Source organism: Grampus griseus (assembly GCF_964374135.1).
Source record: "Grampus griseus genome assembly, chromosome: 4".
Taxonomy (NCBI): Eukaryota; Metazoa; Chordata; class Mammalia; order Artiodactyla; family Delphinidae; genus Grampus; species Grampus griseus.
The window spans coordinates 86,763,850-86,835,938 of record NC_138997.1 but is presented as its reverse complement, the minus strand read 5'-3'; the positions used below and the strand labels follow the sequence as shown (position 1 = coordinate 86,835,938).

At 35.3% G+C, this 72,089-nt stretch overlaps 1 pseudogene across 1 annotated transcript; it reads left to right on the top strand.

The window, feature by feature from the left end:
* The first annotated feature begins 42,197 nt into the window (after positions 1–42,197).
* Positions 42,198–45,163, top strand: LOC309822299 (UBX domain-containing protein 6-like; annotated as a pseudogene). The gene is made up of 2 exons: positions 42,198–42,367; positions 44,089–45,163. The product of its transcript is annotated as a UBX domain-containing protein 6-like (transcript).
* Positions 45,164–72,089: the final 26,926 nt, after the last annotated feature.

Sequence of the window (72,089 nt, the reverse complement as noted above, 5' to 3'; positions counted from 1 at the left end):
TTCTGATTATTTTCCCTCAGAATTTGCTGCACTATTCAGAATTTAAAATAGACAGTTCCCAGTGGCAGAATTTTTAAAACGTATTTGTTAACTATAGTAAGTGAGATTTAATTTTTATGCTTATTCAAACTATAATGACTTACCAAGGATTCTTTTTTCCCAACTTTTACCTTGTTGCACCCTCTATCTTAAGACCGGACTCAATGTGAAGGACTCCAAAGTTTCTCTTAGTCTTTGTATTTTTGAGTATTTCTCTGACATCCTTAAAATTCAAGTCACTAAAAGAAGGTATAAGTCTCAAGTAGACACTGATGTCACTTCTGGATGGAAAATGGGGGATAAGTGAAGTGTATTGACAATAATATTTAATATACTTTAGTCTATCATCTACCTTTTACTGTAAGAGGCTTCAGAGGAGATGATTTTTTTCTTTATTTCATATAGTTTAAAAATATTTGACAGAATAGATACACATAAATGGTTTTAACTGAATCATCATTTGATTGTCATTATAAAACCTACAGTTCCTGGTTCTTGATCTCAGATGCTTATTGAAAATATGTCTTCTGATGATCTACCCCTTTACTTATTTCTGGAAATCCCTGATAACATGTAATAACATGTAACTTATGTCCAATGCTTCGCAGCATCTACCATTTCCTTTTTTGTGTCCCCTCACGCGGTTGCACCTGAAATGCTATTTTCTACTCCCACCGTCCTTGGATAAACACGATCTCCTATAGCTGCTAATGGTGGACACCAGCAATGATGTGTGATTCCCCTTTCAGGTGCCAAATACCTCACAGTATTTTATCCATTTTGTGTTCTCATGGCAATGGGGGAAAATGCTTCACAAATTCTTTGTAAGACTGTTCCTAAACCTGGCAAACATAAGAGATAATATGTGATTCCTGGGTAGAACAAGTGTTATGTTAAAGTTTGAACCCCTGTCTAAGTGTACAGGAGGGATATTCTGGTGGACAACCAACACTGGCTGTCTGGAGTTCTGTTTAGAATTCCTAACTCTGTGCTTGATTTTACCCAAAGTAGGGTGTTCTCCTCCAACAATTTATCTTTGAAATTCAAATTATCTCCTCTTTCTACTTTTTTTCCTAAAGTCTAGCTGTAATATTTTCTCTCCCTCCTTCTCCAATATCTTCCGAACAAGAAATAGGCCCAAAACTCTGAGACATAGGAAGCAACATAGCCTGTTTCTCACCTTCTTCCAACTTAGATCTCCAACTTAGAGTTTCTTGTATTTCTGTTAAGGATTAAGAGCTGAACAAGCTCAAAGGCTATATAAGGTTTTGCCTTTGTACAGACACATTATTTTATTTGTATTGATTGACTTTCTATCATGTTTGGGATGCTCTTTTAAGTAATCTAAGTGATATAAGATGACTCAGGTATGAATTATTTACTGGAGTAATGAGTAGTCTGTCAGAGACTACGTGAAATTTTGTGTGTAGAGCGCAGAGGTCTATAAACCACCACCACCTAGAGGCCAAATCTAGTCTTGAGTACTTCTTTCTGTAAATAAAGTTTTCTTGGAATACAGCTATACCCATTCCTTTACTTAGGAAAAGGACTAGGATGAAGCAAGTAGGGCCTCAAAGGTACATTTCCAGAGGCACTCACTTCGAGGGTCCAGCACTCAAATGACTCTATAAATGAGTGCCTCCTTAAACTGTGTGTACTAGGTTCCTCACCCTTAACTCAACCCCATGCTAGGGCAGGCTTTGTTTTTACATATTATCTGTATTGCTTTCCTTCTACAACTGCAGAATTGAGTAATTTCCACAGAGACTGTATGGTCTGCATATTCTAAAATATTTGTTATCTGGTCGTTCACATCAATTTTTTGCTAACTCCTGATTTAGAAGAATTCTTATTTGAGTCTAAATAAGTCATAACATTTCAGAGGTCTGGACAAAAGATGGACTATCATTAGTTATATCTCTATTTGCAGTTTCTGAGTCCTTAGGACAATATCTAATGGAATAAATATTGATCATGAAGATGGACCTAGTAATATAAACTTAGTAGAAGAAAAAAATTCTGAGTAGAGTGTCTGATATTCCAATTTGCTCCAAGTTCAACCCCCTCTTTCCTTAAAGACTGCAGGCTCTGGAGTCAGACCACCTGTGTTCAAATTGTGGCCCTGCCACTTTGAAAGAATGTGACCTGAGGTAAGCTGCTTCACCTTTCTGAGGCTCAGTTTCTCCATTTATAAAAGGCGGCAGGGAGTGAAAATAATAGTGCTTAGCTGAAAAGGTATGGATTGGGAGTAAATAAGATAATCCATGGAAAGAACTTAGAACAGTGTTTGGCACAAAGTAAGTTAGCAAGTTATCAATCAACATGTGTGATTAGTATAGTTGCTGAGGCTGTGAGGGTGCAGTGGCTATCAGCAAAAACTGAAGCAACAACTCTTACTAAATTCTGTAATACATTAGGGAAATATATGACTGCTCTTTCGCTAATATGTGTTAAGAAGACGCTCACCACTTCTTGTCTGCTACAGACAGCTGGGCTTTTTGGCATCACGATGACTCAGGGCGGAGGACTCCGAAAGTACTTTAGGGCTTTTCTGGGAGAAAGATGAGGCTCAACAGTGTTCATTATGGGATAACGTGCCAATTCAATCTGAGTTAACTTAGTTCATCATGCCTTTATTCCTATCAAAGGTTATGAGGACCAGTGGCATAGTGGTTGCAAACAGTGTTACATAAATCTCTAGAGTATGATAATGAGAGGCATTGAGAGATTCATGGATCTAATGCAACAAGAATTTAGATAAGGGAAAGATTACTTCCATTGGGGTATTACTACATCAGGAGAGACAGAAAGACTAGATTTTTTAATCAGGGCTTGCTTAGAAAGATCCATAATTTACACATCAGACTGACATGAACACTTAAAGGGGACCAGAGAAAGCTTGCAAATTCCACGAGAACATGATTTAGGACATTGAATGGACCTACATGAGTCTATTAAATGGAATAACTAATGCTCAACATTTTAATCCTTTAGACCACATAATTAAATAAATGACTCAGTAAATGTTCCTGATTCATGCCCTGGCTATTTCTGTTTGCCCTGATTGACAATTAAAATAACATCATCTGCTCAACAGATTCTGGCTTTATCCTCACTGCTTTATATGGTTTTGTTAATCTCTTAAACCCATTTCATTATTCATATCACTAAAGAGTCAAGCGTACGTGCTACTCTTAGAGTCTAATAACATTTTCATATTTTGTTGGGATTTTTTCATTTCTCTTTTGTCACAATTAACTGATGTTTGCTTAAAGCAGAGTTTAGAGAGATGTTTCTAGTTTAGGATGTGAAGGCAGTTTATAAAGTATGCCATGAATTTAAGTAGTTATTTGAATAAACACACTAAAAATAGTTAAAAATTAAAAGCATTTTTAAAAGTCTCCTTAAACTTCTCAGTTTTATCCTTAAAATATTTGCCTATATAATTTTAAGCTCTATCTGTTTGGAGGAAAGTGTTAACGTCAACTGAAAACATCTCCAATTTGTAGTTAGTGAGATCTTCTCTTTATCACCAAAGTATTTTGATCAATTACAAAAGTAATATCTCATATAAATTTGAGGGCTTATAATATGCCAGGTAGTGTTCAAAATGATTTGTACATACTAAGCTAATAAACAAAACAACTCTTGCACCTAGTGCCATATTTTATCATTCTTAAAGGTGCAGTAACCAAACCATGGACAGCTTAAGAATCTTTTCCAAAGTCATGAAACCAGGAAATTACAGAGTTGGTATTAGATTGCATTATGGACCCAGGATCCAAGGACTTTTTCACTGGTAGCATCGCAATTAAATATATTTAAAATGTTATGAAAGTGTTGCTCTGGCCTGCCTTTGAAAAGATATACATTGGTTTCCATTGAAATTTTTCTCTTCATTTGTATTCTGGAACAACTGGTTTAAAAACAAAAGAAAACTAAAGAAGAATCTGTTTTGGCCACCTGGACCAATAGGCTAAAGGAATTGCTGTTCTCTGTTTTATTCCTGTCCACCTCAGCACTTTCAGTCTCCAGGGCATGCTATTGGTCTTAATCATAAATTGAAAATGAGAAGCAGAATAATTAAAGACCAAACTGTAATTATGAGGAAGATCTAAAGGGAGCAAAACTAACATTGATTATAGGCCTTCAGTTTCCTATTAGTGCATTTAGGATTAGCTATAAACAGCCTTGTTAAACCCAATTAAATAGTTCATCTGAAGGATTTTTCTTATTAGCACAGGCTGAGAGACTTGACTTTTAGAATTATGTTGCTTGTTATGCACAAGCATTTTCCCAATATTGACTTTGTCTTCTAAGATTTTTTTTTTTTTTAATCACAGTGCCATTTAAGAGTCTTTCTTGAGAGATACTATTTGACATGTAAAAGTTTTGGATGATAGTCTTAGAAAAGTCCTCCGTTCCAAGGATACATAGAGGTATTTCAAAGCATTTTGAAATATGGAAAAGTAGTGTTTCCAAGATAATATCACATAATTTGGTTTGAGGTGTAATAAAATACAGACACTTAGGTGCTCAGCAAAAGTACAATTCATGGCCAGACGGAGCTGCTTTGTTTAGAATACCTATTGCTTTGTATTAACCACAACACTGGCACATTTTGTAAGTTCAATGAATATTTGAGAGTAATACAGTGCCAAGTCTGTATAGTCTCTGCTATATTTTTTTTTTCCTTTTTCTTCAGGCCAGATAATAAAATTGTTTGAACTGTCCCTCCAACACACATATTATAAAACTAGAAATACAGTAGCTCATTTTGAACATCTGTTGAAACAGATTGAGAGGCATTTTGGCAAATGTGTTATCACATGTCACTATGGAATAGCACTTCAGATCACTCTAAATGGAAATTAAATTTGAAGGTTCCATGCTGCTGTATGCTACATCTGTATACAGACTCAGTGGGTTCTATGCTGTGTTGTCAATGAAAATTTATGGTAAATATTGTTTTCTTATCCTGACAATATTTTCTTTATTTTATTTGAACAACTAATAGATATTATTTTACTTTAGTTGTTGTTTCAAGTTTGTTGGAAATATTCCTCAATCACTATGTTTCCAGTGGAATTATAATGTAAAAGATGTTTTCCTTACATAGTATAGATATATTGCATTTTTAAACATAGAGACATTCATTAGATATTTGAGGTTAAAGTACAATGTTAAAATGATGTTTCCACATTCACACAGGAAATAAATTGAGTGACTGCAACTACCAGTGAGACAAACTTTAGACTTCTTTCCAATTCACACATTCTAACTTAGTAGAGGCCAATTATTACATTTTCTGTTTCATTGATAATTCCAATTGTCTACCCCTATGTACATGTTTGTTTTTTAAAAAATAAGTAAAGAAATGAAAATTTTCTTAGTGTAGAAGCTACCATGTTAGTAAAATGATACTTTAACAAAGAAGAAGATATTGCAGCCCATGAGAAATTCAAATCTTTCTCCCATTGAAAACTCTTTATCTTGGTACTGTTAATTAAGTCAGATGACACTTTCCTCCAGCATTATCTCTAACCTCTCTTATATGATATTCATTATTCATAGTTTTGGTCTTGACTTGTGGATAATTATGGTCCAAGTCCTAACTCTGAAGTGTTCCTTAATCACTTCATTTTTCCTCTTATTAGCTGTACTTTACATAAGAGACCATTGAGTGCCAATTCATTTTGCAATGAAAGGTCAGTTTTATCTAAAAATAACAAACTTTGTCTTATCTGATTTTCTGGTAAGAAGAATGTAATCTTCTAAAATTATTATTGTAAGATAATACATATGTTTTCCAGGAATTTCTCCAGCTACCAAACAGAATCTTTTTAGAGATTATATTGTGGTGACAAAAGTATGTGCTTTCATATGGGTAGAATGAGGTCCCCCCTCAAATTCATATGTTGAATGAAGCCTTAATCCCCAATGCAACTGTATTTAAGGATAAGGCTTTTAGGAGGTATTTAAGAATAAATAAGGTCAGAGGGTGGGGTCCTAATCAGACAGAATCAGTGGCCTTATAAGACTAGAAAGAGAGATCTCTCCCTGTGCAGGCACCGAGGAAAGCCATGTCAGCACACAGCAAAAAAGCAGCTATCTGCAAGCCAAGGAGAGAGCTCTCACCAGAAACTGAATCAGCTGTCACCTTAATCTTGGCTGTCCCAGCATCTAGAACTGAGAGAAGTAAATTTCTGCTGTTTAAGCCACCCAGTATGGTATTTTGTTATGGCAGCCTGAGCTGACTAAGACATGCTTATATTTCAAATCATAAAAACAAATTATTTTTAAAAGTTTAGATTTCTTCCTCCTTTCAAATAGAAACTAAAGTCCTTCCTTGAACCAATACTCAAACCCTGGAACATACACATCAGTGCTGGGATCCTCATTCTGGTACTTAACTAAATCTGTAGTTTAGGTAATGTAGTTAATTTCTGTGAATTGACAAGAGGTGTTATTAATGCAAACTGCTTTAGATTATCTTTGTTCAGGCTCACATAGCTATCAGATGCAGCATAATGCATAGCTTTTTTTCCATTACATTGAAATTGTAGACTTTTAATACTGACTCTTTTTTTTTTTTTTTTTTGGCTGTGTGTGGGCTTTCTCTAGTTGCAGCGAGCTGGGGCTACTCTTCGTTGTGGTGCGCTGGTTTCTCATTGCAGTGGCTTGTCTTGTTGTGGAATACAGGTTCTAGTCATGCAGGCTCAGTAGTTGTGTCATGTGGGCTCAGTAGTTGTGGCTCATGGACTCTTGACCCCAGGCTCAGTAGTTGTGGCACACTGACTTACCTGCTCTTTGGCATGTGGGATCTTCCTGGACCAGGGACTGAACCTGTGTCTCCTACATTGTTAGGTGGATTTTTAACCACTGCACCACCAGTGAAGTCCCCTTATTTTTGTTTTAAGTGACATTAGAACTACGGGTATGTTTTAAATGATGTTTATTTTATCAACTATGCTTATGAATATAATTAATTGTGTGTTTAATTTTGTAGTTATTTACTTAAATTTCATAAATATATCTAAAAGTAAATCACATATATGTGTATTTTTTAATAAGATTTATAAACTTTTATAACTTGTTTTTAAAGATTTTGTTTCAAGGAGCATCTTTATATTGAAAATAAATTTTCTATCTAAATATATATTTTCTGCATATTCACAATACAAAAACAAACTACATAAATTCAACTGAATAGGAATTTTAAGGTGTTTAAGTAAGTTTCAGACATCCATTATAATTATTAATGTATTTTATTTTCTAATCTCTCCAGAAATCTGGACTCTGATCTCTTTGGAAAATTATTTCTTATAACTACTTTGGTTAAGCCTTCTAATATAAAGCTTTTCTATTTTCTATAGGAATATTTATACTTAAGTTATAAAAATGCTTCCATATGGTTATGAACCCAACTGAATTAACTGTATCTTCAAATAACTGCATTTTGTGCTGGTTCATAAATAATAAATACTAGAACATATTCAGGGTTAAGCTTTCAATCTTGGCTAATATTCTTTTTTTTTTTTTTTTTTTTTTTTTTTTTGCGGTACGCGGGCCTCTCACTGCTGTGGCTCTCCCGTTGCGCAGCACAGACTCCGGATGCGCAGGCTCAGCGGCCATGGCTCACGGGCCCAGCCGCTCCGCGGCACGTGGGATCTTCCCGGACCGGGGCACGAACCCGCGTCCCCTGCAACGGCAGGTGGACTCTCAACCACTGCGCCACCAGGGAAGCCCTTGGCTAATATTCTTAAATGTTACCACACAAAACTAAGATTAGTTAAAAGCATGAATATCCACTTGTTTCAGGTCCTTTTCTTTGCATATTGTCATTCTCATAATCTTTTGACAAGTTCCCCACCCTATTTTATGAAGTTTTAAAAAAATGATTATAAATCATATTCTTTGTGATTTATATAACTCAGAGTTTTACAAAATAATTATGGATTTTTACATAAATTATATAATCTGACCATAATAATAACACTTTTATGAAGAAGTTGAGGTTTCAATACATACCCTACCTCAGAAGTGTTCAGGGACACTCTTAGGACAGTAATTGATTTTCAAAGGGGAATTCAAGTCAAGGTTTTATATTCTTAAATTCAGAGAAAGGTAATAGCAAAAGAATGTCACAGAAGATCACACAGATGCTTATATTGATATATATTATCTAGAGAAATATGGAAAATATATTGAGCATGTAAAGTAATAATTCATTCTATCTAGTTTCTAATGATATTTGGAAAATGCACAAGGTATGGAATTATGACTTGGTTTCATTGAACTACAAAATGATTATGAAACTTTCTGACCTTACTGAGAGCCTACTGTGAACAAGGGAGTTTGATTAGGTCTGAGGGAGTGCGAATGATATGCAAAAATAAATGAACTATGTTTTATTCCCTTAAGGATTGTCAAGGTGAAAGAAAGAAAAAAAAACAGTAAAACTACTCAGATAGAGGTTGAAGGCTTTGATCAGCTGATAAACTTGAGAGAGAACCTAAACCCAGGTAACTTCTGGAGCAAACAGAGTTAAGTGGGACTGGAGTTGTACGCTGTGAGGGAAGAGAAGGTTTTGTGAATTGGGGTTTTTTCCTCAGGTTGCTGTTTTCTTTAACTGATGCAAAGCTGTGGTTGGTACAGTTGAGAGATGATTTGTTTTTCATGTCTCTTGCTTAGAATCGTTGGTACAATCTTAGTTTGGTAGCTGTCAGAACAGTTACTTTGAGAACTATCTTTGTAAGACTTGCAGGTTGTCTGTAAACTATCTAATGCAAGTTAAGTTTCAGGAAAGTGGGATTAGAAGGGGAAAAAAGGGGAAGAGAAGAGAGAAAAAAGGAAAGGAAAGGAGGCAAGGGATGAAGCTAGGAAAACTGGGGTCTGTTTTAATTCCTTCATAGCAGTTTATGAGTCAAAAAATTAAGTGTTTAAATCCTGTGCAGTCTACTTACTTTATTTGCCAATCCAAGCAAAAATGTTAAAATTCTTGACCATCAATGTTATCATCTGTAAAGAAAAAATAAAAGTTATTGTTAAAATCTTATATCATAAAGTATTTGAAAGTGTTCTCTAAACCATCCTTTGTATAATTATAGATAGTGATAAGGGTATATGATTGACATTGTCATTCAGACATTTTAATCTATAGGTTGAAAGGAAGAAAATAAGTCTTTATAAAAATTGTGATAGAAAACCGAATGATCAAAATAACTGTTGAATTGTTCTATACTCATGAATTTCCCAAAAGACTTAACAGTTCTGATGATAAATAGATAGGGTGGATGGAGATAATTACCTATTGGAAAGTTAATAGTGTTCTTAAAAGAAAATCAATGGCCTAGCCAGTGCTAACCTTAGTTTTGAAGTAGAGTAATACAGAAGAGATCCAGATTGTCATTTATGACCAAGAAATTCCTAAGAGAGGAAAAAAATCCACTGATAACAAGGTAAGGATTATTAAAATTGCTTTTTAGTACTTCAGTATATTGTTGTGACATCAGTTTTATTCAAGCATCATTTTATGATTTGTAAAAGCCTGACTTTTTTATCTTATTTGAAACTTCTATCCATCTTGTACTGTAGGTGGACCAGGTAACAAGGTTATTATTTTGGAGTGGAGAAAAATGACAACATGGACTTCAAAAACCTCTTCCAAAGTTATTTATCCAGTATCTCCTGACAGTGGAATTACTATTCATTCTAATAATTAGCCCAGAATTCTTTTTTCACTGTTAGATTTATGCGCTAGGTAGGTATGGCTAACTCAGTAGATGTGATTTTCTTTGTATTTATGTAACAAGTAATAATCGAACCTATTTCACGTCAGATATAATACAAGACACTGGATGCAGAGGTGAATGAAGATCACATGGTGATTACGCTTATTCATTACCTCAAAAAGAAACTGTACCTACAAGCAGTCACTCTCCCCCAAGTCACTCCCTTGCAACACAGACAGCCACTAATCCACTAATCTGCTTTTCGTCTCTATAAATTTTCCTATTCTGAGCATTTCATATAAATGCAGGCATACAATATATGGTCTTTTGTGACTGGCTGCTTTTACTTAGCATAATATTTTCAAAGTTCCCATGTTCTAGCATTTACATTATGTATTTCATTCATTTTTATGCTGAATAATACTCTGTTGTGTAGCTATTCCACAGTTTGTTGTCCATTCATCAGCAGATGGACATTTGGGTCCCTCAATTGGCTATTATTAATAATGCTGCATACTTTTTAACACTTCTTGATTTGTCTGTCTTTTTTATTATAGCCATACTAGTGAATATGATGTATTATCTCATTATGAGTTTGATTTTCATTTTCCTAATGACTTATAATGTTGAGATTTGTGCTTATTAAATATTTTCATATGCTTATTGATCATTTACATAACTTTGGAGAAATGTCTATTAAAATCCTTTGCTCATTTTAAAAATTTTATTTATCTTATTGAGTTGTAAGTATTTTTTATATATCCTGGATACAATTTCTTTATAGGTATATGATTTTCACGTGTTGTTTTCCCATTCTGTAGATTTATTTTTCACTTTTTTTGATGGTATTCTTTGAAGCACAAACATTCTTAATTAAAAAAAAAACTAATTTATCTATTTTCCTTTTATCACTTGTGCTTCTGATGTCTTGTATAAGAAACCATTGCTTAACCTGAGGCATGAAAGTTTACTGCTAGGTTTTCTAAAATTTTCAGTTTTAGCTTTTACATTGAGGTCTATATGTTAACTTTGTGTATTGCGTGATAAAGAGGTCCAACTTCATTCTTTCGTGGATATCCAGTTGTCTTAGCATTGTTTGTTGAAAAGACTATTGTTTCCCCACTTAAATATCATGGCACCCTTGGTGAAAATCAGTTGACCATAATTTAAGGGTTTAATTCTAGGACTCTCAATTCTATTCTATTGATGTATATGTCTACCTTTATGCCAGTAAGTTATTGTCTTGTAGCTTTTATAAGTCTTGAAATCGAGAAGTATGTGTCCAACTTTGTTTTTTTCAAGTTTGTTTTGGCTATTCTGAGTTCCTTGCATTTCCAGATGAATTTTAGGAAAAGCTTGTCAATTTCTGTCCAGATAGGGAGTATCTGTTCATTCAAGATACCTTGAATGATTGTCTTTGCCTAAAGTTGATCAGTTTAATAGATGTTTTCCCAAATACCTCACCTTCTATTCTGGAAGTCCTGCCCTCAGTTTTTAATTGGGGAACAATGTGTTCTGATTTACATTTCCACAAGTTATAGGCATTCTTTACAGAGAATAAATTATGTCAAATAAAAGTGGAAAGTAATGATTTCTGTTCAAAAAAGACTATCACTGTTCTAGTGAGAGATGTTTGTAGCAACAGTTGAGATGGAGAAAAGTAGGTAAAATCGAGACACACTTTAAAGGAACATTTAATAGGACATGGCATATGATTGGATGTCTGTGTTTAGGGACAGGACTGAATTTACATATCCTGGGTTGTTTTGATGATGATGTAATTTAATGGTATGAAAAAAGGCAGATAAATAGGTTTCAATAATTTAAATCAATAATTCAGATAGGGATTCATTACATTTGAGATGTTTCTGAGATAAAACACTTGTAGATGTAGACTGGTAGTTGTGAAGTTCAGAAGATAGGATGGAATTTATCAACAAAGGGTACATAAATGAATGAACAGATACATTCTAATAGAAAGAGTGAAAACAAAGACAGGAGTATAGCCCTAGAAGTTTCTCTATAGAAATAACAACATTTAAAATTTGAAAAATGAAGGTGATTAAGGAATGGCCTCTGAAATTAAGAGAACTAAGAAAATTTGTCAAGAATAAGAGGATGGCTATCTGTGTTAATTGTTGTTAAATGACTGAGTTATGTAAGTAAAGAAGTGTGTCCATCACATTTGGGAACATTAAACCTGTTGAAAATTTTGGAAATAGCACTAAATGGGAATTGTGGGTAAGAAGCAAGATCATATGTTGAAGAATTAACTAAGATATTAGAAAAACACAAACAAATAACGGCTTGAATAAGTTTGCCTACAAAAAAGGAGTAGAAAAATAGAGAAAAGCTGGAAAGAAATGGATTATCTATATTATGGCTATATTTGTGTTTTCATTATGTCCATATATATAATTTATAAAGTAATAAAAATAGCAGCATATTTTCATCTACTCCCCTTTACTTAAATGTGATTCAGGGAATTAGCTTCTCTTGTTTCTGCATGACAACTTTATCTGGACCCAAGGTTTTACTGTTTGCTCTTAAGAAAGATACTGTCCTAAAGATACTTTTAGAAATAAGCACAGCAATCTTGATTCCGAAAATAGAATGTCTAATTCCACATCAATAAACAAAACTCCAAATTCCTCACACCTACAGCTGGGCAGAGAGAAATGGAGTCAGGGCAGTTCTTATTTAATTAGGAAATTCCCTAAGCTATCTTTGCTGTGTTGGAATCTAACAGTTGCTTATATATAACCCTTTCTCCCCAGGAAACTTCTGTAAGTTTCTGCCTTATCTTGGCTCTAGCAGGGTGTTTGACTTCTCTCTACTACAATTGTCTTGACTTGGGTAGAAGCATCCTTATTCCAAATGGTGGTTCATGAATCCTTCTTTAGCCCTGGTATCTAGTGATGCACCTCTGGCCTCTTTCTGTTCATATTTCCTTGCCCCTCTAGATCCCAAGAAAACCATGCACACTGTCTTTTTACAAGGCAAAAGGCCTGCATCTGGTTCAGGGGAACACCCATGCATGTTTAGTTTACTCGAGATCTGAAAAAATGCTCTGTTCCCAACATGCATCATTCTCTGTTCATAGTTACTGAGGCAGTTAGGCACCATTTCTCACTCTATATTACAGTGGTAGGGGTCAGACCTTCTACCTCAGTCTACTTTACTTTTTGTAGATGCAAGTAAGGTTCCAGTCTCTGTGTCTCTCACCTAAAGAGAACATTTTTAAAACTTGTCAGGTGCTCTTCATGAAACCTCTTTCAGTAGGTTTGATATTAGACTGTAGCATATTCCTCCCCCTTTCCCAAAGGGTAGATGGAGATTCACACACACCACATGGCAACAGCTCTCTCTTTTCTTTCCCTCTCATCCCATGGTATGTCATCCATCTGAGTTATCAACACATTGTAGAAGAAATTCTTTACCTTCTTGTTTCAATTTTTCTTATAAAGGAGGAGTTTTATCCCACACTCACTTTGGAATTCTATTCTATATGATACTGACACTTCAGTTAACGGAGTCCAGGAGAATCTCATTCCAACGGTGTCTGTTTTTTTCCAGGATGGGAGTTTATAAAACATGAGAGTAATTATCCCAGATAAATTGCTATAGCTGTGATCTTGTAGTTGGGATATTAAAAGTATATATAGAGGATAATTTCTAATCTAAATATTGATGAAGAGATAAATATAAGCCAAAATAAATATGGAAAGAAGAATCTTCCAGATAGAGAGTGCAGAATATAGTTGCAGAATGAGATTGTGAGAGGAAGAGTTTTACATCAGCACCAATGAGAACTCAGTGCAGGAAATAAAATCCACTCAAGTATTTTAAGCAATAAGAATTTTAATACAGGAATTAGGTGTCTCTGAGACAATAGAAAGAGCTGAAGAAACAAATTCTAGATTGATATCTTGGAATTATTTCCAGAACATTCTCAAATTGATTTATTATGGATGATGCCCCATTTGAAGCCAATTCTGGAGTTAGGTCAGGAACAAGAAGTCATTGCCACTACAATTGTCAGGATATTGGAGAATGGGTGTTGAAGTACTTAACAGGAATATATAGATTATATAATTCTTGTTAAGAATCCAGGAATATATAGAATAAATATTGGAAGAATAAACACCCCAAGAAGACCCACCATATATATGTACTTTCATACAAGAAGAAAACAATCAAAGCCTGCAGGAAGAGGATCACCACCACACTTCTACCTTCAAGATCTCACAGAACTACATCTAACTGGAGGCATGTATCTACTATCTAGAATGTCAGTCCAGATAGGAAAGACATGATGTTACAGAATATGGGTCTCTAAGCTTTCAGGTTGAGGCAACTGTACCAAAAAATAGCTATACTTAACAAATCTTTGCACAAGTAATTCTCCATGGCTATGTCCAACATATACCCTGCAGTGAGTTCAGAAATAAAAACTTCAATTTCAGTGATTTAACTATAATGTAGTTTCATATTCATTTTAAAGTTTTCTGAGATGTGCAAGAATGAAAAGTAGTGATATTAATATGTAATAGAGGTATTTGTAATGTATTTAGCTGTGTGTGCAACTATGTAGCTCAACTTGACTTCCAGGCTTATTATATATAGTTCTATATTAAAGCATAATAGCCTCAGCCAGTAAGTATTGCTATATGGGGAAGAATCAGTTAAAATAATGAAATAATCCTTGTAAGTAATTTCCTTATCTGATTGTCATTTGCTTGGATGTGCTGAATTTCACTTTCTTTTATCGGAGTCATAAAGTAGTTAATTATTTATAATTTTCCTCTGAAAAATTGTGATTAAGTCATTTTATCTAACTCCATTCCTAAAGAAGCCAATATACAATTAATTGTTCAGTGATGGATAAATCCATTTTGTTTTCCTTTGAGTCCTATCAACTCAGTGGCTGAAATTAAAAAGAACCAGAATAGCACTTAGAGAATGTGAAACATAGATTTAAATATTCCCTTTATATGAAAATGATTCCAAATACTATTATTATGGTATAAATCAAATAATATGTTTTATAATCATGAGACTTGATTGTGGGTGGCTTGCTTGTGTTTCCCCAACTCAAAAATGTTATTGAGTTCACTAAGAAACAAGCCCTGGGGCAGTTATTTGAATGATGAGAAAATAGGTTTGAGCCACAATGTGGGTTCAAGAATGGAATATCACTCCAGATAGGAAAGATATGATGTTACAGTCCGTGGAACATGGTAGGCATTCACTACATAAAAATGAGTACATAATTAGTTAAATGGTCCAAGCCAATTATAAGATATAGAATTTTATGCAAAAAGACAGAGAATATGGAGCAGCTATTAGTAGTATTCAGTTTGACAGTAGAATTTTATTCACAAGATACTCAAGCTCTCAAATAAGTTATTCCTGCAACAAAGGAGATGAGTTATACAATGAGAACCCCATGCTTTGAAACTATGCTATAAGGCAGACATAGAGCAATTGGGGAACTAGGATACAGGATACCAAAGTTAGAAAAGTATCAGGGCAGGATCAGCTTTAAGACCAACTTGATGAGTGCACTGGAATGTCCTTGCTTAGGTTGAGAATTGCTTTCAACAATTAAAGCTATAAATACGAGTACACATTTAATGGAGTATAAATGTTTCCATTAATTTTGGATCAGTTCTAGAGCTAGAACAATGGATTTACTTGACACAAGTTATTTTAATTAATTCTAAATAAGAATTATAGTGAAAAAAGAGTTCATAGCATCTTTCTCCCTACAAGATGGACACACAGTGTCCATTCTTGAATACCTAATTTGATTCAAGAAAATCCTCAATAGGCTTCCATCTGGATTTCGATTTTATTTTTTACTCCAAGGCACAAGAGAAACACTAAATGTAGATATATTTCTGAATTCTTCTTCTTTAAGTTCAGGTCTTTCAATAAGTTGCTTTAACCTTTATCTAGAAGTAATATAAATGAGAATTTAGTCTGTACAATGGTTTGGACTAGTGACAGTTTTCTTACATCATCTCCCTTTGCTTTAGAAAGTAATGGTCTTTACACATTTTCCTGCACAGAAGGAAACATTAGAATGAACCATATATACTGTGTTCATATTTCATAATTTCCCTCCTATTTTAGTGGCTGATAGCTTCGAACAGGATATGTGTGATTAACCTCAGTAAAAAAAGTCCATGTACAAGCTTCATGGTTTACTTTAGGGAGTGGCATCTGCTTTGCAACAGCTTTCTGAACACCACAAGTGTGAGTAGTATGTCTACCACTCTCATTCATTGCTGTCTAAAATCTTTCATATGAATTTTCATTTGACCCTCTCAGGAATAGCTAAGGATCCTTCTAAGTGCTTTCATTGCACTACATACCTTTATCACAGTAACTCTTAGACTACAAAAAAATGAGTGACATAGTTCTTTTCCCTCACCTTCTTAAATCATATTAGTTAAAATAAATCCATTGATATCAATACATGCCAAGTTCTGAGAGTAGATTATATACATCATTTCATATAATTTCAAAAAGACTGTAATGTACATACTATTATAATATTTTTAATGATGAGGATATAAAGATTTTAAACAACTTATCCAAGTCACAGGACTCTTTGTAGAAGATGTAACAAATGTAGGAAGTCAGCTGTACCCATGAAATTCCTAGCTACTTTGTCACTTTTCTTTGACAGTAGACAACAAATGTAAGTTGAATGTTAAATAAGTGTTTCATAAATATTAGCAAAATGAAAGAATGAATACCAATTAAGATAAGTCTAGTGTCATTAGTGAGAATAGGTTCACTACCTACCACTACTAATACTTAATAAATCTAGCTTCATTGTATATTTGTCTAAAATATTCAAACCTAAACAAGTTAGGAAATATATTAGAGAGTGTTTTAAGTGAACTATATTCCCAGTGTCAAGACATTTGCCTAACTTGATCTTTTTCATCAGGCAGACATTAGTTCACATCATCACTCCTTTGTAAAGCCTTTTCCTAACCACTCTAACTGCTTTCTAATATTTTCTAATCTATTTATTTTTTACTTATTTATTACTATTTATTTATGATTACCTTCATCAGAATGAAATACCCATGATATTAAAGACCAATTCCACTGGATAAACAACATGTATAACATATTTAATATCTATTAATGAATTAATTAATAGACAGGGGTTTCCTTAATTATATGTTGCTAAAAATATTTGAAATAGAGACTCAGGTATTATTAGTGTTATATTATTATCTACAGTCATCATTTTATAAAAATGCAAATATATTTTATTATATAATTATATTATTATTGATATTTAAGATAATAATGACAGTAATGACAATTTATTGAGTGTCTGCTCTATATAGGCTTTAAGATAGACCTGGTTAAAGATGGATATTATGTCTATATAATAATCCTGTAAGTATTAGTTTGCACACTTTAGAATAAGGAAACCAATTTTCAGAGAGTATAATTGACAAGTACAAAGGAACACAACCAATAAGAAGGATATCAGTGATTTATATTCTATCCACCTTGCTACCATCCTACAATATTTTCACTTGCTAAACTAACCCATGGGGAATCTTTTCATTTTCTTTATATATTTTAAGTCTATTTAAGTCTTAATCAGTTTCTTAGTCATGCAATTCTGTTGCCTAATCCCATTGCTTAACTCTATTCTGACTGAAGTTCTATATTTGAATATAGAGGACTGTTTTTCTTGTTCATTTGAGTCAAACATAAGAGCTATAGATAGGAATTCATGTAAGGGTTTCATATTGACTTTTATTCTCTTTTTTTTTTTTTTTTTTTTTTGCGGTACACGGGCCTCTCGCTGTGTGGCCTCTCCCGTTGTGGCGCACAGGCTCCGGACGCGCAGGCTCAGTGGCCTATGGCTCACGGGCCTAGCCACTCCGCGGCATGTGGGATCTTACCGGACCGGGGCACGAACCCGTGTGCCCTGCATCAGCAGGTGGACTCTCAACCACTGCGCCACCAGGGAAGCCCCTCATGTTGACTTTTGTAATGATATCAGTAGTATATATATATATATTTTTACCAGCATATGACCAGGCCATGGATGGGAATCCATATAATAGGTATTTGGATAAAACCTATTGATACCAGAGAAATAAAATACACAGTGGAGATTTTAGTCATAAAAGAATTAGGACACCAAGTAGAAGTGAAACTGAACAACAGAACAGAATTTGGACAACAGAACAGAATGTGAAGAAGACCAAATCTGGTGCTAGATTGGATTGCCTAGTTACCATAGGACAAAATTGGCCTCAAATTCTGCATTAGAATCAGCTGCATAGGCCCCATTCAGTGTACCCACACTAGGAGTATCAGAGACGTTTGGGAACAGGAGTCATTCAAGATCTCACAAAAATCATACATAGATAACAATTTTGGACATAATTTTTAAAAGTTCTTTATATGTTTCAAGGATGAAAAATTTTTGTTACCATTCATTGATAATCTTGCCTCCAAATGGAAATAATTCCAGCTTATCATAATTAGACATCTTCTCCATTCAATTGAATGGAGTGTGTTAACTCCAAGAGTGATAATTACCTAGCTGGTAAAAACATTATTATAGACTATTCATGTATACGTGGCTGTTTTTATGGAATATCAACATTTTTAATGCACTGGAATTGGAATGTTGTCTTTCTATCTTTGCATGAAAATAACAAATGATATTTACCTGCCTTTACAGATACTATAAAACTATATCTGTGCCAGGATTCCATAAATATATTCACATTAGAAAAATAACACCTGTTGACCCATGACTCAATTTATTTTAAAAAAGATAAATGGGACATTTTAAATTTGTTTTATATCATTATGGTATTTTGCATTGAATCTTGACTCAATTAACCATGTACAGGAAAATTAGATCCTAATTTTCAGTGTATTGAATTCTAATGGGTATGGGGGAAAACATAACATGGTCTGTAACCTTTTAAATGGGAGCACTGCCCCCTCCGCAGTTCCTTCCCCAGGTAAACACACACCTCTACTTGGCTTGTGTTTCTGTTGGAAGATTGTCTTTATTGAGCATGATCATCTTGAGTTCAACTTATCTAAATCATAACAAAGTGTGAACTCGTTTAATCTTCTTGCCAGAGTTACAAACAGGTTTGTATATATCAGATGCAATTTTTTAACATGTTTGTTGAAAATTTTAAGAGACTTGAGCTGTCTTTCTACACTTTCTGGGAATATATATCATTTTCCAAGTGGAATGGAAGAAATGATACAAAAAGCCAAGAAGTAGAGAAGAGGATGAATACCACTGAGCTTCTGTGGTAGCTCATTTTACAGTAACTCAAAGATAACATTCATAACAAAATAGGGACATTTATATCTTGTACTTCAAGGTGTGTCCACATAGCTATTGGAACCTTATGGAAAATAACCCTCTCAATTGACTCTGTACTCAATCAACATATGTAGAAATTTACATAATCTCTCTGTGCCTTAGTGTCCTCAATAGTAAAATGGAGACATTAATAATATTACTCATTGGACTGCTCTGTGGATTAAATGAATTAATATGATTAAGCTCTTAGAAAAATGCCTGGTGCATAGTAAGTACTATTCAGATTTAAAAATGATTATCTTTATCATGCCAAACTGAGTATTTATTCATCATATCAAAGGTGCTATTTTACTAAGGATCAAATAACAGTTATGAAAGCTGCATTTCATTACAATATGATACATAGTACAGATGGCCATTAGTGATTCAGTAAAATTTATGAATCCTGTGTAAATCTCTTAGAATAGTGTCTTTAACAGTGATATAAGTAAAAGAGGTGTATTATTCTTTGGGAAAGTAGTTTGCAATTATTAAATAGTACAAAGAAAAATTATTAGTTTTTATGAATTTAGTAGTTACCCTTTAACTGTTAATGTCATTGAATATATAAATGTATTAACTTTAATTAATATTCTGTTGACGGAATTTAAAGTCATGTTTAAAAATATTGTGACCACTCTTAGATAAACATCCTTTTCATGTGTTCTTGTGCAAAGTCTTCTCTATCTTAATGCCTACTCTTTCCGAGAGACATTTTCCAGGGGTTATAGCAATATCAAGATTCAAAAAATAGTGATCACCCACACCAAAAATTAATAATGTAATTGGTGAGAAAAGATTGGGTAAAGGAGTTACAAGGCAAGCTGTTGGATATAAAGGATATAAGGATGGTGACAATAAGTTATTTAGAGTTCTTGAAGTTTTATAGATTACTTCTGCATAGGCTCTCAAAGAGAAGCTAGAACTTATGCTCAGCTTAGAAGGGTATACACGAAGCATGCCCTTCAGATCTGAAGGTGTTACAATGTTCCACTCTTACTAGCTGATTCAGTTATATATTGATGAATAACAAACAGACCCAAAACTTTGTAATTTAACACAACAACAACCATTCACTTGCCCATGGACCATCAACTGTGTCATGGATTTTCGGACAATTTATTATTGCTCCATGCAGCATTGGCTGGGGTAGTATCTGCAGCAAAATGCAGCTGGGTTTTTAGCTAGGGTAGCAGGAAAGGCTGCAACCCAGATAAGCCTTTTTCTCCAGGAGGTAGCCAGGCTTCTTACATAGTAGCTCAGGGCTCCAAAACAGTGAAAGCAGAAGCTGCCAGACTTCTTCAGAGCTAGTTTAAAAAATGACACAGTATCTCACTTTGACAACATGCTCTTGGTCAAAACAAGTCATAAGCCAGTCCAAAATCAAAGGAAGATAAAATATACTTCATCTCAATGGGAGGTGTGGTAGGTACACATAGAACTGCAGGAACTGAGGATGACCATCTTTTCAATCTGAAAGCTACCATATTAATCCAAGAATATTGCATTTTTTCTTTATTTTCATAGACTGCTCATTCCTTTGTAATATTTTTTTTATCACACTCATCTAGAATTACCCAGTTTAAGTGCTACCTGTTAAGATACTGATTGATACAACAATCAGTACTTAAGAGTGTCCCCAGGAAACAAATTTTCATGATGGGATTCTGGGATTGGATTGCTCATATATTTGAGGGATGCACTTGTAGCTTTCTTGCCAGGGATCACAGATAACCAGTGACATGCAATTGCAATCTATTTTTGGAGGTCATGGACAAGTTAATTGTAAAAACTTCCCAATTTCTATTAGTCAGGCTTGGAAAAGCATGCATAGAAGTGGATTCTAAGGTATTGAGTCAAGAAGGAAAACATAATGCTGTATTGGATTGAAATTATTGACATGGTTTCACAAACCCCAAATTCAAGATGTAATGTATTAGCTTTGGTGTAGCATAAGTACTAAATGAAGCCTACACTCTTTAATGGCTTATAGTCAATGAGCGAGAAATGCCAGAACTATCTAGGCATGCTGTTAGAAAAGAATTCAAGGCATGGGGGAAAGAAAATGTTATTTTCAACCTGTTAAGACATTCCCTTCTTTTACCAACAGAAATAACAAGAGGCTACTACCTAGAAGATATTAAGAAATGCTTTGACGAGAGAGCTATAAACATCTTTGAAATGTTCACTGGTGGCTGTCTTCTGTGTAACGGGGTTGACTGTGGGAATGATGTAATAAAACTGAATTTCCTGATCTCACTAAAATTAAGGAGATAATAAAGTAGTAAAAGCAGGTGACAGCTCTTAACTACCAGAGATAAGGTGAGAGAAATGATCACATTAAATTATAAAGAGGAATTGGTGGTCAGTGTCTATGCCTACATGTATGGTGTTGCCTATTTCATTACAAGACTGCTAGAAATGAAATAGACCATCAGTTACTAATATGCTGTTTGTCATATAATAGCAAAAAAATACTTACATCAAGTGGGCAGCAACCTAACTCAACTCACTGCAGTGAAGATTCATAGCCTCTTACTCAGTTCCTAGGTATAAACCAATTCACAGATTTGGAGTGCCTTGACCCAGGAGAACCTGGGTCTTTTTGAGATAAGACATTGCAACATGGCCTCAGGTAAACATTGTGAATTTTCTCCAACTCTCCCAGGATGACCTGCTGATATTTGCTGGGTGATTGTACAATGGAGAAAGCAATACTCTATCCTTCTGTGGTTTATAAGATTTTGGTTCTTTACCCAAAGTAATTTCCAGAGACTCAGATCTCATCATTTCTAGGTTTCTGTGGGCTATGTCCTTCTCCAAAAGCTCCTTTCCTTTTGTCCTCTTCGACTAGCCCTGGTGTACCAAAATATGCCTTGTTGGTTTTTTAAATTCTGCTGACATTAAAAAAAAAATCCCTAAATTAAACTCTCCTCAAACTACGCACTGAGTGTGATATCTAGTTCCTTAATGAACCCTGACTAAATCAATTTATTAGTATACTAAAACTTATTGTCACCAGCAAGGGCTACATAAGCAAAATAAGTGAGAAGATACTCTTACCGAACAGGAATGTGACAGTGAATTGGGTTAAATTTTATACTCGTTATAATTATTATTCTATATAAACATCTTTGGTGTCTGTAGCAATTGAATATATCTTTTGACCTAGGTATTGCTTCCAAGAATTACCCCTCATCCAGTATTTCTTTTGATAGCTAAGATTTTCTTTATATTTTCCTTTCAAATTTTGGAACATGTATTATAGAAGTCTATTGTCCTCAATGTGCAAAACTGGCTTCTTGCATGAAGTCTGTTTACTTGTAATGGTTTCTGGATGTTTTGCTGATTTGGTTTCTAATAGTCAGAATACAACAGAAGAATGTTCCTTTTAACAGCTCTGCTTTCTCAATAGTGTTTCCCCCCCAGGCCAAGATGAAGGCTTGATTGAAAGAATGAGCTGTGTTTTCATTTTGCATAAGAGCTGCTGCTAGAAACTTGATTTGTTCTGATATAATTATTTGGGGTAAAAATAGCTACATGTCAAAATATATTGGAAGAAATATGCCACTTACATTGATATAGTTGTCTTATCTATTTTCATAACCACTAGCTTGGAGAGCTGTATTCTAGTTTGTGTGTGTGTGTATTGTGTACGCCAAACATTTTAGCAGGTTAAGACTACTTTTGATGAATCAGGTAATATATTTCTAAAATTGAGAACATCTTCTCGAAAATATTACAAATTTTAAATATAAAAATACGATACCAGTCTTTCAATTCTGGGTTATTCAATTTTTAACCTTATTCCTGTTGCTATGGCAGGTTCTAGGAATATGAAGGTGGTTACAACACAGTCTCTATCCTTGTGAATTAACAAGATACAGCTACCTCCAGCTTCCACAATTCACAACCTCTGATCATATGTCTTCCTTTTATTTACCATCAGAAAGCTTTCCTACACCTCTAACTGTCTTTGAGTCTCTGCCAAATGCAAATGGTTGTGGCTGACTACCTTGCTGAACAGAGTCAGCTCTGAATAAATAGTGCTTGTTCTAAAAAAAAAAAAACAAGATATGAGCTCAAAGTTTTCTCTTTCACCAAATTGTACCTTTCCATTTGGCCAACACATATACATACACATGTCCAAACAGAAAAATTACACTCCGAAGTTCAACATAATTTTTGAAAGCTGATTAGAATTTTAAGCTGTGTTTTCTTTGGCAAATTCCTAACTGTTCTGAGTTTCAAATTGCTCATCTGTATCATCAAGATGACAAAACTCATTCATTAGTTTACTCTAAGACTTCAGGAAGAAAGGCAATGAGGATAAAGCACCTAGAACCATGCCAGACATAATAGGAATGAAAAAAAAGTTTCCTTCTCAAAGTCAATTGAATATAATTTAATTTTAATATACTATATGCTAACCTGATTAGTTTCTAACAACTGTTTTAATATGTTTATCTGATTGTCAAGAGAGATTAAATATTTTAATATTTTAAGTTATTTATTGGTATTTAGATTTTCCCTTTTGTTTATATCCTTGTCTCTTTTTTTTTGGGGGGGGGGGTCTTTTCATTGATTTTCAGGAATTCCTTATAAGTTTTGGACACAATTTATTATTTTTTTAATTTTTTAAGATATTTTCCTTTTTTAAGAGCAGTTTTGTTTTAGATTCATAGCAAAATTAAGAGGAAAATGAAGAGATTTCTGTGTATTTCTCCTTCCCACACATGCATAGCCTTCCCCATTATTAACATTCCCCACCAGAGTGGTACATTTGTTACAATTGATGAGCCTACATTGACATATCATAATCACCCCAAATCCATATTTCACATTATGGTCACTTTTGGTGTTATACATTCTATGGGTTTGGACAAATGTATATGGACATGTACTGATCATTATAGCATCATACTAAGTATTTTCACTGCAAAAAACCCTCTGTGCTCCACTTACCCATCCCCAGCAGCCATGAATAAGAGTTCCTGTTGTTCCCATATTCTCACCAGCATTTAGTATTGTCAGGGCTCTGGATTTGAGCCATTCTAATAGATACATGGTAGTATCTCATTGTTTTTATTTGCTTTTTATATTGCTTAAATACATATATATCTTCAGAGATGATAAAAATATTTATAAGATAGTACAGATCTTTCAGGAATCCAGAGACATATGTTTATAATTATTCTGTACAAAATTGCTATTTGAACTGAGGTTCATTTTCCTCATCTATAAAATGCAGAGTTTGGACCAGATGATTTCCAAAACTCTAAATCATGTGAAGAGAAAACACTGTTTTCTGAAATATTATAGAAATTCAAATTTTTAATTTCAACAGAAATCACCACTTCCTTTACCAGAGTTATGCCTAAGTACATCTGTTTCTACACCATGTATTGGGCCTCTCCCTTTTTCACATTTATAGCATGGGCATGAAAATTAAAGGAGGAATTTAGGATGGACACACTTGTTTCTTTTTTTTTTTTTTCCATTTTCTCAAATCTATGGTTAGGTATTATTATAACCCATTTTATAAATGAAAAACATTTTTTACACTATCATGCAGTAACAAATGATTTCTGAATTCAGAATTATTGTTACAGTTGCAGTAGAAATCTTTAAAAACAATTAGCTCATTACTGATAAATATTTGTTTGAAGTTAAGGCTATTTAGAGAAAAATTCAAAACAAATCATGACTTTTAATTCTAGTACAATGATTAGTTGGCTGAAAATTTCTATAACATGTATTCTCCTTTGAAGCTGGGGTTTAATCCATTAATTCCCAGAACAGCAGAGGGTATGAAGGGCTTGGGCTCTTCAAAAAACAGATCAAGGATACACATGAATGGCATGTGGGGGGAAAAAATCACATCAAAGTTTAATTTACACCTGGACCTATCCTGGTTACCAGGATTACAAAAAACTTGTTTTAATGTGGTGATGGAGAAGCCACGTGAAAATGAAACTTCTGTTGAACAACTTTTATATTAGACTACTTGTTTGTACTCACCCCCACTACCCAGGTTACATGAATACTTTCCAAAGGATAAATATAGACACATGAATAGCTTTAATGGAATAAATGTGAAGATCCTTAACTTCCCCCAGATATTCTTTCCTAAATTTGATTTGCCCAAGTATACTCATGCACTTGGCTCAAACTTCTTCACCTCCTCTTCTACAGTTACCCTTCTACCACCATTCCTAATCTTCCTATGGGCCGTTGTTTCTCAGTGAGGGCTCTAAATGTTGGTATCAATCTTATGAGAGTGAATGAGCCTAATGACTGGGTAACAAATATTTAACAACTCAAATGTCTGCAATTCTTTGCTTTTGTCAAAATTACAGGAGAACCTAACCAATTTACCAGCTGACAGATCATAATTCTTAATTATAAATCACTATGTAATTTTTGTATTTAACTCAAAAGGAATTCAAAGTCTTTGCCATTTAGCAAGAACCAAATATTTTATTTTATTTCATTTTTTTTATTTCATTTTTTTCCAGGATTCCTCTCTCACAATGGTGATTGATCCAATATTTGAAATTTTATTCTGGAGCCAGATAGCTTGGGTTTGAATTCTAGCCTTACCAATTACTAGATGTCTGACTTTGTGTGAAACTTTGTGTAAAATATTTTACCTCTCTATGCCTTACTTTTCGCTCCTGTGAAATGGCGATAATAATAGTACTCATCTTGTGGATTTTGCTGTGAAAAATAAAGTATACACATCTAAAAATGCAAATTACTCTTTGGGACATACTAAGACCTAAATAAGAGTTAGCTACTTTTATTACCATTGTAATTATTACTATAATTATTTGTATATGTCAGGTTTATAAAGCTCTTTCCTTTGCAGAATTGCTTGAGAAAGATTTTGCTGGTCTTTGCATTAATTTCATTCCCTTGGGGAATTAGATCACCTACATAATAACCTTCTTAAGACACAGTCCTCTAAAAATTTCAGTTATGTGACTTAGAAACACAGGGATTTTTAAGTAGGAAAACAAATTATACATAATAACTACTAAGTCAACTATAAAAAGCCAACAAATATTCAAATAATTTTAATATAATTTTCTTCACTATCTTATTCTTTATTTACTTGAAGTCTTGTCTAGGTGAAAAAGAAGTGTTTTGTCAATAAATTATTTTTTGGACTGAATTTAGTGATGCAAAGGATGATTCTTTAGGAAAGAAACTGTTTTAACAGTTTAACCAATTAAATATACATTGAAGAGTATGATGTATCCAAAGGCTTAGAGATGGAATAATAAAAGGAGTATAATTAAGGAAGAATCTGAAATTAATAAATAATTAGCTGTTCACCAGATCAGTCATGGCTGTTGGCAGTTGATGAACTATACTATAGAACAGAACAAAGGCTATTTTTGCATTGGTGGTCCACTCAGCCATTATAATCCAACAGAGTCCATATTTATGTGGTCATGAAGTCCCTGAAGGCATTGGGATTGATTACCAGGAGTAACCTGAGCTCACTAAGCAGTACTTAGAAGGTCTTTATGAGTTGTTTCCCTCCTCTTGTCTTTCATGCTGTATGAATGAAGCATCTAATAAATCATCTTTGAATATCTACAATTACATCACACAACAGGTTTAAAACAAATTTAACTTTCAATAAAAATGAACGTGTATACTTTGGTCTTCATTCTGAACCCCATACATCTAAAGGGTTATGCCTGAAAATGTCATCCTTCTAATGTCATTTCTTGTGTCTTAAGACTAAACAGAATGTTCTGTATGTGTCAAACTGTTTGCTGTGTTCAAGAAGCATATCACGCACACATACACAAACACCCCTTATTCCCTGACTATACTTTTCTCATGAACCACAATTTTAATTAAAAATAAAATTGTTTCCTTCAAGTTGGTCAGTTGCTTAGAAAATGTTAATTTTCTGGTGAATATTCACTGAGCACATAATTTCATTTAACTATATGGTAAGGATATTTTACTGTGAATACTTGGATCCCCTTCCTTTAAAATGTCATTTTATTTCATTGAGGAGCATTAGAACCCATAAAACTTTCAGCTTCCCCAGGACTACAAAACAGTATTTGTTTGGATTAGTATCAATTTCACTGCAATATTTGGTAGGCATCAACTGATGAGATTTTTCAATTGTTAGAATTATGAAAACAAAATCTAATGATATGCTGAACAATTACTCCATGATTACTAAGGATTTGTAATGGACCATACTGGATCAATCTGGGCTTGGGTATTAGCAGTAAAATAATTCACCTGCAGAACTCACATACATTAAAAACTGGAGAAGAAACCTGAGTGAAGTCCAGAACCCTTTCACAGGAAATAATATTCAAAGAAGAAAATAAGATCCAATGCTAGAGTTGGTATTTTGTTTGTGAAGCCTGAAACAGAAATATTTAAATGAAACTTTTAACACAGTCAGGAGCTTGCCATTTTTTTCTATTTCTTCTCTTGGTCCAGTCTTCTTTCAATATAGAACAAGGCCCACAAACCCATGTCACCTGCATCGGCAGGTGGACTCTCAACCACTGCACCACCAGGGAAGCCTTGTGATTCTTAATGTGGTATTAAACTTGGGTTTGCTTATAACTTCAGACAGCTTGGCAATATGTACACAGGCTTCAAGTGATGGGCGGCAGGTAAGAAAGATTCCACTATAACAATCTCAAGAATAGAGGCAAAATCAATAAAGTAAAATTAGGAGGCCTATATTTATATAAACTGGGGTGTTTTGTCAACATTTTTGCAGCCAGAGATTTTTAAATGTCAAGTAGCCATTCAAATGTTTGATGAGAAAATCTAGACTACAAATTTTAATATTTGTTATCCTCCAAGTGTGCAGTTTTCCAGCTTATTTTCTCCTACCAATGGCCTGAAAGATTTTAGCAATGAATTCATAACTAGAAAAAATAATTTTGTCTTTGAGAGATTGAATTGTCATAGTAAGAAAGTAAGATATAAAAGGTACTGGGGGCTTCCTTGGTGGCGCAGTGGTTGAGAGTCCGTCTGCCGATGCAGGGGACACGGGTTCGTGCCCCGGTCTAAGAAGATCCCACATGCCGTGGAGCGGCTGGGCCCGTGAGCTATGGCCGCTGGGCCTGCGCTGCACGTCCCGAGCCTGTGCTCCGCAACGGGGGAGAGGCCACAACAGTGAGAGGCCCGCGTACCGAAACAAAACAAAACAAAACAAAAAGGTACTGGGATAAAAAGACGTTCTGCTCTCCAGGTTCATCCATCTGGAATGCACTTCACATTCCAGTGACTGAATAAAATTGGATTTCTTTAGCCACATCTACACAACTAAAGCTTGAGAAGGATGCCTGCCTGTATCATATGACCTACTCAGTAAAGAGATCATTATGGCCTTAAAGGAAAGCTGTATATCCCATCTTCAACACAAGGGGCTTTAACCATAAGGTAAAAACATTGAGGTTACAACATCATTATAGTAATTACATGAACAGTACTAACTTGTTGGAAAAGAGGAATTATGGAGTCAAATTAATACAATCAGTATTTATTAATTCAAAAATACACCAATAGTGTGCTTTTTTGCTTTTTGTCCAGGCAATGGGGGTAAAACACTAAAAACATTTGTCCAAAGCTTTCAGATTATGAATGAAATGTAAGATATTTTACCTGAATAAAACTTAAATTTGTACTACAAAATCAACAATTACAGGAACAAACAACTTCATTTATTTCACTAAGTCTCTAAGATCTCTATAGTTCTTGCACTTACTTTTGTAGCCTACTTCCATCCACTCTGTAACAGAGGTCAGTGCTAAAAAAATCAATATTGTCAATTATCACAATTTGGAAAAATAAATTATCATCATGGCTGTCGCATTCTTTGTATTTTTTTCCAGGCCTTAGCCAGATAAATAATTGCAAATATGTATATAAAAGCTTCCTGAAACCCAATCACTTAATATGGCTACATATAGATTTAAACTTAGAAATATAGTCCAAATAGAAATAAGCATTCTAATTCTCTAGCATCAGTTAGCATGTTATGTCCTAGACCTATTTATTCTTCTTTGTGTGCCAACTAAAGTATAACAAGTCTTAGGACAACGACTAGTTTTTATTTATCCCCTTAGGGACTGTGATTTATTACAACATAGTGTACACTTTATATTTGGGATGGATGAGTTCATTTTCTTACTCTCTTTTAAAATCATATGTTTTAATACTTCAGCTGTGTTTGTGTCACTTTCCAATTAGTAACTTTAAGGAAATTATTATATATCAATTATGGAATATACCTGGACAAATATGAACTAGCTATATTGTTTGTGTTCAAAAAATCTTTCACAATAAATCAATTCCTATTTCAAGAAATCCCCAACTTTCTAAATGTTGCATTATTCCTAATTAAAATTAATAAGAAGAATCAGCAGCAGGAATATTCCAAACATTGTGCACCTGCTTCCAAACTATGGTGCAAATCACAAAGCAGAAATATTTTATACCATCCCTGTCCTAAAAATGAGAGTTTTACATTACTATATTTTATCTTTTTAGTTGTAATTCTAGCAGAAACTATGGCCTCTGCTGAGTATGGCCTTTGAATTCACCCAGGTTCAGCTGGATTCAATCCTAGTAACCCGGAAGAAACTAGCACTTAAAATAAATAAAAGAAACTAAATTTTCACCTAAACTCACCTGTGTGCACAGAAGCCACTTTTCCCCCTGTTAAACAAAACTTTCTCTGAGTTGACAGGTATATCACCCAGAGCCTCAGAAACTTCAAAGACTGAGCTCACAACTTATAGGACCTTTGAAAAATCTTTATGTTTGAGTATCAGAACATCTGATTTCATCAATGTCTGGTCATATCATTTAATGCGAATATCTTGGAGTATCTGTTCCACTGCTGAAAACAACAAAACTATAAATTATAAAAACTTAAAGCTGAACTATGGAATATATATATGATTTGTCATTCATTTTTAAAATAAACGTAAAAAGAAATTTGGGATAAGAGAAAAACAAACTAAAAGAAAATATAAAAAGTAATATTTAAATGCGTGATTTCACATTATTTCATACAAAATTAAGTTTATATCTAATTTATTAATACACAGATGGTAGGATATTGAAAAGTTGAAGAGCCTATGCAAAAAACTATCTCTAATAGCTGCTCATTAGAATTATCTGGGAAACTTCTAGAGCCATTCTATTGATTTTAATAGACATTCTATTCTGAAGCTTCTGATAGACACTCTATTGATGTCTGGGCTTTCCTTTCAGAGACTCTGATTTGATTGGTCTTAGTGGTCTGGGTATCTGTGGATTTAAAAACATTCCAGGTCAAACAGTAGAAAGTTTTAGTTATGCAAGAAGAATAAGTTCTGGGGATCTAACATACAGCAAGGTGACCGTTAACAATACTGTACTATATGCATAAAATCTGCTGAGAGTAGGTCTTAAGTGTTCTCACAGCAACAAGAAAAAAAAGGAAATAAAATGGTAACTATGTGAGGCGATAGGTATGTTAATTAGCTTGACTGTGGTGATCATTTCACAATGTATGCAAATATCAAAGCATCAGGTTGTATACATCAAATATATAAAATTCCTGTTTGTCAATTGAACCTCAATAAAGCTTGAAAAAAGGGAGTGAAAATCTCCCTGGTGATTTGAATTTATAGTCAGTGTTGAGAACTATGGTTTAGAAATAAGACCAACTAAAGCAAAACAAATTATTCTAATAACCATTCTTTACAAATGATGTCACATTTCTATTTAATAGAATTATCATGCTGTGTTTTTTGACTGGAAACTTCCATAACATGTATACTGGTTGCTTCATTTAATTTTAATTTTATTACTATTATACTGATTATAAAATTATTTCAGTTTACAAAGAAGAAAAAAAAGAAATTTGATGAATTCCTAATATATTTGGGTATACATGGAGCAAAATATTTTTTCCAATTTTTGTACTTATTTAAATTGATCTTCTAAACTTTGTGTGTACTATATTAACATTTTCTTTATCAAAAATAAAAATAATAAAGAAGAACTGAAATTTGCAAATATAATCAATAAACAATAGTCAATCAAAACTGTATTACTAAGCATAACTGTAATGAGAAATGCCAATTTCCCCCTTGAACTGAGTAATTTAACTGTGAAAATAAACTATGTTTACTGGATAACCACAAAGTTCCTACTTCACTCTGTACTATGAAATGCTACCAAAAGGGAGTGTAGTTTTAGATAACAGTCCTTAAAGCTAAGAGGCAAAATGTACTTTTATAACTTGTGTATTTTTTTGCCAATTACATTTTCAGTTCATTTTCATTCCTAATAGTCGTGGTATTCTGAATATGAAGCCTGAACGCCTGTTACTTGAATATATTTAGCTCAGTATCTTATTATGGAGCATTTTACATTGAAATATCTTGATAATTAAAATTTTATGGAAAATTTCTTAAATTTATTAACTACATTATCACTTTATGTACATTTTAATTTACAACCTGAATTAGTAGCTTGCACTACTGTCATTAAGAAAAATAGAAAAAAATAGTAGAAATTATAGACAGTATGAGTCGATGTAAGCATTTTTGTTAGCCCTGAAGCAGTTCTGATAGTTTTATTGTCTTAATCAACTTAGTCAACTCTGTTTATTGCTCTTTGGAGGTGGCAGTTTTGAACACATGCTGAGATGTTGGTTCACTGCTGCCAAATTAAAAATGATAATTCTCATGCATGAAATAACTGTATGGACTAATGATCAAATATCTTTATAATGTGAGCCAATGTTGCAGTAGGTGGCCAAACAATTATACACCATAACAGAATATATTCCTAGAGTAAAGAAAATAAGTAAACAAATAAAGACACTCATGGTATAATCAAAGCAAAGACATTAGGAAGAGAGAAAAAAATATGTACATATATATTTTTCTATATGTATCAATAATTATACACACTGAAGATTTAATATTGTATTATAAATAATAAAAATAAAACTGTTGCAGGAAGGGGGACCCCTTCCAGGACCCGAGAGTGGGCTCTTGTCTAACACTTGGAAATGAACTGTCCGAGGAGACACATGTGCTGACAAAGCAAGAAACTTTATTGGGAAAGGGAGCCCGGGAGGAGAGCAGGAGGGTAAGGGAATCCAGGAAGACTGCTCTGCCATGTGGCTCACAGTCTCGGGATTTATGGTGGAGATAGGATTAGTTTCTGGGTTGTCTCTGGCCAATCATTCTGACTCAGGGCCCTTTCTGGTGGCGGCGCAACTGCTCAGCCAAGATGGAGTCTAGCGAGGAGGCTTTTGGGATGTTGGTAGGGCATGTGGACTGGCGTCTCCTCTCTCCTTTTGACCTTTCCTGTATTCTTCTGGTTGCCGGTGGCTTGTTAGTTCCATGTTCCTTACCAGGATCTCCTGTCATAAAATAACTCATGCAAATTGTTACTGCCTTTGCCTCACCAGGGAGAGTGGTTTAGGTCAGTGTTTCCCCTAACAACTCCCCCCTGAGAGACTTCATAATCAAGATACTTCTTGGTTTGGCTTCCCTGGTGGTGTAGTGGTTAAGAATCCACCTGCTAATGCAGAGGACATGGGTTCGAGCCCTGGTCCGGGAAGATCCCACATGCCACGGAGCAACTAAGCCCATGTGCCACCACTACTGAGCCTGTGCTCTAGAGCTGGAGAGGCACAACTACTGAAGCCTGAATGCCTAGAGCCTGCACACTGCAACAAGAGAAGCCACCGCAATAAGAAGCCTGTGCCCTGCAACGAAGAGTAACCCCTGCTTGCTGCAACTAGAGAAAGCCCACATGCAGCAATGAAGACCAAACATAGCCAAAAATAAAATAAATAAATTTACATATTTTAAAAAACTTAAAAAAAAAAAGATACTTCTTGGGAATTGGGGCGGAGGTCTCTTTCTTCCATAACTACTTCCTGCTGAGAGTGGGTGTAGTCCTGCCTCATAGAGAAGTCTCTCTCCACTTGATCAAAATTTGGGTGAGGGCTACAAGATGTGTGAATTTCAGCAATACAAGGACTTGTCTGAAATCACACCCATAGTGTCACCTAGTTATTTCCTTGGATGATTGAACCATATCTACTCCATTTTGACTTTTAATTGTAATTTTCTCCTTAATAGCCAAAGCAGATGTCACCATTAATGATGTTAGTATTTCTCTAGGTATGAGAACATGCAAGAGTTTGGGCTCATAAAATCTTCTCCTGAAAATATCTCACTCTCTGAAGGCCTGTTCTACTGGGTTTTCTCAGAGCACAGGGTGTCTCATTCCTGATCTCCACCCTGAATCCCTTTCAGGAGGTGTTGAAGGTCAGTGGCAGCAGTGGCCATTGACTTAATACTTGCAGAGGCAGATGACAATTTTCAGTTGGCAGAGCCCCTTCAGGGTCATGAATTTGACTATAGTTTTGGGGTGCGTTTCATGACCATTTCATCCCATGGTGCTAGGAATGCTTATTTCCAGGTCTGGCAAAGATTTCACTGACAGGCCACTCAATGTGCTGCTATTATTGGACTAGGCCTTACGAGTAGGCAAAATGTCTCAGGATCACCTGTCTAATCTAGTTTCTTATGGTCCAGGAAAATATTCCCTCTGGTTGCTTCTTCCCATATCTAGACTTACACTAGTACCATCATTAATCTTACATGGAACATACCATCATTTTATCCGAGGCTCAGTCACACATTTGGTAATGCAAGAAACAACAATTTTGTAAAACAGGCAATATAAAAGAACAATATAGCTAGCAGATTAATAAGATCATAAGCAAGAATATAAGTCAAGAACTTCCATTAGGTGCAGCCTAGTATATCCCACGTTGTCTGACTTAGTCTGTTCTGTACCAATCCTTATCTTTAAGAGAAATTATATATTGGCATTTTCCATAAGACACCCAACCCAGTTTCCTAGTATTACTAGACTGACTATCCTTAGTATTATTTAATTGTTCCCAATATAGAGATACCTTTAAACTTAAATTACCATAGCCTGGTATTAACTACATAAATCCATCCCATGATTGTGAGAGGTCTTGTTCCTTGGTTAAAACTTTGCTTGTTGCTCTGATTGAGCTTGAGTAATTGAAGAAAACTCATATTTATGGGCAGGGTCAGAGCAGGCATTATTAATTGGCCAGGTGAGGGGATTCTACCTAGTAATATCAATAGCTACCTGAACATGACTATAATTTTTCTTCTAAAGTAAATTTCCTCAGGGCCAAACAATAAGAGCCTTGGAGTGGAGAAATTCACCAAGGTAACCCTGAAGTACTAGACACAGGTAACTGGCCACAAAACCAACAATTGGATTGATTTTAAAACTAGCATAGGATTGTGCTCATGACAGGAAAACATTTGATTTATATGCAAGGGTCCAAGAAGTCAAGAAAACATTATAAATGATCATACAAGTCAGATAGAGGATCTTGGGCAAGCTGTCTACTTCTGATGTTGTCTTCTTCTCATCCTAGTGTGAGTGTAGTTTCTCCTCTGAGCGTTGTTTTAAGGTGAGTTTGAGGCCAGCCGTCCTTTCTACAGGCCAGTCCAGTGCAGGGGCCTTTGTGAGTGGAAATTAATCCAAGAGTCAATTTCCTTCAGTTTCACTGTGCATGAGCTAGTTAAAAGTACCTGACAAGGGTCCTTTGGTCCAAGTTGGAGATAGTTTTTTAAATTATGTCTCTTCTAGTATGCATAATCCCGCGGTTGTAGGTCGTGGGGCATCTGATCTTCATCCAAAGATAGATTACTAAAATAATCTTCAGAAACAAACTTAGAATGTCTTTCAATTAACCTTTACATTAATATAACATAACAAGAAAGAACTATCTGGGAGGTGAGTCTTAATAAATACAGATCTCTGTTAACAAAACTGGGTTTTAACATTCTTTGAAACATAATATTTTTCTCTCTAAAATTACCCTCTTTTCTACCAAAAGTAACAAAATTAAGACTAATTTGTTTGCAAAATAAGTCTAGTCTCAATAATTGGCCTGATGATTTATATAACTGTAATTGATCATATAGACGTTTTACTCACTGAAACTCTTTGGACTTTTAAAAGACCTCTCAGGGCTAAGAAAGTCACACCAAGGGCTTCTCACAGATTTTTGCATAACAGATGCAGATGAATTCCTCCCTTTCGATGTCTCCAAAATACCTTGGGATTTCTGTACCTGCTAGTGTGGTAGCCTTCCTAATTTATCTGACAAAGCTCCTGGGAACCTAAGAGTTTCCAATCTCTGGAGGGAGCGGATAGAGAGAAAAAGATAAATGCTTCAATTCTGCTTACAAAAGTATAATTTACCAAATTTCTGTAAGGCACAATGAGTTTGAGGGGAAGGTTTCCACATACCTGGAAAAAACAGATTTAAACTGGTAATTTTTCAGATAGAAGTCATAAAAATTATAACATATTCACCAGTTCACTCAGTCCTATGTAACTAATCATTTTTGTTAACACCTTTATGAAACCATCAGTTTTTTCATTAGAAATCTTCAGTTTCTTACACAGTTCAGCATTATGGTCTGAAAGTCAGAAACTTGTATTTATTCTAAAGTCCTTTTTATAAATCTTCTTGAAGAAGAAGCATTTTTGCAAAGGCATTAGAGTGAAACTGTAACTGTCTATAATGAAAAAAGACTTAAGAAGGCACATTTAAATCTGATTACAATGCAATTGACAAAGAAACTTTGTTACTGCTGTTACATACAACACTTTAAGATAATAACTAGAATTATGACTGATAACATTTTACCAGGACATATCAGAATTTCAGGAACTCCATATAATTTCTAGGATATCTATATTAGTAACATTTACCATACTAGATAACCTAAGAAAATGTATTACTCATTTGACAATAATTCCCATGTAATTTAACTACCAAATGAACCTAATTAGTTTAATATTTCTCTTTGAGTTGTTTCAGGGGCTTTTTGAAACATCCCAAAGTTATTTAGAGGTCAAAAGTACTTCATTATAATTTGATTTAGGAAGTTTTGTCAATAAAATATCAAAAAGGCTTTCGAACACTCAGTCAGATAGAATGAGAGGTCACTATGAAATAATAGTTATTCATTTAACCAAAGTAACAATAACTATTTCAAAGGCAAATACAGAACAGATCACTTAAAAGGTAAAGAAACTTGAAATCTGTTATCAAACACAGTTCAACATTTTAAGAAATCTTGTCCCCCTAAGAGAGAGAAAAGCCAAATTCAAGTTTTGCAACTGCTTACTTTTAAAATTCCGTTACTCAATTAAATTTATTGTAAACTTAGTCAATCCTGACCATGCACAGAACTCTTTTCTCGGGGTCCACTTTCCACAAACATTTTTATCACTTTCTGTATCCATCACTTTATTTTTCCATCCAGAAACAGCCACCTGTAAGTAAGACTTACTTCCTTTTCCCTTAATAAAATGCAATTCCATTCCTTACCTTCTTTACTAAAAAATACACAGCCTCTTTTCCTTAAGCAACCATGAACTATCCTTTATATCAACACTCTGTAGATTGGTAAACATAAATCCAAATAATTTCTTGAAAAATGTGCTTTCTTATAGAAAATATCTCAGTGTGGCACCAAACATATCTATTAATAGTTCTAAACCTTTTGTTTCTCTGTAAAAGGAAGCCAATGCTCAGTAATTAATGGCTCAGTATGTTATTTATTCCTAAAAAGTTTACCCAAAGCTCTTATCTCATTTGCATTTTCCTTCCTTAAAATTTCTTCACATTGAGTTACTTTCCTTGCTGACAAACTTGCAGCAGATATAATAAGATCTTATTTAACTTCTATTAAACCTAGGTACAATAAAAGTATTATACTTAATGTTGGTGACTCTAAAGATGTCTATATTAATTAGATTAACAAACTTAAACATTTATACCAGGTATTAATTTAATACTGAATATTTCCCAGTTCATTTAGCTTAATTCCTCTTGTATTTAGAATTGTTTGATTTTTAAGCACTTACTTTTCTTTAAGCCTGTTAAATAGAGCTCATTTACAAGTTAACCTCAGCAATATTATCCAAAGACAGAGACATAGACTGAGACATACATATATCTAGACAGACACAATGAGAGATTCAGCTTCATTTTATAAACTTAGTCATGAATCAGATATCACAATATAAAATTTACTAGTTTATAAATAACAATTTGAATAAGTAAAATTTTTAAAGGCTTCTTCCCATTTTTTCCTGAATCTCAGGAATTAGAGATGGCCTAGTTAAGTGTTCCTGAGAGCCCTGGTCTCAAGGCACAAGGAGAGAAAATCTAGTTTTCCTAGTAGGACTTGTTCCATCAGAATCAGAACTGTGAAAAGACCTTTGATCAAGCTTGCTTTTACTAACTGTATATGCAAAAACAACTAGTTTTCAAACCAGTTTTCAAGAGTTTTACCTAAACCAACTTTCTCTGGAGTCTAAACAATATGGTGACCACACAAGGTTATCCCATTTCACAAGGCAGAATGGCCATCACAAATCACAACACAGAACACAGAGTATAAAACACACACAGGTCTGGCCGTCCTAATCAGACACTCCCTTAAATACAAGATTGAAGTCACTCAGAAAACCTCCTACAGAGACACAGGACTTCAGATCTGAGTAATAACAGAGTAAGTGGTAATATCTCAGGTCTTCAAAGATTTCAAAGGGAGGAAAGGAGGCCAGGTTGAAAGAAGAGGGGAAGGAGAGGGGACAAAACGGGTGGTCTTACAGATGTCTCTTCCACCTGCAGCTGCCCAGGACTTTTCCCTGGGCTTCCAGGAAGGGAGGAAGGGAACTCAGTCCTACCAGAAACCAGAAAGCATATACCAGACCAAAACCAGAATTTGAGTTCTCTGCCCACTGGAGGTGATCAGGCTCCTACACTCAGATCAGGCTGAGGCCCTTCAACCAGACTCCTGCATCCAGGACCAGGACAGAAGAAAAAAAGGAGGGGTTGTATACTGTCCTCCTCCTTGTGAGTGTGAGCTGGCTTTATTGACTGGCTTTTAATTAATAGAATTTGGCTGAAAGGATGGGATGTCAATTATGAGATCATATAATAAAAAGACTGTGGCTTCCCTTTTAGGGGCTCTCTCTTGCTCTCTTGCCCATTTACTTCATGGCCATCCACCTGCCATTTTATAAGCAGCTTTTGATTGAAACTGGAAGCAGAATCTAGCTGAGAGAACTCTTGAGATACCTTCAACCTCAGCCAATAGCTTAACTGCAGATTCTTGAGAGATCAGAGACAGAGCCACCCAGCTAAGCTGCACCCAGATTCCTGACCAACAGAAACTATGAAGTATCAAATGTTCTTTTTTTTTTTTTTTTTTAAGAATAAGATCAGGGTGATTTTTATGCAGCCATAGATAACTAATACAGATTTTGGTACCTAGAATTGGGATGCTCCCCTAACCTCTATGTAGAAATGGCATTGGAACCAGGCAGTAAATATTGAGGGAGTTTTGTGAAGGCTTACAGGGTATCAAACACACTGCTCACAGAATTTAAGATGTTGAAGGAGCCTGTGGATGAGTAGGGAAAATATTACTAAAAACTGAAGAAAAGGCAATCATTGTTATAGTGGGAGAAATTTAATAAACACTGCCATTTGCACTTATGCAGAAAGCAAAACTTGTGCCTAATGATCTAGACAATCTACTTAAGGAGATTTCAAAGCCCATTGTGGTAGGTGCTGTTTGGTTTATTCTTATTATTTAGGGTAAAACGTGAAAGGAAAGAAATAAGTTGAGAGAATACTGCTAAAAAAAGAATCTAGAACTTGATGGCTTTGAAAAAAAAAAGTGCTAAAATTCAGTGCTAAAATTTAAAAAAGTCTCCAGCAAAGATCAAATCCAGGGCACTATGAGGAAAATATGGTATAAAGCTGAAGCTAGAGGTGTGACTGTAAAATCTTTTATTAGGATCTCAGAAAGATCAAAGGTGGTGCCTCAGAGTACTGTTCAGTCACATAAAAGGCCCTTTAAAGAGATTAATGGTGTGCTACAAAGATACTCTCAATCAAACAATAGGGACTCTATGAATTCTAAAGGGGTTGCCCTTCAGCCTCTCAACAGGAATCAAAAGTAGAGATAGACTTCTATCTAAGAGATTTGTCTAATAGAGTGAACCCCAAGAAGATTTATAAAAGACCCACAACGTCCTTTAAACACTTATTTATATACAGAAACATCACCACCCAATTGAACTGAAAAAAAGGCATTTGGGACCCCCGAAACTTCTACAGTCAGAATGCAGGCTGGGAAAACTACTCAGTGTCAAATGCATCTTTTTATGAGAAAGAAAAAATGGTTCTGAGAGCAAAACCAATAACTCAGAAAGCAGGGTGAGCTCGGAAGCCAATCTTCACTCAATCCAGCCTGGAGATAAATAAAGCTCTACTGTTGTTGGACTACAGCCTCACAAGATACTCTGAGCAAGAGGCACCTAGTCAAGTCACACTGGATTTCTGAACCACAAAAACCAAGACAATAAAAGTGTGTTGTTATAAGTGGTTAAGTTTTGGAGTGATAAATTATTGGTAGAGATGGGGAGAGATGGACATTTAGCAATACATTTGTGTAGTTATGAGCTTATAGGGGAAGCAAGAGTATTGGTCAGATTGGTCTTGGTTAAGAGATGTGGTATTTGTTTCCTGAGTTGAGAGGAATGTAGACTATTATTAATTTGGAGGTTGAGTTTGAGATTATACTTTGTTGATTATATTTTCTTGAGAAAATAGGAGATAAAGCCCTTCTGCTTAAACAATTAATTTGACATTGAGTAAAAGAAATTTGAAGGGAATTTGGGAATGATCAAACTACAGACAAGAGAAATAATTGTCAGGAAGTGCTAATGGCAAGACAGAAATTAGGGCTAATATATTTGCATTGCAGGATGGGTAGGATAGAGGCATCAGGATGAATGATTTAGGTACAGTTTCAGAGAGATAAGATGATTTACTTGACCTATAGTCTGAGTAGAAAACTCATGAAGAAGAGGGGGCAAAATATTGCCAAACAAATATTGAAGTGGTGCATCATGGGTCTTACTGTAGAAAAGAAAATGCATAAAACCAAAAGGTCTCAGTAGACTATGAGAAAATGGTATGACCTAATATCTGACCTATTTGGATTCAGAGCATAGGAAAAAGAGAATATGACTGAAAAATGCAATTTGGAAGTTCAAGTGTTTTGAGTTTGAGGTACATGGTCTAGCCATCACAGTGCATGATTATGAAGAGAGGAAGCGCACTTCACTGATGCAGTGTTACACAAGGCATAGATTTTTTTTGCGTTAAGGCAGGGATGATTAGAGATTAGAGAGATGTGCCAAAATTCTATGGAGGGATGACTAATCCAGAGTTTAAAAAAAATGTAGATTAATAAATTGAGGGTATTTTATCTTTCCTGTGAATTTACAGAGAAGTATACTCCTAGGACAATAATTATAAGTATGAATAAAAAATAATGAGGCTGGGCTTCCCTGGTGGTGCAGTGGTTGAGAATCCACCTGCTGATGCAAGGGACACGGGTTCGTGCCCCGGTCTGGGAAGATCCCACATACCGCAGAGCGGCTGGGCCCGTGAGCCGTGGCCGCTGAGCTTGCGCGTCCGGAGCCTGTGCTCCACAACGGGAGAGGCCACAACAGTGAGAGGCCTGCGTACCGCAAAAACAAAACAAAACAAAAAAAAATGAGGTTGTCGAGATGCTAAACTATCCACATTTCATAATACTTCCTAGGCCTGAAGAAATAATAATAAAATAATTTTGTGTCACACATGACAGTGGTTTGTTATAAAACAAACAAAAAATTATCTCTATGCTGTATCTTTTATTCTAGTATATTTTGAAAAATTGTTTGACACATTTTATCGTAAACGCAATAGAGATATAGAATTGGAAAATTTTAAAAATTACAAAATGAAGAATTGACATACAACGGTATCACCTATTATCTCCTCATTCACAGATAAAATTATCTTGATATTATGAAATATTTTTCTTTTAGCCTTTTATTCATTCACAAATTTAAACCCAGAAGTGCACATATATATACAAATTGTTATTATATCCATAAATGCAGTTTGATATCCTTCTTTAAATGATCATAGTACTGACATTTAAAATATTAAATTAATGATTTAATTAAATTATATCACTGATATTTTCCTACAGTTTAGACACTTCTTTTAATAATTTCTGGGGTTCCCTGGTGGCGCAGTGGTTGAGAGTTCACCTGCCAATGCAGGGGACACGGGTTCCTGCCCCAGTCCGGGAAGATCCCACATGCCGCGGAGCGGCTGGGCCCGTGAGCCATGGCCACTGAGCCTGCGCGTCCGGAGCCTGTGCTACACAACAGGAGAGGCCACAGCAGTGAGAGGCCTGCATACCGCAAAAAAAAAATTCTAAATATTTTATCATACAGGCTTATCCTAATTTACTTAACTATTTTCTTATTTTATCAGAAATATAGATGTTTCTATTTTTTTTTTAATTGAGGGTAATGTAACGAACGTCCTAAATCACACATCTTTAGGTGCATTACTATCCTTTTAGGTTAAATAGTGGAAATGTGTTAGATTTTAGGATACAGTTTTTTTAAGACTGAAGATAAGATATATGCTGCCAAATTGGTGTTATAAAAGTTTTTTTTTTCTCAATAAAATTTGTACAATCTTCAGCTTTGTAATAGTGAAGCTTTTTTTTCCCAACTTGACATGACCCTTATTGAGTATTAGAGTATATATAGAAGCTGTGTTATCTGGTGTCATAATGATCAGTGGTTTTCAGTTAAATAGGACAAAAAAACAGTTAAAATGGGAATCATAGGTAAATAAATTGAGTTCGTTATATCATATTTGGAAATACAGTATACCAGTTGTCTTCATGTCTAACTCTGGGACTTGACTTCTTCAAGGCAGGCTGTTGGAAACAGAAGATAAGTGTGAACAATAGGAACCCTACAAGCATATACAGGAATTCGCCTAAGGATTGGAGGCCATGTCAGTTCTCACTAAGTTTAACCTTGATGATGTGGGTGTCCTTCAGGAGAAGCTGGCATCCTTCATCTTGGAGCTAACCCCACCCTTGACTCAAGAGTCAGAATCTGAAGGAGGATCAAAGAACATCTGGAACAGCTGTAGGATCAGCAGCAACCCCATGCTGACAAGGTAAGCGTCAAATGACTGACAATTTGAGTCAGCTATAAAAGTACCTGATGACACTGACCCAAACTTCTGAGCATAAAAAAATATATATATATGGCTGCTGCTTTACTTCAATCCTCTAAACCTAGTGCACAAATGTCTCTTGTGGGCTACCTTAACCAGAAACATACTGGAAAGGGAACTCTGAGGAACCAAGTACAGCCTGGCACTCCATTGACACTTTACAAAGCCACCATATACAATCAAGGTCTTTTCTTTGAGATTATTATTATGTTCTTAACATCATTACTTTCTTGAATGAAGCACATTTTCTTTGACTTCCATTTCTGATGTAAGGGAAGTGAGTACTTAAGAACCCTTTAAAAATAATTTGAATGCAGAATCTTGTTAGACTTTTATATATGCATATAATGTATATGCATTATATGTATATATATATATATCCCCAAATTTTATTTATTTTTGTCTCCTCCCAAAATGAGAGCAATGATTTTTTTTTAATTTGACATCATTAGATTACATAAAATTACTTAATTTTGTTTTCAGAGAAACAACAATGCTGTTTCTTTTTCATTCACATTTTATAAGCATGTCTGATTGTTAAATAAATGAACCAATTATAAGAAAATGTGCCACCAGTTTAAACAGATTTGGGAACAATAGAATGTTGTTAAGTACCCAACTCTTTTGGTGGGAGGAGAAGTTCATGACCATAATTGAGAGAAACCTACTAATCACTAATTTTCAGGCTGCCTTGGGCAACCACGGTCAATATATTTTATGGATGAAAAGGGGACATCCTAGCGTGTTGTGCCTGTTAAACAGAGATCTGTCAAGAAAACAACTCCAAATTTATACCAACTTCCATAACATATATACAGACTTTTTCTAAAAAATACATATGCATATTTAGACATACATATATAAATACACACAGATATATGCATGTAGATAGATACATAGATACATTCATAGAAAATTAAAAAGGCCCTGGACTGTATCCATAACTATTTGCAGTAGTATGCTGGAGCTGTCTCATACTGGCTTACAAAAGCCAACTGTGTGCATCTTTTCCCAAATCCCCATAAGTCACATCATGTTGGTAGCTTGAAATAAGGCATAGTGGAAATATATACACTATGAAATTGACAAACACTATAAATAGGGATTTGGGGGGTGGTCATTGCAGGGGAAAAGTCAGTTCTCAAAATTTTAGCAGCACACAACTTGTTATACATATATGTGCACACACACCCACATGCATACACACACCCAACTATTTTAGAACAACTGCAAAATACATGAAACAATTCAGTATTTTAAAGTCTCCTCTGGTAAACTATATTTAATTGTTTCTAAGATATAGATTTTTTGTGTTTTATATCTCTGAAGTTTATTTATGATCTATAATTGATTTTATTTTATAATTGTAATTGGTTAGAGCTTCTTTTCCCCTTGATGTTATAAATATAATGGTATGACTTATGATCAGCAGTGTCATTTGTTTGATGTCTTCTATGCAATGCGACACAAGTAGTGTATGGTTAATCACTATATTTTTGCTGAATTTTTAATTTGTTTCCAGTTTTTCACAATTACCAATGATGCTATAAATGATATATCATTAGTACACATTTCTTTTATAGTCTCCAGCCGGGGACCCACCGATAAGGCGCAGATGGTGGCAACAGCTGCTGTGGTCGACTTGAGCATAAGTAACTCAGGGCCCTGAGACCCCCAACACAGGATTCCATTCAGAGTCAGGTGAGAAAGGAACTTAGAGCTGAAGGAACTCTGAATGGGAGGCTGGAGGCCCCAGGCACCAACATGGTGCTTGAGCCCAAAGAATCCTCTACCCATGGCTGAGCCTGGAGTGTACTTCACCTGCCCACTCACAGGGATCACTGTGAGGAAGGACCAGAGGGATGCCCACATCAAATGGATCATTCTCTCTACACTTTTTCACTGACCCAGTAATTATGAAACAGGGTGAAGCTGGGTATGGACACAATCACCAATACCTGGACAATATCCTTCTGCATCCAGAGGAGAAGTACCAGGAGATCAAGCTATAGAACAAGGTGTTTCAGGAATGCATTTACAGCCTGGAAGGGACCCATAAGTTTTTGAGGCTGGTGGCTTCCAGAAGGTGATGCTTCCAGCTTCCAATCAAGAGTGCCCTGAACAGTTCTGCATGCTGAGCAAGGCCACCCTGTTCCAGCCCTGGAAATTGGAGAGGCACCAGAAGCAGCTGCTGCACCCAGAGCCGGTGTGGAGCACTGACCCACAGTGCCGGACCTTCCCGTGCTCACCCCTGGCCTCTCAGTTCTACCTGCTGGGTCTTCTTCAACCTCACAGCAGAGAAGATCAAGTCAGAGCAGAGGCTCAGGTTTGAGGCTAAGGAGGGGCTGAGCGTGGTGTGCACCAAGGCAGTGCAGAAGGAGGAGCTAGAGAGATGCAAAATACACCTACACACTGCTATGAGTCAGCTACCCAGACCACTGCCTCCTCCAGTGGACCTTCTAAGATCACGGCACATCAGGGAGCTCACAGTACTGCGTGAATTCATCCTGGAGGCCTTGCAGAGTGACTGGCTGCATTGGAGCTGCTGGCTTCCAGAGCACACAAGTTATCGGAGGACGGGAACCTGGCCTTGAAAGAGTGTTGGCTGATGCCCTCAGCCCTCCTGACTTTCATGTGGGGGTGGCCTTTCTAGAGGACTTCAAGGCTGTGGGCACCGAGCAGAACTCCTGTATCCTTAAACCTGAGCTCCTGTCAGCCATGGAGAAAATCTCTTGAAATAAAAGCAGGGTTGGCTTGACACACCCCCAAAAATTATATATATATATATATATATATATATATATATATATATTCATTATGAGACCATAACTGAAGGATAGATTTAAGCAAGTAGACAGATTGAAATAAGTAGAATTAGTAGTTCAAGGGCATTTCAATTTTAAATCTTGTCAAATAATGCCAGTTTTACAGTCTCAAAAACAGATTATCAGACGCTATTGCAACAGTGGGTATTAACATCATATTTAATTTCTACACAAAACTTTATTGTTTTACTGAATATTTATTTCTTACTATAGTAAGCACTGAAAAAGATTGTTGGACAAGGAAGAATCAAGTTTACCTTATTTTAGGCAGTGATACAAGCTAAATAAATAAGAATATATATCATGTACAAAAAGAAAATAATTAAAATAAGGTCTTACAATTTAGAGTGAGATAGTGGCTAACTTAAATTGCTGGGCTCCTAGAAAGGAGCCAATGAAGCAAAGATCAGAGGAGGAATATTTTTGGTTTGAACTCACTGAGACAGTATCCATGTTAAAGATGTGATAAGAAGGCCAGTGTGGCTGAAACATAGTGGAAAAGTGGGAGAATAATATAGTGCAACGTGAGATCAGAAAGGTAAATATGAACAAGATCAGGATAACAAGTTTGAATTTTATTCTAAAGGTAAGAAAGCCATTGGAAATGTTTTATACAAAGTATAATATAGGCATTTAAATTATCACCCTGGCTGCTAAGCAAAGGAAAGGTAATAGGAAATCAAAAGTGGAAAAAAGAAAATACAATTAAAATGTATATTAGCTTGGGCTGCCATAACAAAGTGCTGTAGACTGGGTGGCTTAAACAACAGAGATTTATTTCTCAAAGTTCTAGGGGCTGAGAAATGCAAGATTAGTTGCCAGCATGGTCTGGTTCTGGTGAGAGCTCTCTGTGGCTTGCAGACAGCCCTCTTCTAGCTGTTTCTTTATCTGGATGAGAGAGGAGAGAGAGAGCAACTTCTCTGGTGTCTCTTCTTATAAGGGCACTAATCCCATTATGAGGGCTCCACCCTCATGATATCTTCTAAACCAAATTATCTCCCAAAGACCTCATCACTAAATATCATTACATTGAGGGTTAGGGCTTCAAAATATGACTGGGACAGGATAAGTGTGGGAGTGGGGTGAAGGGACCAAACAGAATTCAGTCCCTTAGCATTGAAAACAATTGAAAGAGTTTAGGTGAGAACAGATGGTGACTCAGACCAAGACCATATGAAAGGCAGAGAGAAGTAGGAATCTCTCTGAAAGTGGTTCTATTCTAATGGTAGCTTTAAGAAGAGTCACTAATGCTAGAGTTAAAAAAGGGACTGTGATGTGAGGAAATTAAATTATTCAAGCATAGCTCCAAGATGTTTGGCTTGAGTGATGGAAAGTGGTGCCATTTACGAATATGGAAGACATAGTAAGAGCAGATTTAGAGAATTATCAATATTTCTGCTATGGCCAAGTTACCTTTAAGCTACTGAAAGGGGTCAAAATTGCAATATCAATTAAGTAGTTGAATTTATGAGTTTATATTTTTCTGGAAAAAATGAGATTGGAGATACAGTCTGAGGAAACAGCATATAGATAGCATTTAATATTAGGCAATTGGATAGAATCACTAAGGAAATGTATAGATAAGTAGAATGTTCAAGACTGAGCCAAGATCAAATAATAATATTCAGAAGTTGAGCAGATGACTAAGTACCAAAATCAGATATTAAGGGAGGCTGATAGAGAAAGAAAAATAAGGCGTCAGGAAGCCAAGAGAAGGAAGTATTTAAAGGATGAAGCTGGGGTCCACAATCTTGACAGTTTAAATGGAGTGCTGTCAGTGGAAGACTTTTGGAATAAATCATAAATCGAATATGGGGTGGGGAAATGAAGATGCCAAATATGGACAATTATTTAAATAATTTCAGCTAAGAAGTGGAGTGGAAAAAATAAGGTCAAAGCTGAAGGGAAACATAAGGTCAGAAGATATTTTTATCTTAATTGGAGATTCTAGTACATATTTGTATGCTGATGGAAATTATGGCATGGAGGGGGAGAAATCAAGAATGCATGAGAGAGAATAATCGGAGGGCATAAACTGAGAAGGCAAAAATAGATTTGATCAAGAGTTCAGGCAAAACAGATGTTGTTGACAGGAGCAGGAGCACAAATCTGTAGTAAAAGAGCTGAAAGCAGAGGATATATATATATATAGATGAAAGTAAGCTGGTAGATTGGGTGTGAAGATGATGAGAGACTTCCCAAATGATATTCATATAGTACCTTTTCATAATTGCAGAGAGTTTCATTGTACAGCACTAATCTGCACAATTTTTACCATCTTAAAATTACAGAAATATATTCTTCTCTTTCCAGAAATGTACATTTTACATATTTTTCTATTTTAAACCTGAAAAATGTTTTTTATACTTGGTGTACATTAAATATCTAACTTGATTTTTCCCCCCAATAATTAGCCAGTTATCTTTAAGGCGTGTTAAAACCACTTCTTTTCCCCACTACATTAAAATTCAATGTTATTATATACAATGCCACTTTTTTTTATATGAGTATTTTGCATTCTATAGCATATATGAAATACATAAATATATTTATATATTAACATCTGCTGTTAGGTTTCAAATCTTTTGCATTTGATTATTCACTTTTCTTTATGTCTATGATATGTTTTTTTATTATTATTTTGGACTTATGGTACAGTATGGCATGTATCCTATCATTCATTCCTTTATTCAAAAAGATATTAACTTTTCTGCTATATTTTTCTTTACTGATGAAAATTTCAAGAAGTTAGCTGTGTTCCAATGTATGTTTCATATATTTTAGAATAATCATGTTTATTGGAATTTAATTATGTTATAAATTAATTTGAAAATATTGCCATTTTGGGTATGATATATTCCTTAATGTATTAGGAAATTCTATATGATTAAAATTTTTATAATAATTCTTTCACTTATAAATCCATCATAGTTCATCCTTAAGTTTTTAAAAGTTGTTATTCCCATAATAAACATTATATTATTCATTAAATTTTTTTATTATGTGTTTGTTTTCTATGCAACCAAAATACTACATGTAGGTGGAGTCAAGATGGTGATGTGGGAAGATGTGGGGTTTACATCTCCCCACAAATAGGAATGCTGTAGAACAATGGTGGGGGACCTCAAAAACCAAGAGGTCGAGAGGAACCCCCAAGCAAACCAGTAGGATGTGGGGGGACTGAAGGAGGAAGAGAAGTGGAGGTGAACAGGACTGGAGCCCCTGAGGGGTGGCTGAGGGGGCGAGGGGTTCTTATGCCTGGAGGGACCCTCAGGGGCTCAGATCAGGGGGGAGCATGCCCAGCATATCCTCTGCCAAGTTGGCCGGGGAAGTCTGCCCAGCTCTGGGCCATGTCCTATGCCCTCAGAGACCCGCTCTGGGCTGTGTTGGTCCTGGGAGCATAGGAGGGAGGGCAGGGCAGAACAGAAGAAGCAGGTGGGAGAGGGCCTCCAGGATCAGAGGAGCAGGAGAAGGAGCAGAGGGCGTTTGACTTACCCACTCGAGCCCGGGTACCTACTGAGCTCTCAGCCTGGTCATCCACTGTCCAAAGCCCCATCCAGGCCACGTGGTTCTGGGAGCATAGGAGGGAGGCTGGGGGAGAGCAGGAGAAGCAGGTGGAGGGGCCCTCCAGGATGGGAGGAGCAGACGAGGAGTGGAGGACATTTGCAGGGAAGTCTGCTGAGCTCCCAGGCTGGGTCCCCCTGCCCTCCAAACCCCCCTCCAGACCACATAGGTCCTGGGGACATAGGAGGGAGGCTGGAGGAGAGCAGGAGAGGCAGGAAGGAGGGGCCCTCTGGGACCAGAGGAACAGGAGAGGAGCAGAGGGCATTTGCCCAACCCACTCAGCTAGAGAAGCCTGCTGGGCCCCCAGGTGGGGTCTCCTACTCTCTGAGACCAGAGGCAGGAGGCACACCTGGACCCCTTCTGTTCCACTGATCCTAAGCCCAATGCCCCCACACCCCCCAGGGCCTTTTCCAGCCCTGTGGGTCCTAAGCATAGGTCCTGTCCACCACCCAAACATCACCCTGCTTAGGCCCTGCCCTTCACAGCCAAGGCCTTTTCCACCTTTCTTTTTTTTTTTCTCCTCCTCTTTTTTTACTATTGTGATTCTGTTTTACCTTCTGATTGTTGTTTCATCTATATTTTTATTTGTATATTCTTTCTAAAATATCTGTTAGTTTCCTAGTCTAATTTTATTTTTTACTTTGTTATTGTTCTCCTTTATTTATTTATTTATTTTTTGCCTCCCACATGGCTTGTGGGATCTTGGTTCATGAGCTAGAGGTTAAGCTGAAGACCCTGTGGTGGGAGCTCTGAGTCCAAACCACTGGACTAACAGAGAAACTCAGACCCCAGGGAATATTCATCGGAATGAGGTCTCCCAACGGTCCTCATCTCGGCACCAAGACTCTGCTCTACCTAACAGCCTACAAACTCCAGTGTTGGAAGCCTCAGGCCAAACAACTAGTAAAACAGGAACACAATCCCACTCATCAAAAAAAAAAAAAAAAAAAAAAAAGATGGCAAAAAATATGTCACAGATGAAGGGGAAAGGTAAAAACCTACAAAACCAAATAAATGAAGAAGAAATAAGCAATCTACCTGAAAAAGAATTCAGAGTAATGATAGTAAAGATGATCCAAATCTCTGAAATAGAATGGAGGCATGGATTGAGAAAATACAAGAAATGTTTAACAAAGATCTAGAAGAACTAAAGAACAAAGAAGTAGAGATGAACAACACAATAACTGAAATGAAAAATACACTAGAAGGAATCAATAAAAGAATAACTGAGGCAGAAGAGCAAATAAGTGAGCTGGAAGACAAACTGGTAGAAATAACTGCTGAGGAGTAGAATAAAGAAAAAAGAATGAAAAGAATAGAAGAAAATCTCAAAGACCACTGGGACAACACTAAGTGCATTGACATTCAAATTATAGGGGTACCAGAAGAAGAAGAGAAAAAGAAAGGGTCTGAGAAAATATTTGAAGAGAGTATAGTTGAACAATTCCTTAACATGGGAAAGGAAATAACCATCCAAATCCAGGAAGCACAGAGAGTCCAATACAGGATAAACCCAAGGAGAAAATAGACACATATTAATCAAACTAACAAATTAACTTCAAAGAAAAAATATTAAAAGCAGCAAGGGTAAAACAAAAAATAACACACAAAGGAATCCCCATAAGGTTATCAGCTGATTTTTCAGCAGAAACTCTGCAGGACAAAAGGGATTGGCAGGATATACTTAAACTGATGAAAGAGAAAAACCTACAACCAAGATTACTCTACCCAGCAAGAATCTCATTCAGATTTGATGGAGAAATCAAAATCTTTTCAGACAAGGAAAAGCTAAGAGAATTCAGCACCACCAAACCAGCTTTGCAACAAATGCTAAAAAAAACTTCTCTAGGCGGGAAACACAAGAGAAGAAAAATACTAACAATTAGGAAAATTGTAATAGGAACATACATATCAATAATAACCTTGAATGTAAATGGATTAAATGCCCCAACAAAAACACAGACTGGCTGAATGGATACACAAACAAGACCCATATATATGCTGTCTACAAGAGACCCACTTCAGACCTAGGGACACATGCAAACTGAAAATGAAGGGATGGAAAAATATATTGCATGCAAATGGAAATCAAAAGAAAGCTGGAGTAGCAGTATTTGTATCAGATAAAATAGACTTTAAAATAAAGACTGTTGGGCTTCCCTGGTGGTGCAGTGGTTGAGAAGCTACCTGCCAATGCAGGGGACATGGGTTCGAGCCCTGGTTGGGAGGATGCCACATGCCGTGGAGCAACTGGGCCCGTGAGCCACAACTACTGAGCCTGCGCGTCTGGAGCCTGTGCTCTGCAACAAGAGAGGCCACAACAGTAAGAGGCCTGAACACTGTGATGAAGAGTGGCCCCTGCTTGCCACAACTAGAGAAAGCCCTCACACAGAAATGAAGTCCCAACACAGCAATAATTAATTAATTAACTCCTACCCCCAACATCTTCTTTAAAGGACTCTTTAAAAAAAATAAAATAAAAAAATAAAGACTGTTACAAGGACAAGGAAGGACTCTACATAATGATCAATGGATCAATCCAAGAAGAAGATATAACAACTCTAAATGTTAATGAACCCAACATAGGAGCACCTCAATACATAAGGCAAATGCTAACAACCATGAAAGGGGAAATCAACAGTAGCACAATAATAGTAGGGGACTTTAACTCCCCACTTACACCAATGGACAGATCATCCAAACAGAAAATAAAACAGGAAATGCAAATTTTAAATGACACAATAGACCAGATAGATTTAACTGACATTTATAGAACATTCCACTCAAAAGTGGCAGAATACACTTTCTTCTCAAGTGCACATGGAACATTCTCTAGGATAGATCACATCTGTGTCACAAATCAAGCCTTGGAAAATTTGAGAAAATTGAAATGGTATCAAACATCATTTCTGACCACAACACTTGAGATTGGAAATCAATTACAGCAAAAACACTGTAAAAAACACAAAAACATGGAGGCTAAACAGTGTGCTATTAAATAAGCAAGAGGTCACTGAAGAAATCAAAGAAGAAATAAAAAAATACATAGAAACAAATGACAATGAAAACATGATGACCCAAAACCTATGGGAAACATAAAAGCAGTTCTAAGAGGGAAGTTTATAGCAATAAAATCTCACCTCAAGAAACAAGAAAAATCTCAGATTAACAATCTAACCCTACACCTAAAGCAACTAGAGAAAGAAGAAAAAAGAAAACCCAAAGTCAGTAAAAGGAAAGAAATTATAAAAATCAGAGCAGAAATAAATGAAATAAAAATGAAGAAAACAATAGCAAAGATCAATAAAACTAAAAGCTAGTTCTTTGAGAAGATAAACAAAATTGATAACCCTTAGCCAGACTCATCAAGAAAAAAAGGGAGAGGATGCAAATCAATAAAATTAGAAATGAAAAAGGAGAAGTCACAACTGACACCACAGAAATACAATGGATTATAATAGACTACTACAAACAACTATACGCCAATAAAACAAACAACTATGAAGAAATAGACAAATTCTTGGAAATGTACAGTTTTCTAAGACAGAACCAGGAAGAATTAGAAAATATAAACAGACCTATCACAAGTAACAAAATTGAAACTGTAATTAAAAATCATACAACAAACAAAAGTCCAGAACTAGATGACTTCATAGGCGAAGTCTATCAATCATTTAGAGAAAAGCTAACACCTATTCTTCTCAAACTCTTCCAAAAAATACAGAGAGAGGAACACTCCCAAATTCATTCTAAGAAGACACAATCACCCTGATACCAAAACCAGAAAAAGATGTCACAAGAAAAGAAAATTATAGATCAATATTACTGATGAACATAGATGCAAAAATCCTGAACAAAATACTAGCAAACAGGATCCAACATCACATTAAAAGGATTATACACCATGATCAAGTGGGATTTATCCCAGGGATGCAAGGATTCTTCAATATATGCAAATCAATCCATGTGATACACCATATTAACAAATTAAGGGAAAAATAAAACATATGATCATCTCAATAGATGCAGAAAAAGCTTTTGACAAAATTCAACACCCATTTATGATAAAAACTCTCCAGAAAATGGGCATAGAGGGAACCTATTTCAACATAATAAAGGCCGTATATGACAAACCCACAGTAAACATCATACTCAATGGTAAAAAACTGAAAGCATTTTTACTAAGATCAGGAAAAAGACAAGGATGCCCACTCTCACCACACTTATTCAACATAGTTTTGGAAATCCTAGCTATGGCAATCACAGAATAAAAAGAAATAAAAGGAATACCAATTGGAAAAGAAGTAAAGCTGTCACTGTTTGCAGATTACGTGATACTATACATAGAAAATCTTAAAGACGCTACCAGAAAACTAACAGAACTAATGAATTTGGTAATGTTTCAGGATACAAAATTAATACACAGAAATCCCTGCCATTCCTATACACTAGCAACAAAAGATCAGAAAGAGAAATTAAGGAAACAATACCATTTACCATCGCAATAAAAAAATAAAACACCTAAGAATAAACCTACCTAAGGAGGTGAAAGACTTGTACTCAGAAAACTATAAAATACTGATGAAAGAAATCAAAGATGACATAAAGAGATGGAAAAATATACCAGGTTCTTGGATTAGAAGTATCGATATTGTGAAAATGACTATACTACCCAAAGCAATCTACAGAGTCAATGCAATCCTTATCAAATTACCAATGGTATTCTTCACAGAATTAGAATGAAATATTTTTCAATTCGTATGGAAACACAGAAGACCCCGAATAGCCAAAGCAATCTTGAGAAAGAAAAATGGAGCTGGTAGAATCAGGCTCCCGGACTTCAAACTATGCTACAAAGCTACAGTAATCAAGACAGTATGGTACTGGCACAAAAACAGAAATATAGATCAATGGTACAGGATAAAAAGCCCAGAGATAAACTCACTCATATATACTCACCTAATTTATGACAAAGGAGTCAAAACATACAATGGAGAAAAGACAGCCTCTTCAATAAGTGGTGCTGGAAAAGCTAGAGAGCTACATGTAAAAGAATGAAATTAGAACACTCCTTAACACCATATACAAAAATAAACTCAAAATGGATTAAAGACCTAAATGTAAGACCAGACACTATAAAACTCTTAGAGGAAAACATAGGAAAAACACTCTTTGACATAAACCACAGAAAGATCTTTTTTGATCTACATCCTAGGGTAATGAAAATAAAAACAAAAATAAAGAAATGGGACCTAATTAATCTTAAAAGCTTTTGCACAGCAAAGGAAACCATAAACAAGACGAAAAGACAACCCACAGAATGGGAGAAAATAGTTACAAATGAAACAATGTACAAAGGATTAATCTCAAAAATATACAAAGAGCTCATGGAGCTTAATATCAAAAAAATAAACAATCCAATTAAAAAATGGGCAGGGGACTTCCCTGGTGGTGCAGTGGTTGAGAGTCCGCCTGCCGATGCAGGGGACACGGGTTCATGCCCCAGTCCGGGAAGATCCTACATGCCGTGGAGCGGCTAGACCCGTGAGCCATGGCTGCTGAGCCTGCACGTCTGGAGCCTGTGCTCCGCAACAGGAGAAGCCACAACAGTGAGAGGCCCACGTACTGCAAAAAAAAAAATATTACTGATGAACCTAGTGGCAGGGCAGGAATAAAGATGTAGATATAGAGAATGGACTTGCGGACACGAGATGGCGAAGTGAGAGTAGCATCAACATATACACACTACCACATATAAAATAGTTAGTGGGAAGCAGCAGCATAGCACAGGCAGATCAGCTTGTGATGACCTAGAGGGGTGGCATAGGGAGGGTGGGAGGGAGGCTCAAGAGGGAGTGGATATGGGAGTATATGTATGCATTTGGCTGATTCACTTTGTTGTAAAACAAAAACTAACACAGTATTGTGAAGAAATTATACCCCGATAAAGATCTGTAAAAACAATACTACATGTATCATCTTATTAATTTTCATGATTATCACCCTGGGTTTTTTAAGATGAATAATTGCATTATCTCCGTAAAAATAACATCCTGATAGTGATAAACACAACTCCTGATAAATATATTATATATATTTTTACCTTTCCCTTGGCTAAGATTTTTATCTTTCTGTTGAGTTAGTGGAGGTATTTATATATTTTCCCCCCCTCACTAAATTTTTATTTTGGACTCTAGTAAATACTGCTTATCAGAGTAGAGAAATTTCTTTTGATAACTAATTATTTGAGTGAATATTGGAAATAAATATTATATTTAATGTATATTTTGAGGGCACCTGGAAAATATATATTTATATTACATGTTGTATAATAATCAAATTTTAATATTATAAATTATACAAAAGTATTTCCTGATGTGAAAACATCATTTAAAAAATATTCCACAACTTTCTCTTTCTTGAATCAATTTTTCATTTTTATTATATCAGAGTTGTGAATAATTCTTTCAGATTACATGGTAAACTTTGGAATCTTTGCCTGGATGAATATACATTTTGCCTTTTGACTTGAGTGCTTGGTTTGCTTGACACTGAATTCTCTGTAAAAGAGTGTCGTCTGGAAAATTGACATTATCTTTTATCACCTGGTCACTAAAAAAAGAGCTGGTACTAATCTAATTATTCATACATTTCAGACAATTTTCTTCTTTCTGAAAACTCTCTGGACTTTTAATTTTTTATTATTATTTTAACTTTTTGTTTTGTTTTGTTTTTTTGCATTTGATGTCTCCAACTTTATCCCTCTAGCCCTTGGCAGTTCTGAGCACGTATTATTATTAGTACTATTATTGTTATTTATTCTTACAGTGGATTCCTTTCCATCATTTTTTCTCCTCTCTTGAATTTTCTTTTAGATGTTTATGAAAAAAGCTAGTCTCTTCTCCTTTTCATAACATTTCTCTCACTCTTCACATTTCTTTGGCCTCTTGCACTTGCTTCTTAGAGAATGCCATGGCACAAGCTCTCAGCACACAATATACTCATCAGCTTTGTCTATCATTCTTTTTAATGCATATAGTGGGACTTTGGTATTTTTACTTTGCACCTACCCTGATTTTTTCCTTTACTGAAGTTCAGCTTTACTGTTTGCTTGGATTTGGGTTTTTTACATTGTAATATTTTATACATGCAAAATAAAATATATGTAATGCAGCAATAAGTTATAAATCACAACAATAAAATGAACAAGACAAAAACAGAAACTAATGAAAACAGTCAAAGCTATCTATGTTCTTTGCCCAAATCTCATTCTTATGTCTCCACACTTTGAAGTTTTGTTGTTTATTCCTTTGCATAGTTTTTGAACTAAATTATCATCTATATATGTAATCCTAAATATATTATTTAAGATTAAAAACATAATGATAGTTTCATACATAGTCTGTAGAAACTTATTTTTCACTGAGCTTTATGTTTCTAAGATCCATGTTGTTGTATTCATCTTTTTTTCAAGACTATCAAATTCCATGGTATAAACAGTCTACAATGTTTTACCCACTCCTCAGTTAATAAGTCACTTGTGTTTCTAGTTTTTTGTTTTGTTTTGCTCTTGTTTACTATTTTAATCACTGGAGTGCATGTGCCTTTCAAATATTATTTTATGACTATCAGGAATGTTTCATAGTTCTCAGTAGCTCATTCCCAGATAATTTGTTGATTCATTGTTATTACATATCCAAATTTCTTTCTCACATGGCTCTTTATAAGGGCATTTCTCAGGCTGAATCACTCAAATCCTAGCACAGAATGCTGCATGTAAATTGTTGTTTGCTTATTTGTTTGTTTGAATAATCCAATCTCAACACATCCCTTTAAAGGTTAAAGCTTGCTCTCTGAGCATCCTCCACATCATTCTAACTTTGTGGTAAAAATCCCAAAAGCAGACGCAGCACAGGACAGAAACATGGTATTCCCTTGAATCATGCCTTATTTCTCTGGCAGTTCAGATGAGGATCCAAGTCTGAATCAGAGTACAGAGTATGGGTTTAACCTGAAATGCAGATAGGACAACCTAGAATATAAATAATCTTGGGCAATGTTGTACATATTAACCCAGATTTCAGCTGGGGTATCACTGTCAAAAGCAATCATGATAAAATCAATTTGAATATTATTCCATGCACAAACATTATCCTACTTCCTTTCTATAACTTCACTTGGGACTTTTAGAGTTGGGTGCTGGGTAACATCCATCTTCATAGTTACCTCCTGCCTATGACGTGCTGCCCTATTATTTTTTCATTCTCTGTTCAGCCTCATTTGTTTCCTTCTTATTTTTTTATTCTTATATATCTTTAAAAAGATTCCCTTATAGTGATGCAATCAGGAATACAGTATCCTTCTCATACACTGTCCCTAAGGATCAAAAAGAAAAGGTCGTTTGCGAAGGGAGGAGGAGGACACAGTATTTTGCATCCAGCCAAATTCAAATATTTTACAATATGAGGAACTTTCTATCACCCCATAGTGATGTTTGGATATAGGGTCTCTTCTTTCACATTTCATCCCAAACATGTCCACTCCTAAGAAGTAAGCTCTCCCCCAACCAAATTCTCCCATTTTTGTATGCAGAGATAGTTCCTTGCTGTTTCTAATGGGGTTTTTCTTATATATCACCTAGTAATTTTATTTTCTTTTCTTTCAATATCTGTGTTTAATCCATTGTTGCTTTTAACAGGCTTGACCAAAGGTAAAAAATGAGTAATGAGGAAAGTGTGGCAAGACTCTACCTTCAATTTTGTGTGTAAGAGATTGATTGCACAATAAAGAACTGAATGAAAAATCAGCAACAGGAAAGAATAGAATATGAAGACAAGAAATATTTTCTGTGTTGTCAGAAAACAGCCTTGAGGAATGCTACACATTTTTATTTTATTTCTAGCTATGCTGCATTTATTTACAACAAAATATCACTGAAAGCAAAACAAAAATCTCCTTCAAAATTGAAGCAGGTATACATAGCATGTGGGCCTCTCACAGTTGTGGCCTCTCCCGTTGCGGAGCACAGGCACCGGACATGCAGGCTCAGCGGCCATGGCTCACGGGCCTAGCTGCTCCACAGCATGTGGGATCTTCCCGGACCGGGGCACAAACCCGTGTCCCCTGCATCGGCAGTGGACTCTCAACCACTGCACCACCAGGGAAGTCCCATAGCATGTTTTAAATTAAATTTCTGACTTTGGAGAGGAAGAGTCCCTTTTATTAGATCATGTTTCCTCAAAAGAAACATAAGGAGAGGACTTGAATTGAGGTGGTTAATTTCAGTGATGTCCCAGGGAGCAGAGATGAGGAATCAGGAGGAGAAATACAAAGCAGCATAAAGGTACATTATATAAGTGGCTGATCTATTGATTCCTTAAACTTAAAAGTAGAAAATTAATAGAATATCCAATTGCAATATAATCTGGAAGAGGAAAAATGTGCCTTAGATATCTCTAAATCAAAGACTTTAACTATAACCTGGGAAAATCCTACTGAGGGAAAAGTTTAATCAAAAAATTCTCTAATTATCTCATGCCAAAAGTGAATAACTCAAGCTCTTGGAAGGTGTTAACACAAGGTTCAATCAAAATCTTCTGAATCTATAAGTATTTTAGAAGTATAATGAGCATTCAGTTTTAGAGTTAATAAGTTTACTTGACTACTTTATATGCATATTAAAGATTCATTTTTCCCAGTTTATCCTTTAGATGGAAATGCAAAGAAACCATTTTAGAATTTAATGTCAAGGGAAAATCTCTAATGACTATGGTAAGTTCCTTGTCATCCTCTTACAAAACAAAGAATGTTGCCCACCATCCAATTCTACAAGAATCAAGTCATTAGCCATTACAGTTGCTGACATGTCGACTTAAAAAATATTCACAACCTAAAAGTTGAGAGTTATGTTTTATTTGGCTGGAATTTTTAGGACTTCAAGACTGGGAGGCAGCATCTCAAGTAACCCTGAGAGACCTGCTGTGAGGAGGTGAGGGGGGAGCCAGGTTATATAGAAGTTTTGCAACAAAGGACAGGTAGTCATAACATCAAAAGATTATTGTTAATTAAAGAAAACCAGATATGTCAAGTTAAGGAATTTAGCGCCTTCCTCTATATGGGAAGATGCAAGAGACTGGGCTCACTGAAATCATTCCTTTGATATGCACCTCAGCTATCTGGGGCCAGGGATATCCTGGGGCTAGGGATATCCTGTGTTTTCACATCCTGAGTTTCCTCAGGGCTCACAGGCTCTTGGTGGAGGGCTGCAATCCTTTGTTTACCGATGACTGTGACATCCTTTGTTTACTGATATGGCAGGCAATATTCCATTTATCACATACAACACACCCTGAAGGAATTCAGGGTGAAGATCAGGAAGAGGCACTCTGTGCTCTGGGAAAACAGACAGAACAGGCCTTCAGATAGTTACATATTTTAGGAGAAATTTGAATGAACCTGAATTCTTGCATCCTCCCATACTTAGTAAAGCTCTAAAATCATTACTTGAGATATCTATTCCTCATTACCAGCAGTAACCTTCTACCAAGACGTATGCTTGATAACAAGTACCTCTTTGCCAAAATCATACATATACTGACCTCCCCACCTCTCCCTCTCGCCAACTCTTTGGAACAGTTTCTCAGAGTTCTCTGAAAGGCTGTCTCCTGGGCTATCCTCCTCAGTAAGATACTGAATAAACTCAACTCACAGCTCTTACACTGTGTGTTTTTTCCCAGGTCAACACTCAAATTTGTCTTCAAATTTCAAGTGTAACTCTCCCATTTGAAAATGATCACTTATGAAAGAATTAATAAAGAATACTGCTCAAAAGATTTTCTTCTAACATGTCTCTTGGTCTAAATTTCCTCTGTTGAATTATTTTTAAATGGATTTTGAAAATAATAATAATCATTATTCTAATATGCCCTAGAAGGGATTTACCTACTTTTAGCTTCTACCTTCCACAAATACAGAGTGAAAGTGGTTTACATGTTGTTTTACATTTAAACACCTGGGCTAATGAATTCACATTTTTTATGTGTTATACAAAAACCATGAAATTGAATGCTTTAAGAAATTATTGTTTCTTTTAAAAAAAGATCAGTGTTATTTAGTATACTTTTGCATATATTAAATAGGCAAAGTTATAAGGTGCGGTTAATGATTTTATTCTTTAGTGTGGGGGGAGATGATTTACAATTCTTTAACCACCCCTAACCACCCCTAACTCTCTCTCTCTCTGTCTCTCTCACATACACAGACACACACACACACAATGTTCAGTGTGTATATTCGGTTTAGCTTAATTACTTCGAGCACAGTTATTATTTCATAGTCATGCATTTTTAGTGCCATTTTAAATGTGTATAGCAAAACAACATCTGTTTAATATCCTTATTTTAAACTTTATATAGATAGCTTAAAAATCTTAAACAAATCTGCACAAGATATTTTCAGAGTAACACTGGGCATGTATGACAGAGATATTCAGCTGCTTTCATTTTCACACAAATGTGGGAATGGAAGCCTCAGGCAGTGTGAATAGCAGCTCTTCAAACTTCAAAGTATCTGTGAAGGATTCTTGCTCTGCTCTTGCCATCATGAATTCAGCTATGCTTGGGGAGCAATTAAAATTAAATAGCCTCTGAATCGTAAAAAGTGAAAAGCTCTAGTTCTGAGTATGAACATACTCTATCACAGTAGTGGCAAAGGAGAAGTGTTGATAGAGCAAAATAACAGAGCTGACAAGAGGGACATGACATTCTGTGTTCAGAGTATATATTTCCCAGACAACATTTAATTGTAAGCATATTTCTTCAGGTTTCCTACTCTTTTAGAATAAATATATGCATGTGGTATATTTATATGTATATAGGCATACACACATGCACATATGTAATAATCATTATGCACTATTACAAGATAAATGCATCTTTGGAAATCCTTTAAGTGTATTAAGCAATTGTTATACTTCCTAACTTCAGCACTGTAAAGAAATCCCTTAGAATTAGTCATGAAATTATATGATGCCTATTAAAAGTGCAATAAACTTTCCCTTTTCTGAGATTACATACATCTATTAGCATGGATGATTAACATGTTTTTCATCCTCCAAATTATCCTTTTTTATTTTATCCTAAGTTATACACTTTTAATTTTATTTGGCTTAAGCTGAATTATAGGGAAAAGTCAATCTGAAATTCAGAGTTAGCTGTTCACATTGAGAACCAAAAAATCACACACACGCACACACACAAACACACAGACAGGCCTTATTAGTCATATGACTTGATTATTAGCATAATTAGTACCATGATTGTCCTAGTTCACTGTCTTCCTATATGACATTACTATTTTAGGGAACTCTTTACCAGGATAATAACTGATGAAAATAACTTAATTGTTACTTTAAGGAATTCCTGATAAGCCATTTAAGACTGTTCAACTTTTTGAGAGAGAATCAAATGACTGTTTACACACCAAGATGCTCCAAATTCCTTGCCCCAAAACTTGCTATAACAATCTATTCTAAACTATTATATCATGATCCTTATCCAAAGCCAATCAAGCCCTTGGACTGAAAGACTCAGTTTAAGCCAAACCACCAACTATCATAAATATGCAGACTGTGCACTTTTCACTCTAGGAAGCTACTAAGCCTCTGAAGTTGTGCTCCCTTTCACCGCAGTAAGCAGTAAACTCAACTCTGCCTTATCAAGAGTACAAGATGGAGCCAGCATGCAGCATCCAAATGGCTGATGTATATTTAGATAACTGACAGGAAAAGACAGTTGTGAGGGGCCGAGGCAGGGGATATGCTCATAGGTCCATAGTTATTCTCAACCATTTAAGAAAAAAATAGTTGATGTGATGCTCAACCCAACATACGTAGGATCCAATCTAATATACCAATGAAGTATTTATATGACATAATCTATAGCGATGTAGCTTAGATTTTCTCTAAGATGCTATTGATTTTATTTTTTTTTAAATATTGTATTCAAAATTTTCCCTGTATTCCTCTTAGCTCTAACTTATTCCAAACACACATATTCAAAATAAGGAAGAAGAAGGAAGAGGAAGAGGAGGAGGAGGGCAGGGGAAGGGGGAAAAGGAAAAGGAGGAGAAGAAAAGAAAGAAGAAACCTGTATCTGACTGTCTGTATAGGAAAAAGGAACATGTTAAAATAAGGAAATATACAAACGTAAGGTTTGGATTGCAATTTGGCACTCATTTGAAATCAGAGTCTTTCTGGGAAACAAAACTTTTTGAACAATGCTGGAAATCATGGTTACCAGAAGAATCTTGAATTGAGTGGGAAAGTTATTTTAAATGAGGATTTCAACTGTTTTCATATATAGTGATTATAATTTGTTATATATGATTTTATTATTTTTGCATGATTTCAATTGTTACAGTATTGTCTATAAGATTCTTCTCTCTGTATCCACCCCCCCATCCTCATCCCTGTATGTGTCCCTTTCCCTAGCCCTGAACCTCTCTGGGATAGACTGTGTTGTCTGAAAGAACTGGAACTGAATTGTGGAAATTTGATGAGTTGTATAGAGTGCTTAGTAAAGCATCTGGTACATAATAATCATTCGATAACTACAGGCTGACATTACTGTCAGCTTTGCATTTGTTTATTTATAAGCAGGATTTTTTTCCTCTTAAGCAGTTCTCTATTCAATGTAAAATATTGGAAAACACAGAAATATATAATGAAAAGAATCAGTAATTATCCCACAATTCAGTATAAACATTTGGTAAACATTGTTAACATTTGGTATATTTCCTTCTTCTTTTAAATTAATCTTTCCAAATGTATATTTGTATATATTTACATGATTTTAAAATTTAAATATGTTGAATATAAGTTTTTATACTCTGTCATAGTTCATATAATATTATTACATTAGAATTTTTATGGTCAACACTTTTTCAAAAGTATGATCTTATTGTTTATATAGCTTGTGAATGTTTATAAACTACTCATATATTTCTATCACATTCACCTTAAGATATGGTATATTTTTCACTTTATTAAATGTTATAGAATTATGTTAAAAGCATCACAGTCCTACTAAATGACCCTCTTTATGTCAAAATTCTTACATAGTACTCTATTTTTTAGCAAATGCTAGTCTTGTGGGCTCTGAATTCATAGTGCCAGGGCTTGAATCTATCAATTATTAGCTATTTACATTGAATTTTTAAACTTCCTGTTGCTCATGTTTTATCTAGAAAATAGGAAAAAAATACCTCACAAAAATATTGTGGAATTAAATAATATAATTCATTCAAAGTATTTACTGAATCACATAATTATTCAATAAAATTCATCAATTTACCTCATAATCAAATTAACTAATTAATAAAACAATAATAAAATTTTGAAATGTATTCTTTGGTTAATAAAGTCACTAATTTTAGAATAAAATACATTTTAAAGTTTTATTTATATTTATCTATTTGCAACCTTTCTGAAACTTTCTGTATATATCCTCTGCTAACCATCCCCCATGTGCTATAACAGCTCTCTAAATTTTTTGGTAATTCAGCCATGACACCTTATTTGAAAACTGTCATTTTCTCTTTCTATTACTTCACTACTTCTCTATGTGTAATATGATATCAGTGAACATTCTCAAATTACTAAGAATATACTTAAAATTCAGCTTGGGTTCCTACTTCACAAATTTAGTTGGTAGTCACTGTAAGTGGAGAGGTTTATAAAATGTTTTCATTCATTCTGTTTCCAAAGTAATCTCTACAGTTAAACAGAGAAGAGTATTAAACTACAGACATGCGTGCACACACTTGCACACACACGCATGCACACGCACCATCAGAGCTACTGAAATTCTCATAAGGTAGATAAATGCAGGCAATCATGAGTAATGCAAAGTCACCATCTCTGGAGCAAAATGAGCATCAGAAGATGTGAAGTCAGTTACCCTAATGAACAATGAAACTGTAAGTAGCCTCAAATATTTAAATTAAATCACATTCTAATATGCAATATACTCTCTGAGAGAAATAATTAAAGAGGAATTAGCTTTTTCAGTCCTCTAGGATACCATTTATTATGTACTTGAATTAAACAAAAACATATTTATGGGATTATATATCTGTACACACATAGGTATGCATGTAAGTGCAGCTGTTTTAGTTTGCTATTATTGTTGGAACAAATTACCACAAATTTAGTGGTTTAAAAAAACATAAATTTATTATTTCACTGTTTTATAAGTCAGAAGTACAGTAGTAACCTTAATTTTGTCTACAAGGACTCTTTTCCAGTGGAAGATATATTCACATGCATAACATCTGGCAGTGAAGGCCATGGGAGACAAAATCTCATCTACCACAGCAGAAGAATCTTCACCTTTTATATACATTTTCAAAACATATTCTTTGAAGTGTAAATTCTATGACAGGAAACATGCTAAGGATTTTATCTTAAATTATTTTGTTTAATCCTCACAATGTGTTTTCTAAATAAGTATTACTAGAGACATTTCATAGATGAGGATGCATCTATTCAAACTTATTAACTAGCTTGTCCAGTAAAACAAAATGAGTTTAAGATCAGCCTGAATTTGTACCTAGAGCTACCTGACACTAAAACTCAGACTTCTAACTACTCTGCTTTTTATTAGTGACAGCAAACAGACACTCACATGAAGATTCTTATAAGTTAGCTCAGGTCTAAATATGAAGTAATAAATCAATTGTTGAATTAACTTTTGAATATGTCAATAGATTTAACAATAAGTTATATGTCGGGTGCCATGATTACAATTACACACAAACACGCACGCGCGCACACACACACACACATTATTGTGGCATGAAGGTTTTATTTTAGAAAAAAAATTACTATTTTCAAAGCAGCTATATCAATTCACCAATGAATTATTGCAATTAAATCTAGTTTTTAAAACTTTTACAAAGCACTCAAGCATTCTTCTTGAACTTTATTTCTAAAGAAGTGTAAAATTCAAAGAATCTTTATGGCTTTCTACTTTCTAAAAATTTTCTCATTCTCTCTACCTCTATTTTGTACCTCTATTTTTGCATCAGCACATGAAAACAGTAAATTTATTGTAGAAAATAGTACACTTGTGTAACTTAGGGAAACTGATCTCCTAATTCATGTTTAGTGCAATTATATATCTTCCTTATGTCTCCAGGAACAAATCATTCTCTAATCATTTAATATTGCCTATGCATTTTAGATAATGTTCATGATTATGGAAGTTTGTGCATCGGCACAAGGAAAAGAGTTTTAAATAACTATTCCCCAGTAACTTATCATGCTATTTGTCTTATTTGATTTTACTCACTTTTATCCATGAAAGTGTCTGGGCAAATATATTATCAAGCTTGTCTACCTTTGCCCCACACTTCAAATATATAGTGTTCATATGCTGTCAGTTACACATTTGTGTCCTTTCAAAACACATAGCAGATGCTACAGCCTCATGTATCTGTGAATACAGTCAATGTCTGTCATTCTTGTTACTCACAAGACAATGATATTGTTCAAGGGAGGCGGTAACATTGCTATTCCTTGGTTGTTATCTCTCTGGAAGTAAGCCACTCACGGAGAAGAATTACATTGTATTCCACTTGCTTGTCAGCTTTGTCACATCTTTTTCCTCTGGCTATATACTTTGTGATTATGTTTTCATCATTTTCTGCTGATTATATTACTGAGGGTTCTTTCTACAGTGACAGTTCCTGTTTAACATTAATTTTAACCAGATCTGAGTTTGGGAACAAATAACGACAATTTGGAGGACAGTACTATTCTCATGTTACACTTCTTATAAATCAGAAGTCCATTGTATAGTTCAGAACGACTCCAAATTGTATACTGTGTTTATTTTGGGGAGGTTACAAAATTTGCACGTGATTTTCAGTGAATTAGTGTTAGACAGATTTTATGAATGTATTTTTCCAATCAACTTTGGTATACACAGCTAACTTTTGGTCGGCTTGTTCTAGGTATACGATAGAGTACAATAACAGAGTCAGCTATATGAGAGGTCAGATTGCTGAACCTGGCATTCCCATCCTTTATGGTAATAATATTATACACTCCAGATTATCTAATTCTTAGATATTCTATCAAAATTTAAAGAGAAGATGTCAGGATTGTCCAGTTAAGAGCTTCTAAAAACCAAATCATTATTAGATGATTAAGGATTGACTCTGAATAAAGTAGAAATTATTTTAGAAAGTTTATACCATGTCATAATTTTTGAATATGGTGCTAAGTAGTTGCACTGCTATTTTATAGGCATTTAATATAAAGAGATGTTTTATCATCTACATAAATCCTAAAATTACTATGTTCAAAAATAATAAAAGAATGGCAGAAGGAAAAGGCCATTTCATGTGTCACTAAGCACCTATAATTCTTCTCCAGACATAATACTAATGTCTGACTTTTTTACTTACTTATTTACTAACTTACTTGGCTTCTTTTCTTCATGACCCTCTCTTTTTCAAATTGTAGGTATATTAAGCAGTAGGGTTTCATAGAAAGATTACACCTTATTATCTTTGCCTCAGAGCTGGATCCCTTTTTTAAATGAATACATTTTAGTGGATCTTATGGTTTACAACTATTACAGTATTCTTTCTTGCTATTATATGCAAAGAGACCCTTAAGACTGGAAAACCTGAGACCTTAAAATTCTGCACTCTATTTCCTTTCAGTCTTTTCTAGCAAAGTGAATGATTGCCATATGAGTTGATCTATTCCATGTAATAACTTGTTATCAGCAATAAAGACCAAACAATGAACACTAACATGTTGGCTTTCCCATCACCACTAGAGAGAGACAGTCTCAGTAGGTACCAGTTTTGCCTTCCAAGGTAATGGAGGCAATAGGTCTCCATCATCTCAGGCAGGACCACCTATTTCTGGTTGCCTGCCTCCCAGCTACCTAGCCAATGACAATGCCACTTACTTTAGGTTATTTTTTTTTTCAGAGACCTTTCCTTTAAATAATCAACTGCTGTGTTAGTGTAGCCCTAGCTTCTGCAGTGAAGAAAATATCAATGGAAGGTTATTTATCTCTGATGTTCCTGGCCAGCAGTTACTTTTATCCCACAAGGCAATTGGGGGAAACAGATTCCTTCCATGTCATAGCTCCTCCACCACTGTCAAAATAAGCAATCTGCCAAAAAAGAGAACAAGGTGAAAGCACACATACACATTAAGTGCCTTAGCCTAGAAATGTTTCATTTCACAACATCTTGCATCTTATTAGCAATAACTTATCATCTGACCCACCAATATGCACAGGCTGAGAAATGTAGGATCTGACTGAGCAGCTGTTTCATGGTCATATTGCTACACTGTGGATGGAGGGGCAAAATGTTAATAAATATGTAATCTTGTCTAGGAGATATGTGTGGGAGTGCAGATGTAGGTGTGAAAGAAGTGTATTTTGTGTTGGTCCAGGAAGAATTGAGAGTGTATTACATATACTACTTGAAAAAAAGAAAAAAATTGAATGAGAATATTATTGTTCCATATAGACAAAAATATTTAAGCAAGGGAAACAATAGTACTGACTTCATAGGGTTGTTCTGAAAATTAAATGGATTTATGAAACAATTTTATATGTATATATAAACTATGGTTCTTTGCTAGTACTTCTTTTTCTTATTACTATCAATAAAAGTTGAGGCTTTATCATATATATGTATTCAGAAAGATTGATCATAAAAATATTCTGAATATTGTTATATAATAATATTAGATTAAACTGCATAAAATTGCCATTTTTATAGGTTAAAAGAAGTTCAGGGCTTCCCTGGTGGCGCAGTGGTTGAGAGTCCGCCTGCCGATGCAGAGGACATGGGTTCGTGCCCCGGTCCAGGAAGATCCCGCATGCCGTGGAGCGGCTGGGCCCGTGAGCCATGGCCGCTGAGCCTGTGCGTCTGGAGCCTGTACTGCACAAGGGGAGAGGCCACAACAGTGAGAGGCCCGTGCACCGCAAAAAAAAAAAAAAAAAAAAGAAGAAGAAGTTCAAATATCTGCAAGTAGTTGCCAGTCAGATCGAATGTGATAGACAGGACATTTTGGCTCCATGACCTTTACCCATTGGTGTTACTACTATAAATATTTAAATGAGTTACTTTACACAGCAAAAGGACTTTTAAGATGGAATTAAAGTTGTTAATCAGTGAACCTTAAAATGAGACTATCTTGGATTATCTTTGGCTCAATATAAACTATAGGCCCTTAAAACCAGAGGAGAAAGGCACAAGTGTCAGAGAGAGATATGTGGCAAAAGTGAAAGGAGAACAGAAAGGCATGAGAAGAACTCAACCCATCTTTGCTGGCTTTGAAGACAAAGGGAGTTAGGCCCAGAAATGTGCAGGGTGTCTCTAGCAGCTAAGAACAATGCCTGGCAGACAGACAGCAAGAAAATCAGGATCTGAGTCCTACACCCACAATGAATTGAATTCTGCCAATAATCTGCCTGGGCATGGAAGTAGATTCTAGAGTCTCCAGTTACGAACTCACCTCTGCTGACATATTGATTTTAGCCCAATGAGACTCATGTCAAACATCTGACCCACACCTGTGAGATTATAGATTTGTGTTGTTTTAAATCACTGTCTGCAATTTTTTAAAGCAGTAATAGAAAACTAACACCTTAACTTTTAAATATATTTTTAGACTAACCACTTATTCTACCCTTTCTTTCTATAAGTCATGTAACTGTTCTCTTTGCTTGCACTGTTACCCAGTCAAAGCTATTTTCCATAAGATAGGCTGAAGAATCCCTTAAAAATATGAATCAAATGTTGTCATTGTCTTGTCTCAGCCTCTCCACTGGCTTTCCATAATGGTTTACTGAAATCCAAAATTCTTTTTGATATCTATAGAGTCCCACATTTTCCACCAACTAAGCTCTTTCTATAAAATGACTCAAACACTATAGCATTCTTTCTGTTTCTTAAGCATACCAAACTCATGTCCATTTCAAGAAATTTTTATGTACTCTTCTCTTCAACCTGCAGAGTTCTCTCTCCAATATTGGCATGTTTTCTCCATATTTATTTCTTCAGGTCTGTAGAAGGTAACTTTCACATGATTGATATAATTGGCACCTCTTTCCCATTATTCTGTACCTATTCATCCTGCTTTATTTTCATGTATAGAACTTAGCACTCCCCCAAATAATTTACATTTTGTTTATAATGTATTTACTAAACTCCATGAGAGCAAAACTTTTGTTTATTTCATGTAGCATTGTATCCATAGAGCCTAGAAAAGTTCCTGAAAACACAGTAGTAGGTATTCAATAATTATGTGGCAAACCAATGTTGGTTTATGAAACTATAATTTGGGTGAAGGATTCTGTATCACATTCATCTTAGAGTACAGAAGAATCAGTGTGACTAAATATTGAAGAGATAGTAAGATAGTATCCTCAAAGCTGGAAAACAACAGCAGAACTATTAGAAAGATCTGTTCTCAGATATCACTGGTTAAATCTTCAACTCTTCCTGTAAGCCCCTAGATTTACATTTTGAGTCTTTGAGTCCTTTCCTCTACTCATACTATGCTCTTGCTTTGAATGATCTCATCTGCAACCCATTTGTAACTTTCTCGAAGCCAAATTTCTTCTTTTTGTTCCAGAACATTGGACCCAGCCTTTCTTTATCACTGTGAGTCTACCATAGAAAAAATATATTGCTTCTTATTTCATGAAAGAAAGTAGTCTAAAAGATTCAACACTAACAATATCCTCAACACTCCCTCTAAAAAATGGCTACTTATGTTCCCTACCTCAGTGGCTGCCCAAGAATCCATTTAGAATCCCAACTACAAATTAAGCACTATCCTTCATTGCTCCATTACTCATACTGCTCCGCATCAGCTTCCCCATCAATCATTACTATTTGTCCAATCCAACTATTTATAATGTCTAAAATCTGTCCACTTATTTTCACTACTAATATTTTAGTACAAATTTTCATCATTTTTTATAGGTTATAGCAACAGCTGTGCAACCATCTTCATTCACGACCTAACTCTAAGCCATTCTCCACAAGCAGCCAGATTGATATTCTAAGAGTGAAGCTGATCATCTCCCTGTTCCACTCTTTCTTAAAAGCCTTGTAATGTCTCACCATATATGTCTTAGAAACTATACAAAAATGTGTTAGCTTAAAATAAGAACCATATTATTTCCTCACAAATCTGTGGGTCAGCAATTTGGGCCAGACTTCTCTGGATTGTTCTTTTATTGGTCTCTCCTAGTCATGCATATGGCTACAGTTCTCTGGTGGCTTCAGTGGAACTGGGTGATCTAAGATGGCCTCATGCACATATCTTGCATTTGGTTCTGACTTTTGGTTGCACTTCTCTGTCCAGTAGCCAATTAGCTTACAATTCGATAGATAAGGCTTCTTTAGGTGGCAACCTCAGGACAGTAGGAGAAGGAAAGCAAAAGGTTCAAGGCTTCTTGAGGTCTGGACCTGGCAGCCACACTAAATCACCTCTGCCATGTTCTGTTGATCAGAGCAATTTACAAGGCCGTACCAGATTCACGGAAAATAAATATCACATTTTGATGGGATGTATGGCAATGTCAGTTTACAAAATGTCATGCAGAGATGGAAAGATTTTTTTCTGGCCATCTTTGTAATAATTTACCACAGTCTCCCACAAGATATAATTTTAAAATTACACTAATCCCACTCCATACTTGGGCATTAGGTTTCATCTCCTACCAATCCCCATTTCATAATCTGTACTCCACTTGTTTGCTACTAGCAACAAAAACGCCAGCTCTCTGACCAAACCATGCTCTCTTACAACTTTGAGTTTTAATCTCAGCACCTTATTTCCAGATTTTCTACTTGCAAGATCTCTTCTCCAGCAAAATTAACTTTTATGATCTTAGCAATATATAACTTGCTAATTCACACCTACAAAATTGAACCAACACTTGGTGATTGTAAGACCTAGGGCTAGACAGTCTCTTCCTTGCATCTTCAACTGCCTTAGTCCCCATCTCCCTCTAAAACTCTAAAAAGCAATTACTTCTTTCAGAAAACATTCTGTAACACTTGCTCACTTTCCACCTAATATTTGTTTAGGTGCTTCTTATATAGTTACTCCCAACAGTATTTTTTTTTAACATCTTTATCAGAATATAATTGCTTTACAATGGTGTGTTAGTTTCTGCTTTATAACAAAGTGAATCAGTTATACATATACATATGTCCCTATATCTCTTCCCTCTAGTATCTCCCTGCCTCCCACCCTCCCTATCCAACCCTCCTAGGTGGTCAAAAATTACCGAGCTGATCTCCCTGTGCTATGCAGCTGCTTCCCACTAGCTATCTATTCTATGTTTGGTACTGTATATATGTCCATGCTACTCTCTCACTTTGTCCCAGCTTACACTTCCCCTCCCCGTGTCCTCAAGTCCATTCTGCAGTAGTTCTGAATCTTTATCCCCATCATGCCCCTAGGGTCTTCTGCCCTTTGTTTTTTTCATTTTTTAGATTCTATATATATGTGTTAGCATATGATATTTGTTTTTCTCTTTCTGACTTACTTCACTCTGTATGACCATCTCTAGGTCCATCCACCTCACACAAATAACTCAGTTTTGTTCCTTTTTTGGCTGAGTAATATTCCATTGTATATATGGGCCACATCTTCTTTATCCATTCATCTGCTGATAGACACTTAGGTTGCTTCCATGTCCTGGCTATTGTAAATAGAGCTGCAATGAAAATTTTGGTATATGACTCTTCTTGAATTATGGTTTTCTCAGGGTATATGCCCAGTAGTGGGAGTGCTGGGTCATATGGTAGTTCTATTTTTAGTTTTATAAGGAACCTCCATACTGTTCTCCATAGTGGCTGTATTAATTTACATTCCCACCAACAGTGCAAGAGAGTTCCGTTTTCTCCACACCCTCTCCAGAATTTATTGTTTCTAGATTTTTTGATAATGGCCATTCTGACCAGTGTGAGATGATATCTCATTGTAATTTTGATTTGCATTTCTCTAATGATTAATGATGTTGAGCATTCTTTCATGTGTTTGTGGGCAATCTGTATATCTTCTTTGGAGAAATGTCTATTTAGGTCTTGTGCCCATTTTTGGATTGGGTTGTTTGTTTTTTTGATATTGAGCTGCATGTGTTGCTTGTATGTTTTGGAGATTATCCTTTGTCAGTTGTTTCATTTGCAAATATTTTCTCCCATTCTGAGTGTTA